We start from the raw sequence: 71,610 nt of genomic DNA, 5'->3' as shown, positions 1-71,610 counted from the left end.
AGAGCTAGAGTGGGAAGATGAAGAAGGAATGAACCGAATGCTTCCAATGAGAAAGTGTTCTAAGGCAGAGGAAGACATTCTCCCGGGCAGCACTCAAGTGTAGCGGCAAGAAGCCTGGAAGTCATCCTGCGTCAGCCTCTGATGACTACAACAGGCTGGAGTGGGAGAGCGATTTCCTGAGCAAGTGGATGACAATGGCAATTCGAGTACTCGGGGTTTGTGAGCCCTGTGCTAGAGCCATCTGCTTCAGGCAGGAAGCAGCCTGATGGAGATCAGCAGAAACAAGAGGGATGGTGAACGGTGACCCGGAGACAAGTCATTGTCTCTCCTATATCAGCGTCTTTGAAACTGGACATGATGGCAGCGAACTCCCGCCTGCAACAGGCAGAGCAGCGCTTTAGCGTACTCCCTGCTTCAGGCAACGAGATCCGGATCTAATGTTTTAAATGAAAATCTCCTGATAGGTGACTTATTTAGATTTTAAATTAAGAAAACAATACATGGAATACTTTCAATTATATGTGAAATCATATACCAAGCCCTACGAACTGGTGTGTTACCTTTTCCTATCTCTTTATTTTTCATTTCAAGTTTGACAATAAGACCATACCTATAATCCGACAACAAAAGAAATAATTGTTGATAATAAAGTGGTTTGTGGGGAGCATTTTAAAAAAAGAAAGAATACTGAGTGAAAGACCCTCTAATATAATTCAATAAATACTTGTTTTGTAAAGTGGCCAAAAGAATAAAAAATATCTATATGGGCCCTTGTATTACTTAGAAGCACACAAGAAGTTCACACTTAACATTTTTACCCAATTAAGACTGAAATCTGATCAAAGAGCAGTTAGATTACTATGTATATTGCCTGGAATAATTTTTCATTTGTAAAACAAGTCCAAATATAAATACGACTTTCTGTATGTTTCATTTTACAGCACAAGAAAGCATTTTATAAGGACTCCAGTTGTAGAAAAGCAGATATACTTCCCTCTTCAGAATTATCCAGTGAACAACATGGTAACAGGTAATTTAAAATAAAATTTAGAGCCCTGGCTGGGTAGCTTAGTTGGTTAGAACATAATCCAGATATGTCAAGGTTACGAGTTTGATCCCTGGTCAGGGCACATATGAGAATCAAACAATGAATTCATAAATAAGTGGAATAACAAATTAATCTCCCTCTCTTTTCTCTCTCTCTTTTCTTTCCCCCTTCCTCTCTCTCTCTAAAATTAAAAAATAAATAAAATAAAATTTAGAGTAAACCCAAGTAGGGAAGAAACAAGGGAATATTTTGTACAACAAAGCTGCTGTTATACTAGCCTAGCAAGTAGAACCTCCTCTATTACACATGCTAATAGAGGAGACATCATTCACACATTAAATAAATTAATTTGCAGATATGACCCAAAGATAGCCTCATATTTTCTGTGTTAAAACACTAGTCTATACGTAGGGTTAGGACATGTCCCAGTTTATACAAGACAGTTTCCATTTATACCTGTTGAACCGATAATAGTTTTTACTCTCATGTATGCCAGTTTGGAAGATAAATTATATAGACAACTTTAATCATAGTTTCCTTTGAGCATCTTATGAAACAGGCCCCTTTCCCTTATACACACACACACACAAGAACATAAACACACACCAACTTTACATATAACTTAAAGAGGCTTGCATATGCCCAGAGACCCATTATGGATCACCCAGGTGTCCACTGACTCCATGTTTGGGTTTCCTAGTACCTGACAGAAAAGACAGCGAACTGAAGCTGACATTGAGAGGATGGAACCAAGAGAACAAGTTGAATAGTGGTCACTGGGATTTGGATAGTGCTAAGTGAAGTAGATATTTGGATACTTGATATGGGTAGTATTCAGTAGGCCATTGATAATTTTTAAAATAGAGGTTTAAAAAATTGTTTTCAAAACAGCAATTTTAAAAGTATAAGTTTTTGAAATTTTACTTAAAAAAAATTTGTATATTTATCTTTTTCTCTTTATTTAGCAGTGTCAAAACTATCTCCACAATAATCTTCAAAACTGCTATAATAATCCATTTCTGATACATAAATATCCTATCTTTCTTATACATACAGGAATATTTTATTACTGTAGTTATTACTATAGAAAATAATCTTTAAATTCCTATACTCATACATATCTTCAGAAACTTCACACAGTGTATATGTGCAATTAACTAGACATTAATACTTTCTGAACTAGTTTATTTTACACAGAAACATAGCATTAGACAAATACCTTGAGCCATAGGATAATTAATAGGTAATATCACTAATATAGTAATAGTGCTTCAAGAAATTTTCTGAGGTAAATAACTATGATTAAAATATCTTTTAAAATGCAAATCAATTTTATATGATTGAATTCATAGTTAATTTTTTAACTGTGAATTTATTAGCTACTATTAGAAACAAACTATATGCATAGATAACCTGTTGTTGGTGGTGAGATGGTGTTCTAAATCCAGTCATTCTTGAGCCCTACCAGAATTTTTCACATGTAGGATTTACTTCAAAATAAAGTTTCACTTTTAGTATAAACCATAAACACTTATATTACACATAAAATATAATCACTCAGATAAAAATTGATATGAAGGTAATATTGCTGAAGTGACTGAATCCTTAAATTTTCCCTATTCTAAGTGTTTTTTTATATTCATGTCTATTTCAGATTATTCAGGACATCAAAATTACTCATATCAATAACCTTTGTTGATTAAGCAGTAATATTGATTTTCCCATTAATTTTTTATTAAAAGAATATTATCTTAGTGTTAGCAGTGCAGAAAAGTGTTGCCTGTTCCACTAGGGAAGATGAACTGTTTGCGCTTTTGATAACTAGTTGTATAGTTCTAGGTGATTATACTCTAAACCAGACACACTTCCCAGTTTTTTGATCTAGGTACTTTAACTGTTCCAATCCCCAATCTTAACACGATACTCTTAATAGTCAAAGTGGTTAATTAAGTATCTTTGTTTTTAAAAGGAGGTAGAAGGGCCCTAGCTGGGTAGCTCAGTTAGAGCGTTGTCCCAATTCACCAAGGTTGTGGGTTCAATCCCTGGTCAGGGCACATACAAGAATCAACCAATGAATGCATAAGTAAGTGGAACAGCAAATTGATGTGTCCCCCCCCCATCTAAAAATTAATAAATAAAAATAGCCTGGCTGTTGTGGCTCAGTGGTTAAGTGTTGACCTATGAACCAAGAGGTACCTGGTTCAATTCCTGGTCAGGCCACATGCCAGGGTTGTGGGCTCAATCCCCAGTAGGAGACATGCACGAGGCAGCTGATTGATATTTCTCTCTCATTGATGTTTCTATCTCTCTATCCCTCTCCCTTTAAAATCAAAAACATTTTAAAAAATAAAAGGAGGTAGAAGGTTGTAGGGAACAGGTAAGGGGTATAAGGGTGTTTGTTGATCATTATCAGGTGTCAAGAAGAATATTCTGACTAGTATTATTTCTTTTCTAAGAACCTTCTTTAGAAATCTTAACTCTAATCAACCAAAGACACTGAAAATCAGATAGTATGATAAAATTTCAAATATATACATATTTTTTTACTTTGTAGGCTATGTATCAATTGATGCCATGAAGAAATTCCTTGGGGAGCTACATGACTTCATTCCTGGAAGTTCAGGATATTTGGCATACCATGTTCAAAATGAAATTAATATGTCTACTATAAAAAACAAATTGAAGAGGAAATGTTAAGTAAAATTGTCCTTATATTTTCTATAAAATATTATCAAAGATGTGCATGATTTTAAGTTCTCCCATTTGGGACAAGGGTATGAAGGAATGGGGATGATTTCTTCTCTTTCTTTCTCAAAAATGTGTCTTTAGGAAATTTATAATATTTTTGGCTCTCAATTTTGACATTTGGGCAGGATTTTTTTTACCAGCTTGTAACACATGTCTATAGATTCCGAGTGTACATTTGTTATGGAGTAATTGTCATTGAAACACACTTCGTAAGAAGTCTCTCTCTCTCTCTCTCAGATCTTCTTTTAGCTTTTATATATATATATATATATATATATATATTTTTTTTCCTAGGTTCAGTGATGTGAATGTAAAATTTATGATTCTGGTCATTTTATTTAAAGTTAAAAAATTAGAATGTTATAGTTGAATTCTGAATTACTGTTTCTGACTTGAAAATATGAAGTAGAATATTTTAATAATTCAGACTTCATGTGTGGACAGTTTGATAATAAATGTATGAGAAGTAATTTAACATAAACAAGTTTTATGTCATCTAAAATGAACCCTCAAGGCATCTTAGAATCATAGTACTGTAAAGGACCTGAGAGACCATAGAGTCCCATCCATTTGTTGTTGTTGTTTTCGTTGCTTTTCAGAGAGAGTGGAAGAGAGAGAGAGAGATGTGAACTTGCCCTGACCGGATCCCAGGATCAGCCTGCAGCCGAGGTACATGCCCTTGGCCGGAATTGAACCCCATACCCTTCAGTCCACAGGCTGACACTCCAGCCACTGAGCCAAACTGGCTAGGGCCATTTGTTGTTTTTAATGAAGAAATGAAGGGTGTCCTACCTAGGTGACTAATTGTTGATTTCCAGGCCAGTGCTTCCCTATTCTCCCACGTGGTATATGCTGTAGCCTGTGTCAGATATGTCTTGAGATGTAGTGATTTCAAGAAGGCAACTTCTTTATTTGATTCATATGGTCATGTTATATAGAATCTGGTAGGTTTATTACATTTTGGAGATTTATAAATGATACATTATTTGTGAAGCTATCATCTTGTTAAAGCTATACTCTCTCCTAGGAAGTACATACCAGCTGTAGAATTATCTAAAGAAAATGTTTTTTTTTTAGCATTTGATCATTTGAATGTATGTGGGCTCTGGCTTTTCTCCCATGACTCAAGTTTCATAATACAAAATTTTAACACTACTTTCAGCATCAGCACTAGAAAGTTCTATTTTTTTCGATATAGTAACTTTTCTTTATTTATATTCATATTTTTAGTTAAACTCCTCTGAACTTGTAAACTTAAAAAAATCCAAAAACCCTAAATATTATCTTTCCCTGAAACATAATACATATTGTCTTTCCTGCATACTTTATCTTACATTCAGCTGAATACATTCAGCTGATTATGTTTCTTTTTCTAAATTGATTTTTAGAGAGAGAGGGAGAGAAACATCTATGTGAGAGATTGAAACATCGATTGGTTGCCTCCCACACGCCCCCTACTGGGGATCAACCGGCAAATCTTTCGGGGGCCCAAGATGATGCCCAACCAACTGAGCTACACCAGCAAGGGCCACCTGATTATGTTTCTTATATAGCAACCAAGCCTGTTTGTGGATCATTAATTATTAAAAGGATTAAATAAATTTACACCAAGCTATGTACATTGATTTGGGGTATTCCAGTATTTTTCTGACATATGTAGTATGCATGTAATATAGTAAATAAAAAACTACAACAAACAAAAGTGATTCCCAAACAAAGTGATTGTATTGTTAGGTGTATATAGGAAAGGTCGGATGCAGTATATATCCTTGAAATACTGCCAGAAGCAATAAAAACAGTTGATAAGCCTTTTAGGAATTGAAAGCATATGAATAAAGTAGGCAAAGATAAACCGTTTGTTTTGCTAAAGTCTGTCTTTTTTTGAGAGTATGTCTTTTAAAGCTGGGGACAATGAAATAAAAGAAGGGCTTAGGAGAGAAGAAGCAACAGTAGAGAGCCTAGGCATGGCTGCTTTGGCTCTCTGGAAACATGGGAAAGAAGTGAGCCAAGGCAGGGCTGCTGTCAGAGAAAAGGGGGTCTTGGGGACAGGTTCAGGAGGTTAGCCTGGGACGAGCTTCTGCTGCCCATTGCTCCCCTGGTTGCAAGTCTCATGGGAACCCTTAGAGATAAGGAGATATATGCTTGTAGAGGAAGAAGAGAAGGAAGGGAAAGGCATGGGTGTGAACCCAGGAGGGAGAGCACAGGCAAAAGTCTATTGTCTTAAAGTAAAAAACAGTATGATTTTACCTATTGCTCATTTAAACTGTTTCTTTTTATTTGCCATAGCATATCTGATGGATGTTGTCTCTGGTTCCCATCTTTAAAAAAAATGCTCCCCGTATTGTAGGCAGTTAGACATGAGCAGAGCAAGGACAATGGGCCAGGTAGAGAAGGTCACCAGGGTGGAAAGTCCCAGGTAACTACCAACTGACAATTATAGGGTGGGGCCTCCCCCCAGGGTGCCCTTTTCTCCCCTAGCATATCACTGGTAATGTGGTTTGGACCCCCTGACCTTTCCTCCCTAGAGATAACATCTAGGCCTCAGTTATATTTCAGCTCCAGGTCCAGAAAAGCAGCAAAACTAGACCAGCAACCCCACAGCTGACCTCAGGACTAACTGCTTTGGATAATGAATGACCCCCTGCCCTGGTGCCGACCAATCAGTCAGTGGAGACCCTGACCCTGAAAGGACACACCTGGAAAGCTGCTAGATATTCTGCTGAGATCTTCCCCTGGGACCTCCCCTAAAATCTCCATCCTCAAAACCCTTAGGACAGAGGACCCAATGCACTCTCCCTTCTGGCAGCATGCCCTCACCTTTTTGTTTCCCCTCCCTTTCCCCTTCCTCCAGCTCCTCCCCCTCCCCCAACCCCAGAAGTGTTACTATTACCTTCCTCACTCCCAAGCTCCAAGGGCCCTTCCCTTACCTCTATAACTTATCTCCTAAGCCCATTTCTTCTAGGAATTACTTTTTCCACCTCTATGATTTACCAAATAAATGTTCTCTTATAATTGGAGTCTTGGCTCTGAATTCTTTCCTAGCCAGAACTCAAGTACTGAGGGTGCTGAACCCATGTCCAGTGTGACCCCACTTGTCTAACACTCAGTGCCATTCCTGCCACCTGCAACACCCCCACTTTTGATATTGCTCTACCCCTTTGCAAACATATCTCCTCTAATGCACTTCACTATTAGACAAAGTCATTCCTCATACTGTTTAATATGGTATGTAGTTCTTATTTCTTATTTCTTTATTTTTTAAATTAAATTGATTGGGGTGACATTGGTTAATAAGATTACATGTTTCAAGTGTACAATGCTATCATCTTATTTATTTCATCCTTTGTGACCAGATTATTTTTCTTTCTAGCTTTTGGTAGAGTTTTGTGTCATTAGATAAGTTATGGATCATTGACAGAGTCTGACAGTTATTTCTGAATGTCTGTTACCCTTTCTTCCATGATAATAGAACCCCCTAATTTCCATCTGGGCACAGGCTACCTAGAATAAAGACCATATTCTCAGTCTCACTTGAAATTAAGTATGACTGTGTCACATGTTTTGGTCAATGATGCACAGCAGAAATGGCATCTGGGAACCTTTCTTAAAGACATCTGGTATGTACCCTTTGTCTCCCCCATTTTTTCTGCTTCTTATTTCATTCTGTTGCTTGGAATGCAAATGTGATAGCTACCATTTGAACCATAAGAGTGTGACAGGATAGTAAGAAGCTGGGAAAATTCCTGGGCAAGTGGAAGAGGAAACTGAGACAAGAAAATTAAACAAGGCCAAACACTTTGAGCAGCTTGCAGCCAGCTTGTGAATCTCAAGACCTTATCTTCCCCAACCAAGGACATTTGAAAGCAATGGTACCTCTCCTCCCTAACCAGAGAATACAGGAAAGGGGGATGGGGGAAGGGGGGAGTTTTATTTCACTCACTGAACAAAGAAGTCAGCAGTCTTGGAACTTGCCAAGATAAATCACCAGATGTTCTCACAAATTCTGGAAAAAGCCACAACAAAGTAAAAGGGGGACCTTGAAGTCTAGTTTGTTGCCCAAGATATCTAGCAGAGGAAACTTGAAACCTGCAGACAGAAAAGTATAAAATTCCTATACCTCCACCAGGCAGGGAGCTCAGACTAGCTGGATGCCTGCTTGTGCTACATGCCAAGTGTGTTTTTAATAAATTTGCTTGTCTTGCTTCCTTAATAAATTCACTTGCTTTGCTTCAACACTGCTGTCTGTCACTCATTTGAAATCTTTCTTATGAGACTGACAAGAGCTGAGGAGCAGATAGTCCTCCCCCTCTTACTCAGGGGGCTGTCCCCTAACAAGAGCATACCCTAGGGTTGGCAAAGCAGGAGACTGAAAGGATTCTTGGGCCCTTAGGGCACTGTGGAGATATCTGCCACCCCAGCCCTGGGTCCCCTACCTCTAGACTTTTATGTGACAGAGAAATAAACTGTTCTGTTTAAGGCACTATATTTTGTGTCTCTTACTTCCAAACTAATCATAACTGAGGCTTTGATGATGAACAGGTTGCTGACCTTGTTCTATGGGAGAGAATTTCATGGAAGATACTAGTTCTTTATGTCTGTAAAGTACTGACTGAAAATAACCTTAATGTTTAATAATAATGAATGACACCTTAAATCATATTGCATCAATTTAATGAAATAGCCTTTTCCCCCCTTTTAACAGCTTTATTAAGCTATAACCACCTATACCATACAATTCACCCATTTAATGGGTATGGTTCAATGGTTTTTAGGCAGAGTTGTGCAACCATCACCATGATCTGATTTGGAACATTTTCATCACCCTAAAAACATACCCCCTTGTGCCCAGCCAGGCGTGGCTCAGCGGTTGAGCGTCGACCTAGGATCCAGGCGATCAGGGTTCGATTCCTGGTCCGGGCACATGCCCGGTTGCGGGCTCAATCAATGACTCTCTCATCATTGATGTTTCTATCTTCCTCTCCCTCTCTCTTCCTCTCTCTGAAATCAATAAAGATAGATTTAAAAAACAACAACAAAAAAACATACCCCTTGCCCATTAGCAGTCATTGCCCACTCTCCTCTCCCACACTCCCTCCCCCTGCCCTAGGCGACCACTATTCTACTTTCTGTCTGTATAGATTTGCCCATTCTAGTCATTTTATATGAACAAAATCATATAAAACCTACTCTTTTGTGACAGGCTTATTTCACTTAGCCTAATGTATTCAGAGTTCACCCATGTGCATGTATTAGTACTTCATTTTTATTGCCAAGTAGTATTCCATTGTATGGATATGCCACATTTAAATTTTAAATTTATTGGGGTGACACTGGTTAATAAGAATTCTATAATACATCATCTGTATACACATTTTTTTAATCCATCAATTGATGGACACAGGTTGTTTTCACATCCTCATCAACACTTGTTATTATCTGTCTTTTTTGATATAGCCATCCTAGTGGGTGTGAAGTGGTATCTCATTGTCGTTTTGATTTGTATTTCCCATATAGATAATGATATTGAACATGTTTTCATGCTTACTGGCCATTTTTTATATCTTCTTTGGAGGAATGTCTATTGTTGGAGAAGGTCATCAAGAGGATGTGACATCTGCCAATGACCCATGAGCTGGGCCCAAGCAGTCTGAGGTTCCTTACCCCCTCCTGTCCTTGGAATGTACATTTCTGTCCACGGTTCCCATGGTGGGAGCCATTTTCAAGGACACAGCCTTGAAAGCTATGTGTTGTTGACACCATCTAGACAGTATATGGGACTGGACCCAGTTAAGGCTTCTATTTAAACTTTTAAGATTCTGGCAGGTGGTTGGAAAAATCTACTTGCCTTGTGGCTGGCTGCCCAAGACAAGTCTCATATGTAGTAAGTTCCCTTGCTTATTAAGCCTCCACCTACCTATCTGGAATAGTTTCCTTCTTTCTTCAGTCTCTCCTTGCCCTCTGCGTATAGGGGCCAGTTATAGATCTCACCTGGGAAGTTACTGAGTTTGTGAACCAACATTTGTTTAAGTCACTTGCCCATTTTAAATTTGGGTTGTCATATTATTATTGAGTTTTAAGAGTTCTTTATATACTCTGGTTATAAGTCCCTTATATTCATGGTTTGTAAATATTTTCTCCCAGTCTCTGAGTTGTCTTTGTTTGTAGCACAAAAGTTCTTAATTTTGATGAAGTCTCATTTTTCTATTTCTTTTGTTGGTTGTACTTTTGGTTTTGTATCTAAGGAGTCTTTGCCTAAACCAAGATCATAAAGATTTATTGCTCTGTTTTCTTCTAAGACTTGTATAGTTTTAAGTTTTACATTTAGGTCTGTGATTCATTTTGAGTTAATTTTTGCATATGGTTTGATGTAGGAGTATAAATTCATTCTCTTGCATATGGATATCCAGTAGTTCCAGTACAGACTATTGAAAAGACCATTATTTCCTTCATTAAATTGTCTTAGCAGGAAGAACCACTTTATTTTTCTAATTAATAATGTGTTCTTATAAAAAAATTAAACAGCATACTAAGACGCTCTCCCTCTCAGGACCATACCCACGCCTTTCTTCCCTCTCAGGCGTGCATCTCCTAAACTCTAAAGGTCCCTAGGAGACTTGCAACCAGGGGAGCAATGGGCAGCGGTAGCTTGTGCTGGGCTAACCCCTGTCTCCAAGGCCCCTTTTCTCTGTCTCTCCAGTGAGCCGATGCAGCCCTGCCTGGGCTCATTTCTCTCCTGTAACATTTCTAGAAAGCCAAAGCACCCCGCCTAGTCTCTCTCGTGTAGCTTCTTCTACCCTAAGCCCTTTCTTGTTTCACTGTCCCCAACTTTAATAAACATACTCTCAAAAAAATTTAAAAAATAAGCAGCATATAAATAAATAATGTAAAAAGTAAAAGGCCCTTAGGACGCCACTTTCAAAAGATAATAACTATTACTACTGTAAATGAGTGGTCTGGGAAGAAAGGGTCTTGAGAGAAACAAGATGGTGCGTAGGGAACAGCTGCACCCGCCGCCTCCCACAACCACATCAAAATTACAGCTAAAATACAGAACCACCGTCACTCAGAGCCTCCTGAAATCTGGCTGAACAGAAGCCCCACAACCAGGGAACTGAAGAAGCACCGAGACCGGGAGGAGGGGCGGAGACGCGGGCGGATAGGGGCTGAATCCCGGAGACCTGGCCGCGGGCCCACACCCGGTGCCACGGTTTAAGCCCGGGAAGGAATCTCCCTGGTGGAGGTTTCCTGGAGGAGGGAGGGGTCCCAGCCCCACAGCAGGCTCCCAGCCCAGGGCGCCAGGGCCTGGAAGAAACGTCCCCACAACTCTGGGCTGTGAAACCAGTGGGGACTGTCCCTGAGGGTCATGGAGGCTGCGGGAGCCCCAGCAGCTCCTCTAAAGGGCCCGGCACGGACTCACTCAGACCCGCTCCCTCTGAGCCCAGCGCCGGGCAGCAGCCTGAAAGGACCTGGGACACTCGGGGAGGAACTAACCTGCCTGAAATTGGGGCGAGAGGTGGAGGGGCAGCTTCCTCCCAGGCAGAAGAGCTGGCAGAGGCCACTGCTCCTTTGTCGAGTCCTCCCCGCACACAGCCGGCAGGCAGGCACCACATTTGAATCGCCAGCACCTGACTCTCCCCTTTGGGCCCGCCTCGTGATTCCCGAAGGCCCCGCCCCTCCCCACCTGCAGGCTCATTCAGGCCATTTCCAGGGGCTTTTCTGTGCAAGTGGCCTCTCCTCGTGCTTAGGACTTTCCTAAATCTCTCAAATAAGCAGCAGCGGGCCCCATACAGCTTGGTAAGTGGCCCCAGGCCTGGCACTAGCCGCAGCCTGCATTGGCTCATAGCTTGGCCTCTCCTGGACAACGCCAAGCCCAGCACAAGTAGCAGCCAACTATGGTTTGCTGTGTAGTTCATGCTGGGTGGCCCTGGGCAAGGCACTGGCACAGGCTGACTTTGCACCTCCTGGGAGGCCCCAGAGACAGTGCACCCAGTGGTCAGACTCGACCACAGTGGATTACAACCCTACCACATCCACAAGTGACACACTCAAGGTGCACACTTGGTGAACACCAAAGCCCCACTGAAGTTAATCCTGCTCCACAGGGGGGTCTCCAGCACAGCAGCTCTTTGGCTGTGGTTGCAGCTGGTCCTCACAAGTGATTGGCCTGGGAGTCAGTTTCTCCCAGTGACACCAACAGCAACTAAGGCTCAACTACAACAGGACAGTGCACACAGCCCACACAGGGAAGCACCTAGAAGGCCCAGCTCAGGTGACTCGGGAGGCTGAGCCACTAATCCCTACAGGACACCTACTACACAAAGCCACTCTACAAATTCCAGGAGACATGGCAGCTCTACCTAATACATAGAAACAAACACCTGGAAGCAGCCAAAATGTGGAGGCAAAGAAACATGTCACAAAGGAAAGAACAGAAGAAATCTCTAGAACAGGAACTAAATGAAATAGATGCAAGCAAGCTAACAGATATGGAGTTCAGAATTTTGTTTATAAGGATGTTTAAGCAGACTATTAGGGAAATACCTGAGAAAATCAATAACATAATAAAGTACCAATTTGAAATGAAGGCTACATGAACTGAAGTGAAGAATAATTTACAGGGAATCAACAGTAGAGTAGAGGCCGATGAGAATCACATCAGCAATTTGGAACATGAAGAAACAAAAAACACCCAACCAGAAGAGCAAAAAGAAAAAAGAATCCAGAAATATGAAGATAGTATAAGGAGCCTCTGGGACAACTTCAAGAGGCCCAACATTCGTATTATTGGGGTGCTAGAAGGGGAAGAAACAAACCAAGAAATTGAAAACCTATTTGAAAAAATAATTACAGAAAACTTCCCCTACCTGGAGAAAGAAATAGACTTACAAGTCCAGGAAGCACAGAGGGTCCCAAACAAGAGGAACCCAAAGAGACCCACAGCAAGACACATCATAATTAAAATGCCTAAGGTTAAAGACAAAGAGAGAATCTTAAAAGCAGCAAGAGAAAAGCAGTTAGTTACCTACCAGGGAGCACCCATACAACTGTCAGCTGATTTCTCAACAGAAACCTTGTAGGCCAGAAGGGAGTGGCAAGAAATATTCAAAGTGATGAAAACCATGGAACTACAACCAAGATTACTCTATCCAGCAAAGCTATCATTTAGACTGAAGGTCAGATAAAGAGCTTCTCAGATAAGAAAAAGCTACAGGAGTTCATCACCACCAGACCAGCACTACAGGAAATGTTGAAGGGTCTTCTTTAAGAAGAAGCTAGTGGACAAAAGAACCTGATGAACTAAATAGATCCAGAGACATTGATGCATGCAACAGAGGAAAGAGGGAAGGGGGGTGGAGGGTGGGAAGAGATTAACCAAAGAAGTTATATGCATATATGCATAACCCATGGACACAGACAATGACAGGGTGAAGGCCTGGGGAGGGGGTGGGAGTGAGGGGGAGGGGGTAAATTGGGGGGGGGAATGGGACACCTGTAATACTCTCAACAATAAAGATAAATTTAAATAAATAAATAAATAAATAAATAAATGAGTGGCCTGGAATAAGTGATCTCTAAGGGACCTTCTAGATCTATGAGTATACAAATTTTTACAAGGTACAAATTATTCCCATAAATACTATTTAACATAAATGCCTATTTTACATGAGTGATTCCCTGAAGTACTCAAATGAAAGGCCTAGTGGCCCAGTTATATATGTATCGTCCCATTACTACTGTATACCGGGAGAAGCCACTTGAAGCTCTTTATACTTTTATTGAAATGTACTAATCTTTTGGAGTACCTATCTTGTTTTCTTCTGTTTACTTTGCATTCTGCATTATGCCAAAGCAAACATGCTCATGAGTGCTACTTGGACTCATACCCTCTGCACAGAGAGGACATCACATCTCAGAAGTATAAAGGCATGGCTGAGAGCACAGAATCAGACTGCCTTATTTTAAACTCTAGCTACAGTGGTATGATCTCAGACCAGTTACTTAACCTGTCTTGTTAAATGGGGATCACAATGCCAAAATTATAGGCAGATTGTGAGGATTAAGGAGGTAATACACTCAAGGTGTTTAGGATTATAATACCTAACACTTAGTAAGCACTTAATGATAAAGCTATATAGCTTCATTGTTACTATTACTAGCATATTCTGGTTTTTGTCAAAAAAATAAATGATGCATGATTATCAAATCAGTGCTTTTTAAACTCAAATTGGGATTATTATGGATAGCAGCATTGGGTAGATTTATGGAGTTCTACCTTATCTTTTGTAAGACACAAAGAGTTCATGGCAGCTCCATTTTTTTCTAAAGAGTTGGAAGAGATAAGAGTAGCTGAAGGTAAAAAATGTATTTACCCAGGACAATTACATAGTTGAGACCTTGAACAAAAGCTTTAAAAACATTTGATTGACAGAAGCAATATATTTGGAGTAGTTTTTTAAGTGAAAAGCATCAATGTAATAACTTTCGCTCTTTCCCATGAAAAATATCCCTGGCTGGTGTGGCTCAGTTGGTTGGGTATCATCCCCTGCACCAAGGTGTTGCTGGTTCGATTCCTGATCAGGGGCATTGCCTCTGTAGGGGCATTCGGGAGTTGGCCAATCGATGTTTTGCTCTCACATTGATGTTTTTCTCTCTCTCTCCCTCTTCACCTCTCTCTAAAAATCAAGAAAAATCTTTTTTAAATGTTTTTCCATTTTTAGGGAAAGATATATAATATAAATGTTAATTATTTACCTTAAATATATCAATAGTTACCTTAAAGGTAAGTGGACTAAATATTTCAATTAAAATACCTCTACTGGCAGGTTTAGGTTTTAAAAATAATTGTGTGCTGTTTATAAAAGACATCAAAAAAATAAGAATGTTGAAATGTTGAAAAAAATACATTTCATACACATATATACATATATGTATGTAATATAGAATATAAGGATCTCGAAATGTTGAAAGTAAAATAATAGAAAATGCTATAGCATGCAAACACTAACCAAAAGAAAGCTGGTGTAATTATATTAATATCAGATAAAATAAATTTTAAAGCAAAAGCATTACTAGAGATAAAGATTACTTGGCAATGACAAAAGTTTGTGTTCACCAGGAAGACATACAACTCTAAATTTGCACTTACCCTAATCAATAACTTTGCCTCAAAATATGTAAATTGAAAATATACAAAACTAAAAGGAGATACAGGCAAATATAGAATCATAGTGAGAGGTTTTCAATATAACTATCTCAGTAATTTATAGAAAACAAACCAAATCATTATGGATATAGATTTGGATATACAAACTTGGCTTCATTGACACATATAGAACATCATGCCCAACAATTACAGTTGTTAATTCTTTTTAAATATGCATAGAACATTTTAACAAATCATGTTGTGGATAACTTTGCTAGATTACAAATTACTCTTAAATGTAGAGCTTAAAATAGCAATTTATTATCACTCAAGATTCTGTGGTTGATGGCTCAGATAGGTGGTTTTCACTTGAGGTCTCCTACATGACTACAGTAAGAAACAGCTGGGACTGGAATCATTGGAAGTCTTGACTAGATGAGGTATCCAAGAAGGTGCCTTTAGTCACACGTCCTGGCACCTTGATGCTCCTTGACCTCTTTTCTTTTCTCATGATATCTCATCCTCTACGGTCTTTCCACATGGCTTAAGTCTTTCACAGCATGGTGGTCTGAGAGTAGTTGCACTTCTCACATGATGGCCATCTTCCAAGAAGCTGGAAGCAAAAGCTATCAGGCCAGCTATTTCTCTTGGTTAGTTATAGGCCACCTAGATTCAAGGGGATGGAAACATAGACTCCCCCCTCCCCCTTGACAGAGAAGTTGTAAAATCACTTAGCAAAAGACCATGTGGCATTGGAGATATAGTTGTGGTCATTTTGGAAACTATAACCTGCTACAGACTTTAGAAAATATAATCTGCTACAAACCATGTACTGAGCCACAAAGCAAGTCTCAACGATTTCAAAGAACTGAAATATTCAAAGTATGTTCTCTGATCACAGTGCAGTTAAGCAATAAATCAGTAGAAAATAATAACTAGAACATCTTCATATCTGAATATTAAAGAGTTATACTTATAAATAACCTATGTATAAAAAGAAATCACAATGGATATTAGAAAATATATTAAACTAAATGGTATAAAATATAAAAGCTGTGGGATGCAGGGAAAGCTGTGCTTGAGGAAATTGTACAGTCTTAAATACATACTTTAGCCCTGGCCAGTTTGGCTCAGTAGTTAGAGCGTTGGCCTGTGGACTGAAGGGTCCCAGGTTTGATATCAGCCAAGGGTACTTACCTCTGTTGCAGGCTCGATCCCCGGCTTCATCACCTGGTCAGGGCTCTACGGGAGGCAACCAATCGATGTCCCTCTCTCTCTCTCCTTTCCACTCTCTCTGAAAAGCAATGGAAAAGGTATCTTTGGGTTAGAATAAAAAAAAAGTAATAAAATAAATAAATACATACTTTAGACAGGAATAAAGGCTAAAAAATCAATGAGCTAAGCATTCATCTCAAGAAATTAGAAAAAACTCACCCCCCCAAAAAAAATCTCAAAGAGAATAGAAGGAAGGAAAATAATGTAGATAAGAGGAGAAAATAATAAAATAGGAAACAAACTTAGATAGGAAAAACAAATCAAGAAATTGTTTTTTTGAAAAGACTAATAAAATTGATATTTTTGGCAAGACTGTCAAGAAAAAGAGAAAGAAGTATATATAAACAGTATTAAAAATAAAAAGGAATATATCTCAAATTTTATAGACATTAATTAATAAAATTAAAAGGGAAAATTTGACCAAATTTATATCAATAAGTGTGAAGATCTAAATAAACTATCTAAATTCGTAAGAAATATATTTTACTAAAACTGATGGCCCTGGCCAGTGTGGCTCAGTTGGTAGGAGCATCACCCCATGCACCTAAAAGCTGCAAGTTCGATTCCTAGGTTTCAGGTTCGATCCCCGGTCCAGGGGGCCCATTCAGGAGGCAACCCATTGATGTTTCTCTCTCACATAAATGTTTCTCTCTCTCTCTCTCCCCCTTCCCCTCTCTCTAAACATCAATGAAAAATGTCCTCCTGTGATGATCAAAACAAAACAAAACAAAAAACCTGATACACAAAAAGAAGAAATCTATAGTTCTGAATAATTCTATGACAATAAAAATAATAAAGTTATGATTTAAAAAACTTTTTATAGTGTTATGATCTTATAACCTATTTCACCATCTATGAAAAGAAGATAGTATGAAATATGATGTTATAGGTAATATTGTGAGGAACAAATAAGTTAATGCCTGTAAAAGCGCTCTGCACAGGGCCTGGCAATTTTCACATGCTCGGTGACTATGTGCGTTCTTCAGGTGCCTTATATGCATGCTCTGAAAGGCACAAGGGCCTGGTTTGTCTTTTTTCTGAAGTAAAAGTACTTTAAAATTTAAAAATAAAATTGAAAGCAAATCACTCTTGTCCTTAAATCAGATTCTCCCTGCTTTCCTTTGGTTTGCCTGCCCCAAAGCATGGTGGAATTTTCCCCACTGCTACGGGTGCAACTTTTGTACGTGGACAGAACTACCTACACACCTCCAGGCATGAATCCTGATTTCAGTGGCTTGGAAAAGGCTATCACAACTTGTAATGTAGAGTCCAACCCAGTCAATTGCTGTTTCCATTCTCCTTCCAGCTCCCCACTCAGGGCTCATTTCCCAGCTGGTGTCTGATTCCCTGCTGTAACCGCGCCCGTGATCTCGGGGGCATGCAGCACTGGCTAGCCACAATATTACCCACACCTCCTGTGTAAAGTTCTTTCTGGCTTACCTGATCTCTCCTTACCTCTCTCACTCTGGGGCTTTGCTCAAATCTGGTTGTGTAACATTCTTTAGGGGATTTCTCCTTCCTCGATCCAAGGGCTCTTCATTTCTCCAGTTCCTGCCTCTGTGACACAGCCCTACCTACCACCTGCTGGAATTCCCAGCCTTGCTCTGGTGAGCTCTTCTTTATGGCCTTGCCTTCTTAAACAAAAGTACCCACCAGCTGTGGCTCCCTCACCCCTTTAAGGGGGTTTGTTCCTCTGCCACCCTGTTGTGATTCCTTCCACCCTGCTCCTATCTTTGGAGTCAGTTCCATTCTCTTGTCCTAATTAGTCTCTTCACCACACCTCCCCTGTATTGGGCTTCTTCCTCAGTTGTCAGATTCTTAAAAGCTGTTTCTTTCCCTCCCTCCATTCCCACCTGTCCTACCTTCAAAAACATCATCTCGAAAGATAAGTCTGAATGAAGCCTCTTTTGTAAGTCCCCTTTCTTGCCCCCTCCCCCCACAGGACTCTTTATTCTACTTACAGCACTCAAAATTATAATTACTCAACTCAACTCAAAATTATAATTACTTATGTATACCTATCCAATGCCCCCTTCCTACTAGATATGTAGGGACTTGAGGGCAAGGACATTTCTTACGGGTCTTTGCAGCCCCCACAGCACCAGCACAGTTCCTGGACCGTGGGGGAGTTGTTCAGGAACTGTTTGTTGAACTCATGAGCGTGAGATCCCAGAGGATAAAGGCAAGGATTTCCTTCTGTTCTTAGGCTGGGACCCACAGCGCCCTGACTGGCTTCACTTTTTATCAGGAAATGGGTTGTTTGGGCCTGGAGGGGCCGGGTGAGACAAAGGTTTCCATGAGTTTACACTGAGCTGTTCAGTTTCATGCACCACCACACAGGCTTCATGTCTGTACCTCCCTTTTCCAATGGTGAGAAACCTCACTCTCACCATCCTTGCTACATTTACTTATTTTATCAGTCACCCTGTACGCACCAGTCTCCCATCTCCGTGGCTCCTTCCTCATCTGAGCAGATGCTGTCCCCTGCTTCGCGGGCCTCCCACATCCCACACTGGCGCTTCCCTGTGGTTATCCCCCGCCTCACACTCAGTCTCCCTTACCTCGCTTCATGTTTTCCTACACTTCTGCATTTCCAAAAACGTGCAACACTGGAAGATCTATGTATACCTCTGGGTTAGGCTCCCTGTTCACTGTGGCCCTGTCACACTCCTGACTTCTAATGATGGTCTCCACCACCTCTAGGACCCCTTCAGCCTGGAACACACACTCTTCCTCCCTTGCCTCTGCTATATTTGGTGACTCCCCTCTGGGCCCTAAGGTAAGTTCCTTCGGAAAGTGCCAAAGGACTCTGAGAGGCTGTGCTGAGAGGCTGTCCTGATGTGGGGAACTCTGTGAAAGCGCTTGTGGAAACTCCTAGCAGCTGCTGAGTTCTTTACCTCGGGGACTTTCCCTAGCACCCACTTTCTTGGTTGCCTTGGCTGTTGGTTGAATCGGGGTTCTGGTGGTGCACCTGTTCTGGTCTGGAAGGCCCAGGTGCTATGTAAGCCAGGGGGTGGCATATTTAAGGTACCTTCTGTTTCTGGTATTTGTGGGTGCTGAAGATTTAAAAAGCGTGGGGAATGCACTGGCAGCCCCACCTGGCAGCCCCACCTGGGCAGCATTCTGGCTGATTGGTCGGCTTTTGCTTACGGCTCTGACTGAAAACGATCCTTTAGTGCCATACGGTGTGGCCCGTGTATGTTTTAGAATCTGGTGAATGGTTGGCCGTGTTTGGATCTCTTAACCTGTTTTGCTATTCTGCAGCTTAAACTGTCCTGTCAACGGTCTGGGAAATGGGATGGAATACCTGGAGGACAGGCTTTTCTGGCTCTCCGTAATGCTGTTTCTCAAAAAGGTGCTACTAAGTTAATGGTGCAGAGGGAACCGGACCCCAAGAGGAAGGAGGAGAAGGGACAGGAGTTAGGGGAGCAAATGTTGTCTGTAACTAGGTGCCTGAATCCCGCAAGTCTTGCCGGAGGGACAGTCTGGCAGCCCTTCTGCTCCTCCCCACTCCCCCCTCTGGTCCCTCCATCGGTGCCCCGGGAATTAGAGCGCAGGGCACCACCGTATCCAGGATTACGTGGGGCATGCGGGTCTGACACGGTGGGGGCCTCCCCTTCCCACACCCGCAGCGCGAGGCTTTCTGCCTAGGTCACGGTTTTGCAGCGGGGCAATGTCCCTTGCGCCACCTGGCGGCAGGGTTAAAATGATCAGGGCCATCCTGCGGCTTATTATTGGGCACATTCCCCGTTTTCTACATCTGATCTGATGAGCTGGGAGAATATGATCCTTCCCTACTGAGATGACCCCATGAAAATGACGGATCTAATGATGACTATTTTTGCTGCTCAAAACCCAAGTTGGGCGGACACGCAGTCTCTCTTAAATATTATGCTGACTGGGGATGAACGCCAGCTGGTCATAGATAAGGCCCTTGAAGAAGCTCAGAGACCGCATCCGGAAAATCCCAATAACAGCCCTAACCCTGCAGACAGCAGTGCCTACAATTGACTGTGGATGGGACCCTAATGCTGGGGGGGTGCCTTATTTAGAACATTATAGGCATTGCTACTAGTGGGTCTCAGAAAAGGGGTGCCGAAACAGCTCAGCCTCAGTGTGGAACAGGCAGTACAGCAGGGGCAGGAGGAAGATTCCTCTGCCTTTTTAGAGCATATATATCAGGCTTATCAAAAACCGATCGTGACCCCCAGGCCCTGAAAATGTCTGTATGGTAAATTGGACTTTCATCAGCCAAAGTACCCCCGACGTAGGGAACAAGCTCCTGAAAAGAGAAGGAGCCGTTGGCATGAACTCCCCCCACCTGACCGATAGTGCCCTCAAAGTATACAACAGCTGAGAGAAAGTGAAAGCAAAAGAACCAACAATCTTTTTGTCTCAGGCCTTGTGTGGAAAGCCTGTAGGGAGGAAGGAACAGGTCTGGACAGGCGGACAGAGGCCCCGGACCCCTGGCTGCCGATTGGCAAAAGACCAGTGTGCTTACTGTAAAAAGAAGGGGCGCTGGAAGAATGAGTGCCCCTAAGAGTCTAAAGGAGATGCTCAGACTCTCTTAGGGAGAGAGGACGATTCAGGGGGCGACTGAGGATGCCCAGAGGCTCATAACCCCCACCAGGACATTTTGATTAAAGCCCAGGAGACTCGGGTTTAATTAACTTTGGGGGGGGGGCATTCTGTTGATTTTCTTGTTGATACTGGTGCCTCGTATTCAGTACTAAGTGCTCCATTAACTAGACCTTCGAGCCACACTGTGACTGTCACAGAGGTGTCCAGCGTTCCAGAATAACAAGCGTTCTTACAGCCCCTGGAATGTGAAATAGGAGATTCTGTTTTCACCCACAAGTTTTTGTACATTCCTGATTGTCCGATCCCATTGTTGGGTCATGACTTGTCTAAGTCACAGGCTCGGATAACGTTCACCCCGAAGGAATCTAGCCTACACTACAGGTACCACCAGAACACGCATGGCAGTTTCTAGTGATACCACGGGAGAAAAAAGAAACCCAACCCTGGTTAAAGGAAATTCAGCAACAGGTAATACCCCTTGTCTGGGCACATGGGAAGCCTGGTAAGGCAACAGATGCCGCACCGATCAGGACCTAATAGAAGCCCGGGGTCCCTACTCCCCACAAGAAACAATACCCTTTAAAGAAAGAGGCTCCCCTGGGTATTAGGCCCTTGATCCAGTCGTTCAAAGAATACAGCCTCATCCGGCCCTGCCATTCTCCATACAGTACACTGGTCCTACCTGTCAAGAAGCCGGGGACTGAGGAATATCGCTTTCTGCAGGATCTTAGAGCCATAAATGATATAGTCCAAGATACATATCCCATGGTACCTAATCCTTACACCTTGATTAACAACATTCCAGGGAACAATCATGGTATTCTGCGCTGGATCGGAAGGATGCTTTCTTCTGCATCCCTGTAGAGGAAGAGTGTCAACACTTGTTTGCTTTTGACACCTTAGTCAAAACTCAGTATTGTTGAACTGTGCTGCCATAGAGTTTTAAGAATGTCCCCACTCTTTTTGGTTAAATTCTGGGACAAGATTTGTCTAGTGCCAATCTGACAGGAGGTGCACTACTCCAGTATGTGGATTACCTCCTCATAACTGGAAACACTTATCAAAATTGCCTTAAGAACACTGTTGAGGTCCTGAACCTCCTGGCCCAAAAAGGGTATAAGGTATCAGCCCACAAGGCCCAAATTTTCCAGCAAGCTGTGAACTTCCTGGGGTTCTTACTAGGACCTGGAAAATTGACTTTAATGGGAAATCGGAAGGAAGCCCTGATCCAGGTGACAACTCCCACACTAGAAGGCAACTCTGAGCCTTTTGGGGAGTGGCTGGATATTGTCATATCTGGGTTCCCAACTTTGGACTTATAGCCAAACCTCTGTACGAGGCCCTAAAAGGGGCTGAAGAGGCACCTCTGGATTGGGACAAGAATTGCCAGCAGGCGTTTGACACCCTAAAGACTAAGCTTCTAGAAGCGCCTGCTTTGGGACTCTCTGATTTAACTAAGCCTTTATGTCCATGAGAGGAGAGGAGTTGCCCCAGAGGTATTAACTTAGAAGGTAGGAGACCTACCTCAACCGGTTGCCTATCTATCCAATCTAACTGCAAACTTCGATTCTACTGCCCAGGGCTGGCCATCCTGCCTGAGGGCTGTGGCAGCTACTTGTCAGTTATTGCAGAAAGCAGAAAAATTTACTCTAGGACAGCCGACTGAGTTGCATGTTCCTCACCAGGTACTTACACTTCTTCAACAAAAAGGAAATTTCTGGCTAACTGCAGGAAGAATGGGAAAATACCAGGCCATCCTTTTGGATAATCCCAACATAATACTGAAAGTTGTTTCTACATTGAACCCAGCTACATTATTGCCAGATTTAAATGAGCCCGCCTTAATACATGACTGTGGAGAAACATTAGAGGAGGTATTTTGCAGCAGACCAGACCTGAAGGACTCTCCCACCAGATGGTGCTGAATGCACTCTGTGGACGGCAGCGGTTATGTACAAAGAGGTGAGTGACGGTCAGGATATGCGGTGGTCACCGGGATTCAGGACTAGAAACTCAGGCCTTACCACCAGGAACGTCAGCCCAGAAAGCAGAACTGACTGCCCTTGCTGGAGCACTCAAGATAGCTGCTGGTAAGACTGTCCGTGTGTATACTGATTCCAGGTACGCCTTCTTGGTTTTACACATGCACGGCTCCATTTGGAAAGAGAGGGGGCTATTAACTACTAATAAAAAGGATGTTAAGAATCCCCAAGAGAATCTACATCTGCTGGATGCCATCCACCTTCCAGCTCAAGTAGCAGTCATGCATTGCGCAGGCCACCAAAAGGAACATACTGGTGTGGCATAAGGCAGTAATTTTTCAGATAAAACGGCAAAGACTGCCATTGTATCCAAATTGTTACCCCTCCTTCCAGCTATTGACTTGACTGAATTTGATCCAGAACACTCAGATCAGGACTTACAGAGAGCCCAAAAGCGGGGCTATACTCAGTTTACTGACCAAAACTGGAGGAAGAATCAGGGTGAGCTAAGCCTCCTTCCAGAAAAACTGGTGGAACTTGTGCTGAGATAGACACACCAGTCATCGCTTTACGGAAGAGAAGCCCTTTTAGAGCATATAAAACCATGGATAACAGGCCCCAAGTTGAGTAAGACTGCACGACAAGTCATAGTGTTATACCCAGCTTTCACGAGATTAATTCACACAGAGACCAAACTGACCGTTTGGAGATTTTTAATAGCTGGCGACCGCGAGTGGCCTCCTGCCCAAAACAAAACTCGCAGCCCCGAACGGTCTTTGCAGGGAGAATATAAAGGCAAAAACCACATTCTTGGTTGGGAGGGGGTATGCAGGTGCGAGCTAGCGAAGCAGTACACACAGAAGCTAAGATAAGCATTAATTAACCTTCTTTGGTTAGCTATTCCCAGGAATTTTGTGGGTGGAAATCTTTTACAAAGAGCCAGGGGAGGGGAAGAGGTCATTGTTTTCTACCAAATTGTGTTGCTCTTGCTTATCTTCAAAGTAGCAATTGTAAGGGTAGAAAATGGGAGTGCTAAAATGAGAATACTATACTTCAATAGCCCAGTGCACCACCTGTCAGAGGAACAACCTAAAGAATATTCCCAGCCCACCCCGTTTGGGACACCAATACCAGGGACAAGTTCCCTTAGAGGACTGGCAAATAGACTTTACTCAGATGCCAGCAAGAAGAGGATGGGAGTATCTACTGGTACTAATAGATACTTTGTCAGGATGGGTAGAGGCATTTCCTCCCAGAAGTGAGTGAGCTTCTGAAGTTGTAAAAGTACTCTTGCAGGAGATAATACTTCGTTTGGGGCTCCCTGCTAGCTTACAAAGTGACAATGGGCCTGCCTTTGTGGCAGAAATAACCCAGGAGGTGAGTGAAACCTTCCCTATCAAGTGGAGGCTACACTCAGCATGGAGGGAACTAGAAAGGATGAATCAGACGCTGAAAGGGACGATTGCAACCTTGTGTCAGGAAACTCATCTACTTTGGGACCAGATGCTACCAATTGCCCTGTTGTGAGGCCCCCAGAAGCGGGATTGCACTAAGTCCCTATGAAATTATTTTCAGCCGACCATTTCACAGACCCTCCTTAAAGACAGAAAACATGAGCATACACCAAGATGTGCTTATTCAGAAATATGTACAGCATTTAAGTAAATATTTAGCAACTGCTCATAACTTCGCTTCTCCTAGAGTGTCTCCCCTTCCAGGTCCTCTCCACCCCTTTTCCGCAGGGGATCAAGTTCTCCTGAAGAAGTGGAAAGCAGGATCCCCAGGAGATCAATTAGAGGAGAAGTGGAGCAGACCCTGGGAAGTAGTATTAACGACCCTGACGGCTGTCAAGTTGGCTGAGATTAAACCTTGGAGGCATCGTACTCCCGTGAAGAGAGCTCCTGAAGAAGAGAAGGCCTGGACTGCACAACCGCTCGGTGACTTAAAGACTATTTTAAGGAAACAACGATTTGCCTCCCTCTTGGCCTTATAACTACCAGTAGGGCAGACCTGATCCCTTTCCAACGGGATGAGAATGTTTGGGTGTACTTAGCCAAGAATGTGTCAGATTTCTGTATTTCAGGAGGCAAATACGTAGAACAGACTTTTCCCGCGTGTCTAGTAGGTATCGGAACTCCTCTAGAGACTTAAAGGAATTATACTCAGTTTCAGAACGTACTGAAAAGAATTACCTGTGATGACTTATATAACTTTGGCCCTGTTGCTGTTGAAAAGGATCATACCATGTCTTCTATTAAAGTAGCAGGGGGGGTTCCATAAGAGAGTGTGTATATTTTACAGGATGTCCAGGAAACTGTCTTTGAAAAATCAGCAGCAATTGTTCAGAAGAAAATTCCTGTATATCTTATGGAAATGGGCATGCTCGCCTTCCCCCTGGTTGGTTCCTGCTCTGTGGTTTAACAGCATATTCTTATGCACCTATAAATAGTGATGGGGGCCCTTGCACGATTGGACGCTTGACTGTTTGTTGCCACAGAAGCCTCATCCTCAGCAAGTGCACCGTGAGCTCACACTAGATGAAAACTGTGAGGGTGAAGTACGTTTGTGTAGCCAAGCTGAATATATTTCTATGACCATATTTATGATCCCAGTAATGGTAGGATTGCTAAATGCTGAAGCCACCGACCTTGCTTGTGCTATGGCAAAGGCCTTAAGCGCCGCTTCTCAAGCTATAGCAGCCATGGGTCAGGAATCAGGGCAAGGAAGGGCGGCTGTGTTAGAGAACCGTGCTGCCATTGATTATTTATTTTTGAGGCATAAGCACGGGTACGAGAACTCCAAAGGTATGTGCTGCTTTAACTTAACAAACAATTCACACCTTATTGAGCACAAACTGCAAAAAGTGAAAGAGACACTCTCCAAAGTCACCCAAGCGGAAGGTTTCTTTACCAAGGAATTTGCTGCTCTTACTTCTTGGCTACCTAGCGGGGCTGGCATAATGGAAGCCTTCCTCATTTTTTTTATTTTATTGTGATTTGTCTAATATCCTGTTGCTGTATTCAGTGTATGCCTCTCTTTTCTAGCACATGTAAATTCATAAGACCTAGAAGAGGTAATTGCCATACAGCAAAGGTGAAAATATTGGCACTATAACAATATGATTACTTTAAGAAGAAGATATAGAGATCAGTGAGACTGATAGATATCAGATCATTTACATAATCAGAGGGGGGAATGATGGGGTGCGATAGCCTGAATATTGTGGTCTATAGTTTGATTGTATAACTTAGTTGTGCTATTTCATAGCATGATGTATGATCTATTGTTACAAGTTTGTCCTTTCCAGACCCTTGGTGTTCCCTTTGAATTCAGCAGACAGGTTTATGGCAAAGCCACAGGGCGATAAGAATAAAGTCATAAATCTAGAGGCACAGAACAGTCAGAGGTGTGCGCTTACCACAAAACTCAGAGACTATTTTGTCCGCGCAGCGCCAGGTTGGTCAAGAACAAGAGCTGACGTCTGCGGACGTCCAGGGCTGCACATAGCTGCATTCCATTCCCAGCCTCAACTTACCCCCTCCCCTTTATAATCCCGTCCTTTGCACTGTGCTGTAAGACAGGGTTTGGATGCTCGTGTGCTCCCTGACTTCTTGGTTGGCTGGCCTTCTCAATAAATGCCTTATATGATGATTCAACCCTGCCTCCATTGAATCGGACACAGCGACGGGCAGCCCGAACCCCACCGGGGTTTCCTGGTAACGTTATGACTACCCCAAACTTTCAAGTAGAGCTCATACATCACTTTTTGGGAGCAACCTCCCCTTGCTTTCACTCTGGACTGGGCTCCCCTGTCACACAATTCATGGTATTCTTACCTTTTTCTTCATAGCCCTCATCATAATTATGGCTGAGTTATTCCTTTTTTGATTACCTATTTAATGACTGTCCCTGCCTGAAGTGGGGATTGCGTCTGTATAATTCACTGTATCCCCAACACTCTGTATGTGGCATGTCGTAGATACTCATTACATATTCTCTGAATGATCTCAGCCTAGTATGTCTCCTCATACCTTCATACCCAAACTCTTCCAAGATCACCAGGGACCTTGTTGCTCAGTCCACTAGACGTTTTAGATTTCACAGCATGAGTCCAGGTGGCTTTGAGAGGACGTTTATTAAAGCTGGGGAATGAAACAAAGGAAGGGCTTAGGGTCGACGAAGCAACGGGAGACAGCCTAGGAGGTGCGCGTTGGCTCTCTAAAAACATTCCAGGAAAGAAGTGAGCCAAGGTGGGGCTGAGAAAAAGGGACCTCGGAGACAGATGCAGTGGGGAAGCCCAGAACGAGCTGCCGCTGCCTGTTGCTCCTCTGGTTGCAAGTCTCGCGGGGACCCTTAGATTTTAGGAGAGAAATGTAAAGATGTGTGCCTGAGAGGGAAGAAAGGTGCAGACGTGAGCCCAAGCTGGGTCTTTGTCTTGAGGGTTCTTAACTGTTTTCTAAAGGCTGGAATTTTAGGAGAGGTCTTAGGGGAGAATCTCAATAGAACATTCAACAGCTTTATGCTGATGAACCAAAATAAGGTTTATTCCCCTAACTTTGTCTGTCCTTGGGTGCGGTTGACACAAATGGCACTAACTAGATTTCTGTTATCTATCTTCCGGAGTAGAGTGATTTAAGCTGTTTACCCTCTGGTTGGGGAGGAGAAGTGTAAACCATTTACTCTTTAGTGTCTTTGGTTGGGGAAGATAGAATTTTGCAATTTACTAGAGGGTTGCAAACTGCTTGGCCTTTTACCAACGGGCTCGGTTTCCTTATTTTACTCGTCCTGGCTTACTAACACGTTTCACATCAGTATGCAATAGCTGGCTGCTTCCTTTTTAAAACGCTGGCTCTTTCTTTTGTGGCTTCACTTGATTTTCAGCATCTTTTGCCGGTCCCCTTCCTTTTCCTGGCTCCTTAGACGCTCAGGGGTTAAACCTGAGCTGTCTTCTTTTCATTCTACACTCTTTCCCTAGATCATCTCATTCTCTCTTACTGCTTTCAGTACAGTCTACATACCATTGATTTATAAATCTAGTCTATATTTTTCAAGCCTAGACTTTCCCACACCCTTATATCAAAGATGCCCTTTAGTCATTTCACCGGTCTCACAAGCATCTCAGACTAGGCCTATCCAAAATTACTTGCCTGATTCCCCCCCCAAACTACTCCTCTTCCCTCAGTGCTGCCCATATCAGATAATAGCATCTCATCCATCCAGTTCATGGTGTCAGAAATCTGGGAATCAACATTTCCACTATCTTCTCAATTTTTATAAGCCCACCCCTTACTAAAGTCCCATGGAAACTACCTCTAAAATAAACCTTGGATCTTTTTAAAAAATATATGTATTTATTGATTTTTTTAGAGAGCGAGGAAGGGATAGGGAGAAAAACATTATTCGGTTGCCTCCTGAATGCCCCCACTGGGGATCAAGCCCACAACGTGGACATGTGCCCTGACCTGGAATCGAACCAGTGACCTCTTGGTGCATAGGATGGTGCTCAACCGACTAAGCCACAACGGCCAGGGCTAAATCTCGGATCTTTCCACTTCACTTCATCTTCACCTCCACCATTTATTCATGTCCAAGTCACCATCCTCGGCTGGCATGTAGCCTACCCTTTAACTCTGGTTCCATTGCTTCCATTCTTCTGTGCTAGCAAAACAGCTACTACTATCACCACGCACCTCTCTTCCTTGGGTAGATCTAGACTAAAATTTCTACTGAGTCCCTTTTCCTAATCCTTTATTTTTTTAAAGTTTAGTTTAAAGTGAGTTTATTATCAAAGCAGTGAGACAAAGAGTGGGCTACTCCACCGACGGAGCAGCTCCTACCCCCTCTTAATCCTTTCTTGAGATTTGTTAATGGCAGGATTTTATTAGTTCCTTATGAAAGTTCATTAATCTCATCCATCGCCTATGGGTTTTACTAGTTTAACCTTCATTGGTAACCTTATTTCCAAGGTCTGCAAGAAATCTCATGGGTTTTCTGTTTGTTTTTGTTTCTTCCTTTTGTTGTAAATAACCAGGTTTGGGTAATTAAATAGTTGATGACCAAATGGAGAAATCCGGAAATCAAGATTTTATAATCGTTCTGACCTTTGGCACATGAATTTTTCTTGTTAGTGCACTGTGTAATCCAGACCTGAAGTAACCCAATGTCTGTGATAAGATGTTCCCTGGGCTAAAGTCTCCCTTTTTCTAGATATGGAACCCCAGAGGATACACATCTCATAAATTAATTTCTAAAGTCCAAATAAATTTTCACAGCAAAAATTTATGAACAGCTTGCTGAAGTTGATTTCGGTGAAGAGAGTGCCTCAATGTGCTGTGCTGTGGGAAAGTCAGGCAGAGACCCAGAGAAGCTGTGCCAAGCAGGCCACCAGCAAAGGCCAAGACAGCATTGTATCCCTTATTCAGTAAAATGCCTAGAAAAATCTGTTCCTCACCACTGTGAATGCTGGTCTCTGTTAGGAAATTATGTAGAAATGTCACAAGTTGTTTAAATACTATAATAACAACTTACATTTTTATATTTAAAATGTCATTTTTTAAAGAATCCTATCAACTCGCCCTTTTAGCTTTTCTGTAAAGGGCCCTAGTCATAGGATATATTTTAAAATTTGTCTCCTGCCTTTCCAAGTCTCTTTGTCCCTTCAAAACAGTATTGAAGGGACAAACAGTTTCAAAACCGTTTTGTTATTGCTCAGGAGAAAACAAATACCACTTCAAGTGTGGCTGTTGTGTCATTATTTTAAGGACTTTTGCTTTGCTTCTGGTATTGTTTTCTTAATTGAAAAGTAAAAAAAGTGTCCCCTGGCCAGTGTGGCTCAGTGGTTGAGCATCGACCCAGGAACCGGGAGGTCAGGGTTCAATTCCAGGTCAGGGCACATGCCTGGGTTCAGGCTCTATTCCCAGTCGGAGGCATGCAAGAGGCAGCTCATCAATGACTCTCTTATTATTGATGTTTCTCTCTCTCTCCCTCTCCTTTCCTCTTTCTGAAATCAGTAAAAACATTTTTCTTTTTTCTTTTTTTTAAAGTGTCTAGTTCAAGTGGCCCTCAGCTCTTCAATCATTCTGTAATCTATCGAACAGAGTTTGTCCACCTGGTGCTAGCAGAGCCAAACACTTAAGGCCAAAAATTGCAGTGGAGAAAAATAGGCTATTTTATTATGAATGACACCACCTGGGAGAACAGGAAGCTAGTGCTTAAAAGCCTGAACTCTCTGATGGCATATAGGTGACAAATTACATAGAGTGAAATAACAAGGTATCCTGGATTATGGATTGGATCCTGCTGGGGGATGATTGGTGCAGGTTAGGTAAGGGTAAAAAAATCATTTTTTCAGGTCTTGAGGACAGCTCTGAGGTCTGTTCCAGTGTCCTTCTGTCTGGACTCATAGGAAAGTAGCCAGGGGGTAGTCCTATCTAGGGCTCACAAGCTGAAACATAACTTAGGTCAAGATATTATATTTAGCCTGCCAGAGGTCTGCACTTTGTGATGATTAGTCAGGCCCAGGTTACTGTCTTCTGATGCCTTGGGGTTTGCCGATGATCCCAGGTAGATGATTTTTAGAGCTAGGATTTAAAGCTAAATTTAATTAAAGTCATAAGGACTCTCAGTTTCAATTCCTGGGGTTTTCTCCATCTTCAGCTTCACTCACCAGAAAGACATGCTTGAGAGACTATATGGAAACCCCATGGAAACCCACAAAGCAAGGAGAAAAATGTGAGTGTTTTGTTTTTGAGCCAAACTGAGATACACTTCGGAAGCAAAATCTCATGTTCCACTTATTTATGCATTCATTGGTTGTTTCTTGCTTCTTTTTAAAAAAATCCTCAACCGAAGACATATTTACTGATTTTTAGAGAGAGAGGGAGAAACAGAAACATCAATCTTCTGCCTCCTGTAGGAACCCCGATAGGGGACTGAACCTGAAGCCTAGTTATGTGCCCTGATCGGGAATCAAACCTTCCACCTTCTGGTGTACAGGACGATGCTCCAACGAACTAAGCTACTGAGCCAGAGCTGAAAGGTGAGTTTTTTGTTTGTTTGTTTTTTAATATGTCTTTGTTGATTTCAGAGAGAGGAAGGGAGAGGGAGAGATAGAAACATCCATGATGAGAGAGCCATTGATTGGCTCCCTCCCGCACACCCCCCACTGGGGAAACGGGGCCTGCAACCTGGGCATGTGTCCTGGCCTGGAATCCAAATGGCGATCTCCTGGATCCTAGGCCGATGCTCAACTGCTGAGCCACACCAGCCAGGTTGAAAGGTGAGTTTTAAATTCATGTACATGAGTGAAGGCAGGCAATCCCCATTTAGTCATCTCTCCAAGCAAGGCCTGCTTAGGAACTGAGTGCAGGAGCTGCTGGAGGAACCAGTCAACATAGCCAAGCCTTGTGGGAGGTCTCTCAAAGCAAAGAACAGAACCGACTCTAAGTTCCCTGCAAAAATCCATCCCATTGCCTGTAACGTCTTAGAACACCCCCTTACCCCTCCACACATTCCCCTTTTTGTCATTATTGAGGTTCTAGAGCTTGACCCACATTCATCACCAAAATTGTTTTAGAGCTCCTACACTGTACAGAACATTTTAGCAGGTTCTATTTAAGAAGTGAGGCCTTGCCTTCAGTGGGCTTCCAGGGCATTGGGGAAGGAACTGAAAGTGTAGGCTGTGTCCCATATGTGGGGCACGCAGTAAGTGCCAAACAAAGTCTTAAAGGGCCAGGGGAAGGTCTCCTGGGGGAGGTAATAGGACCTGGTGGAGAGTCTGGAAAAGAGGCTGTAGGGAATGAAATAATGAGCACTGTTCTCAAAGGAGGGAGGGGCTTCGATGGAGCCTGCATCAGGGCGGCGGCGCCCGTCCCTCAGCCTCGGAATTCCCAGAGCTGATCGCACAGGACCTCGGGCCTCTCCTCAGATCTAGACTTAACTCTCTCAGAGTCTCAGGGCTGGTCCTGAGAGCCTGCCGCACACGGCGCATCCCCATTCTTCTGCGGCTAAACCTCGAGAACACCGGTGCGGCGGCTGTTGCCTCTGCAAGCTGCTTTCGAGGCAGCGATGTCTGCTCGGATGTGAGGCGGTCAGCAAAAGTGTGCAGCAGGTGGAGGCTCCCCTCTCCCGGCGGCCGCGTCAGCCCCCAGGGCTCTCTCCGGGGCTGGGAAGCGGAGGCAGCCCCGCCCCCGCTAGCCCCGCCCACGAGCCCCGCCCACGCGGCCAGGAAGCCCCGCCCCCCGGGGCTCCAGCTTGCTTAGCCCAAGCCCGGCCTCCAGCCCTTTGCCCTGGACCCCGCAGCCGCCAGAACCTCCACGCGTCCTGCAGGCTGCAGTTTCAGCCCGGGAGGGAAGAGCGACATGGCGGCGGCCAAGCCCGAGAACCTTTCCCTGGTGGTGCACGGACCCGGGGACCTGCGCCTGGTAAAACGGGAAGGGGAGTGGGGGCCCCCCGGACCTTGCCCCACCGGCCTCGGAGCCCAGCGCGGGCCAGCTCGCCGGTTCCAGCGCGGCACCCGCCCTGTGCCTCGTGCGCCCCGCCGCTCAGATCCCGGTTGTTTACCACGCTGGGGGGAGGGGGAGGTTGGCGGTTGATGCTCAGAGCGGGGTTCCTGTCGCGTGCCTCCAGGAACCTAGCCCAAGGCCGGCACGTGGCTGGAGCCCAGGGCGGTTGCAGCAGGATTGCCGCCTCCTCCCTCCTTTGCCAGCCAGCCTAGTGCACTTGCCTTTGCACTTTTCAGAAGAGATACCAGGGAGGCTGTCTGGTTTAGGACATGCCCTAAACCTCTCCTCTGGACGGACAGTGCAGGGCAGAAAGGAGGGCCAGAGGGACATTTAAAAGCTGTAGAACTCGGATTTAATCTCTCTTGCTTGGGGCTGATAAAAACCTCCTTTGCAGGATAATTATGATCACGAGAGTAGCCTGCGCTTACTGGATCCTCAGCTCCTTCCTCCTGTCCTTCCAGCACAGGCATGCATTACGGGGACTCCCAGTGTTCCCCAGGCCTTTGCCAGACTTCTGGATCTTGAGAGTCTCTATGTCTATAAAGCTCCTTTCTTCCTTACCTCCCTTAATCCACATTTCCAGCCTTTTCCCTTTCTGGTCCTGCTCCCCCCTGTCCCTTTAAGAGCAGACCCTGCCTCTCCGCTGTTGAGGCCAAAGTTTAGGGAGCTGCAGAGTCAACCTTGAGATGGTGCCAGGGCTCCCTTGACAAAGTCCATCTCAGATGGGGTTAGGATGGCAGTGAGTAAGCGGGACAGGTGCCAGCCATCTCTCACTCCCTAACATGTCCTTCCCCCTCAAAAAGAACATATATCACCAGGATGGAGATTGGAGAGACCCAGGAGATTATCCAGATTAGTAGTTCTTGACATTGAGAACCTGTGGTCTGTCTCCCCAGGAAGGCAACAACTTCAGAGAGTGAGTAAACTTCCTTTAAGCCCATCCATAGATTCTCTAGATGTCTGTGGCCCACAGACTAAGAATCCTGCCTTGAGCCAACTGTCCACTTCCTCAGTTGAAGTCAGTTCCATCCCCAAGGTGACAGGCTTGGTTAGTTAACAGCCCAGACAGGAGACTCCCATTCCAGTGCTCTCTTCACTGACCTTAGAGCCTCCACAAGGTCCTGAATTTAAGTGACAGTTTTTATTGCTACCAACACCAGATGGCATTATGCGGAAGGGAAAGTGGTACAGCTCTATACAGCTTACAGAGTGGTTTCAAACTCAGCCCTTTATTCCACACACACTTACTAGATGAGAGGCTGCCTTCCATGAACCAAGCACAGGGCTGGGTGCCCCGAGAAGAGGAGGAGGAAGGATGCAGCCCCTAAGCACAAGCTGCTCTAGGGAGACAGATGCAGTAAACAATAAAACAGCGGGAGCGCTTTGATGGAGGTCAGAGATCGTAAAGGCCTCACAGATAGGGGCCCTTGCCCAGGAAGGATGCCCTAGAGATGGATGCTGCTTGAGCTGATTCTTGAAGGTGTCGATGTAAGAAACATCCAAACAACCTATGCCAGGGAACAAGATCTAAAATGTTCCTGGGAATAACAGTTTTGCAGGGTTTTATTTTTTTAGGGCATTTTAAATTAAGGAGGTAACAAAAGGAAGATTACATGAACACACAAAGAAGCAATTATCAGATTACAGGATAGTTAATGAGATTTTGTGCTCTCTTAAGGGTGGTCCCCTTCAGAAGGAGGGGTCTGAAAAGGATGGGTATGTGTTAGGAGGAGGGGTCTGAAAGGGGGCATTTCAAAGGTGTGTTAAGCTAGATGCGTAGAAACACTGGACAGGGCTTGCTTAAGGCAAAGATAAGCCTTTTACTAAAGAAGTTAAATACCTGGGGTGTGATTACTCACCAAGACTTGCCCAATTAAGATTTAAGGTCATATCACCTGTGAGGTTACCTTCGTAGAAGTCCTTTTCCATTTAAAATTTCCTCTTTTGGTCATAAATCAATCCAAAGGATGCATTGATGACCAACGTTTTGGTCTGATAGTGTGGTCTCACAGTGCTGGGAAGGCTTGTTCCGAGGAAGTCTCAGTATCTATATCATCTTGTTGACCACTGGGGATGGGGCAATACCGTCACCATGGGTATGAGTTGGGGTGGAGTTTTCCCAAAAAGGGAAGGGCAGGTAAATGTAAAGCAGTCAGGTCTAATGGCCTTCATTGCAATAAAAGCACTCTAGATTATTGTTATCCTCGGAACCATTATGATCCGCGTTTTGCCTTCTGTCTCAATTTTTTTTTTTTTTTAAATTTAGCATCTAGTATAACATTTACATATAACATTTACATGAAAAGAGTATTAACAGTTATTTTACACGTGTTCAGTAATCATAAACAGTTGGACTATATAGAAAAATCCAAAGAACAAGAATAACTATTTGTATGAATAGTATCATAAGTAAACAGACAAAATTCTGAGCTCAATACCAATCCATAGTTATATAGGCTTTGCTGATGTCAGGATAGCTACCTACCTCTGATGTCAGCAGCTTCTCATTCTAGAGGAATCTTTGATGTCCCTTGTAGGCAGAGGTGAGTGTCAGAGACAGGGACAGATGTCTATAATGTCCCTTTCAATAAGGTTGGAGAGTTTCTGTTATTGACGTCCTTTCTAAAGAACGGTATCTAAAGTTTTTGTCTCCTGGGAGCTCTCTGTGAAAGGAAGCAGTGACAAACTTGGCATTTTCTTGAAGTGACTTTATCGAACATTGGCAGTAGTGTAAGATGTCTTTCAAAAGTGTTAGCTCATAAGTTTCTTCATCACCAGCTTAAATGCACTATGATGTGTGAAGGAATGCAAAAACTGAAAAATGGGAAGCCAAGGAGCAGCAAAGAACCAAGAGGCCCTCTTGGGTTTCCCATAACCCCAACTATTCATTAAAAAAAATTTTTTTTAATGTTTTAAAAATTGATTTTAGAGAGAGAGGAAGGGGAGGGAGAGAAATATTGATGAGAGAAACATCAATTGGCTGCCTCCTACACACCCCTACTGGGGATCAAGTCCGAAACCTGGGCATGTGCCCTGACCAGGAATGGAACTGGTGACCTCTTGGTGCATGAGAGGATGCTCAACCACTGAGTCACACTGGCCAGGGCTCTTTTTTTTTTAATCACTTAAATTTCATGGACATCAAAGTCAATTATTAACATGAACTTATTTTTGTAAAGCCCAGATAAATTAAAGACATGTCTGGCCCTAGCCAATTTGGCTCAGTGGTTAGAGCGTTGGCCCAGGACTGAAGGCTCCCTGGTTCTATTCTGGCCAAGGGCACGTACCTCGGTTGCAGGCTCAATCCCCGGCCCGGGTAGGGGCAGGTGCAGGAGGCAACCAATTGCTGTGTCTCTCACATCGATCTCTCTTCCGCTCTCCGAAAAGCAATGGAAAAAATATCCTCAGATGAGGATTTAAAAAAAAAAAAAGGACATTTCTATTTTACTTAAACCAACAAACTTAAGCTAACTTATTTACTAAGGATTAATCTTAGACCATGTGAACTGAAAAGCATGAGTTAGTTTCTATATTTATGAGAATTTTAGAATACTCAGTCCTTACAAATGCTTCACAAACTTTCTGAGATGAAGGACCAATTTAATTTTTATTCCCAATTGGCCACGAACCAATATATTTGCCTTGCTGCCTTTGGATGTTACAGTAATGTCAGAACGCTTAAACATTTCTAAATGCGCTTGTCAACTTATGTACATATTTATCACATATCAGTAATAGTTCATTGACTAACCGAGGACACTTTATCTCCCGTGTTCCTGATAGTGAGCTCTGCCAGGTTTTAGGCACAAGCATCGGGATAGGAGAACAGGAGCAACACAGCCCTCATGTCCAGGGAGCTGGGTACCACTGAGGGTTATCTATAGGATTTATATATATGTATGTTCAGGTGTTGAGGCACACCTGAATGTTTTATAATTAGCTGTATGTGGAGGGAACAAGTTAAAGGGAAAATAATTTTTAGGATGATGGGTTGATGTTTAGTTATAAAGAGCAGAGAAAGTTATGTGTCAGGATCAAGTTTAAACATTAATGAATTCCATGAAGATAGGAGTTTTTGCTCTTTTAGCAAATGTATTATGCCCTAGGTCAAAAGAGCTGCTTTGTACCTATAGCAATATTTTTAAAAACAAAGATAATTCCGTTTCTGTAATATAACACATTTAAAATGTCCCCTCCCTTGCATATATCCTGTACTATTAAGGTTTCTGGGTGAAGGGGAGGGAATTGTAGAAAGGGGTCCTTGAACACCTGCAGCCCAAGTGGTCCTGAGCATCACGTCTCTCCCTGGTTAGTTTGCCACCAGCTGACAGAGTCAGCAGCTTCTATATGATCACATGCATAGGCTTTAAGGAGCAGCCTTTACCCTGAGTGAGGAAATGCAGGCTAATTAACCTTTAATACCTGAGCTAGACTTCTGAGTCAGAGGCAGTTGAGACTGCAAGAAGAATTTACAACTCCTTCAGAAAAAGGGAACATTGGGTAGTAGCAAGTAGCCCAAAGAAATACCTTTCTTCCCTCTATATTATGTTTCAGCATTAAAACAAAACCCAAATCAGGTAAACAACAGGAAATTAAATCTAACAAATACTTCTAGGGAAGGGGCAGTACCTTCATCTGCAAAAGCTAACATTTTCCTTGAAAAGTAGGAAGAGCAGTAAATAAGACCACAATAGGATTCTAACATTTTATGTAAGAAGCCCTACTATTAAGCTAACCCTATTCTGAGGGGGAAAACTAGAATTACGGGTGTGGGAAAAGGTTCTCTTTTAAAATGCATGACAGAAATGAAGGAGGAGAAATATGTACTCATATAACTGGAGAACATTTGTTCAGATTTTGTGAAGTGATATTCAGCTCAATAGTCTTTTAAAAATGTAGATGCTCAATTACATAGGCTTGAACACAGCGAGCGTTTATTCAATGTTACTAACAGACTAGAGCAGCGATTGCCACCCCGTGTGCCGCAAAAAATTTAAAACCAGCAATACCTGACTATTTAGTTGGGCACTGGCCTCTTTTCCCGTAGATTGTCAAATAAAAAAATGACAACAGCCAACACAATAATTATCCGATATGAATGAGTCAAAATTATTACCTTTTTTTGTTGTTGTCAGATTGGCAAAAATATATTTTTTGGTGTGCCGCAGAATTTTAGTAATTAGGTTACGTGTGCCATGAGATGAAAAAGGTTGAAAATCGCTGGACTGGATGGAACATCCAACAAAGCTCAGAGGCTTTGTATTTTTGTTTAAAGAATCATCTAGTTGTGTCAGTAAGTCAAATAATAATAATAATTTTTATTACTGTCTTTTGAATTTTATACTAGTTAGCTTTTTTAATATTTGTGATTTGTTGTGGTTTTATTTCTCATTCTAAATAATGTTCATTTTTGTACCTAAAAAATTTGTCTAGTAAGTTCATGTTTGTTTATGTTCATACGTTTTGAATTAGGATGAAATTATTTTTAAAGTTTATTTATTTATCACAGCTGTGAATTAAATAATCCTTTACCCACCCTGCATGCACTTAGTTCTAGGTGCCCGGGAAGCTCACATGAGAGGAAGGGGCCACCTTCCCAGCCTGGTGAGGGTAGGGAAGGCTTCTTGCAGGTTTTTGTTTCATTCCATGTTCACAATTCATGTTTATGAGTCTCTACCCCTGACCCACCTGTTGGGCAGCCCCACCTGGATGTCCCCAGACACCACAATCCCAGCACATCCAGACCTGAATCTCCCCCAATTCCCACAGGAATTAGGGAGTCATCCCAGATGCATCTTGCCCCCTCGCTTCCCACCTCCTGTGGGATCTTGAAGAAGGCGAGGGATCGGCCTGGGTGAAATGGTTCCCAGAAGGTAGGCACGTGAGCGCAGGGTGAGTCTGAGAATTCAGGAGGCTTGGAGCACTGAGAGCCTGGGCTGGAGACCGGCTGAGTGGACTTTGGGGGAGTGTCCGACCCTTCTACTTTGACCTCGTTTGCTGGGACCAATGCCAAGAACAAAGCCTCCTATGACAAAATGTCCAACTGGGAAACCTTTGGATTTTCCTCCCACCCTCAAAACAGCCTTCAGACACTCAAGGGAGGGATAATTGAGGAGGGGGAGTGAAGCCAAAATCAGATCTCCTGCTCTGGTTCCCTTAAGTGTGCAGGACAGACAGCCAACTGGTTTGAGGCCCTGGGGGCATGGACGACCACCTTCTCTGAGTCTTGCCTGCTGCCCCTCACTCTAAGGCAGGGGGACACTTCCCTGTAATTGATGTAATGAAGCCTACAACGCTGGCATCCTGCTTCACTTTCTTCTATATTCCAGCCTTTAAAGGAACAGGTAGGTTCTCTTAATATTGACATGAAAACAAGGGAAATACAACTTTTCTCCAACAATAAAAAAACCCTTTCAAAAGAAAAAGGACAAGATTGTCCAGAGCTGGTTGAACCACACTGTGAGCTAATTATAGAAAAAGGAACTTTGGTTTTCCCTCTTTTGTAATAAGAGCTACCTTGTTTACTCTGAGTCGGGTACTCTCTTTTATGATATCTTCATTAAACAGAGGAGGAAATTGAGGGCGGAAAGAGGTTACGTAATTACCCCGAGGTCGCACAGCCGGTGGTGGGGAGCCTGGGCTTATCCATGGGCAGGTGGTTCTAGGGTCTTCACCGCTGCACCACTCAGGTTGGCTGGAGGCGGGAAAAGGCATCTTCCCAGCGCTACAACATGCAAGACGTTCTGAGGGCGTGGGCTCCGATGTGCAGGTGGAAGTAGAGGGAAGGGGGCCATTAAGATATATCTAGAAACATTTAGGCTAATTTGAGAAACTATATTTAGGAAAGGCAAAGTAATATTTAGGATGCTAGAGGCACCTGAGATGATTCCATGTTGTCACAGTATTTCCAGAAGTATTTCCATGATTTATTCAGGGGTGGGGTGGGGTGGTGGGGTGGGAGGACCGCAAGGGAAGAGAAGGGAGAATGTTATGTGGACTATGTATGACTTGAAGTGAAAAAAATGCTAGAAAACGGACATAAATACAATAACAGTTACTCAGTAACTACAAAGAACAGTTACTCAACTCATCTTGTTACTGTCACGCACAGATAAGAAATCCTGTTTAGGAAGCCTTGACTGTGCCTGACTGGGCTGTGGGGATAAAAGTGAAAATTCCAGATCTCAGCGGAGCTAAGAAACTTTGATAAATGAGAAATAGGATAAATGAAAAAATATCACCACCAAAATCTGAGAAAGAAAAGGAGATTAAGCCTGGGTGGTGTGGCTCAGTGGTTGAGCATCGCCCTATGATCTAGGAGACTATGGTTCTATTACAGGTCCCCACAAACCCAGGCTTCATCCCTGGCGGGTGCGTGCAGGAGGCAGCTGATCAATGACTCTCATCATTGATGTTTCTCTCTTTCTTCCTCTCTCTGAAAATAAAACTTGAAAAAAAAAAGAAAGAAAAGGAGATTAAGTAAACAGGATTATAGCCAATGTCACCAACAAAAAGCAAGAAACCACGCACAAAAAGCAAGGGTTTTTTTTTTTTAGTAACCATGCTGTGATAACTTTCTAAAACATTGTGAGCTCCGTAGCTAGGCTTAGTATAATATTCACAAACTTAAGGACCGATTTTTTTTTTTTTTTTAATATATCTTTATTGATTTCAGAGAAAGGAAAGGAGAGGGAGAGAGGGAGATAGAAACATCAATGATGAGAGAGTCATTGATCAGCTGCAGCCCACATCACGAGCATGTGCCCTGACCGGGAATCGAACCGCGATCGCCTGGATCCCAGGTCGACGCTCAACCACTGAGCCACGCCCGGCCGGGCAAGGGCTGATCTTTAACATGGTCTTGTGCTCAGGTGGCATGTCTCCTGCTGAGAGGGGAGTCAGGAGCCAAGCTGAGTTATAAGGGTGATTAGAGTTAGCAAGAAGGACATAAATGGAAAGCTGGTTTATGGGGAGAGGTATTTAAATTCTCCGTAAACTGTGTTCTGCTACTAAGGAAAAACCAGGTTATGGACCCAGCACCCTCTAGTGTCTGGAAAGGTCACTGCAGTCTTGCTCCTGTGGTAAGGTCAAAACTGGTCCCCTCTGTTAATTCCCGCAAATATTTACAATACTAATTTCTAGTGACACCGAGGGCCTGCTTGGTGTGCCCAACAGTTGCTGTGAACTGGAATCTTACCCCCTCTCCACCCTCAAATGTGGTATTCAGGCCTGGCCTGGTTGGAGGCAAGCTATGAAGATTATGCTGTGGAATTCCCTCAGCGCCTGAGAAGTTGCTTCCTAGTGCCTTTAGGGGGCAGGGTGGGGTGCATTTCCATGTTTGAAATAAGGGCCTGTGTTAACCTACAGTTTAAAATTTCTCTCAGTATAACAGAAACATGACTATACACCAGGCCCTGGTGTGGTATAATGTCACATGTGGGACCAGCAACTTCTTTGAAAAAGATTTCAGTGATAGCTATCCTGAGTTGCCTATTTCTAAATGGATACCCTACCCCTTCTCCCTCCCTCCCTCCCTCCCTCCCTCCCTCCCTCCCTCCCTCCCTCCCTCCCTCCCTCCCTCCCTCCCTCCCTCCCTTCTAGATGTAGCCAGTTTAAATTATTAAAAGATGGAAAACTGCCTTGAGCCCCGCTCCCCACATCAGGCTGCTTTGGATGCATCCCTACCATTACTACCTTAGTGTTACCGTGGGCATTTTGCTAAATCTCACCATTCTTAGTCTCATCATATGGAAAATGGGATATTGGAAGGTACCACATAGGCTGCTGTGAGGGTTAAAGGAGGTGATGCATGTATAGCACTTAGCACAGGACCTGACGCAAAGCAGTTGGTCAGCATCAGCATGATTGCTTTGGGCTTTGTTTCACTGGAGACAAGGAGTTCAAATTATCATTGAGCTACTTCAACAGAAAGGGCTGGTAATAATCTGAGATGAGCAAGAACCTCAGACCTTCCGTGGAAACACTATTATGGAGAATGGATATTTAACCAGTATAAGCCCACGAGGCAGAACACTGTACCTGGTTTCAAAGAGATTGAAGGCATGGTCCTTGGCATCAAGGTTATTATCTTTTTAGCTAAATAGCCCCAGTGTTGTGTATTGCTACCTATAAGAGCATCTTGGGGATGCTTTCAGAGTGAGGCAAACTTTGAGTAGTGTCTTCTCCCAGAGTGCTCTGTGTGGGGCCCAGCTCTGACCTCATCACCCAATAGACTGCTCCTTGCATCACCCCTCAAGGAAAAAAGATGTGCCACCTTGGGGGTGCAGTGGGGGGATGCATTGAGGCAGGCTTGGGAATCAGACCCACTGGGTTTAGCCCTGATTTATCCACTCTCTGGCAATATGACCTTGACCAAGTTATTGAACTTTCCAGCCTCAGATCTCACATCTGCAAACTGGGCTGTGACGAGGACCTTTTGCCATGATGTGTGTAAAGCCCAGAACACTGTCTGGCACATAGTAGGTGCTATGAACATTTCATATCCCTTCTTCCTCTTCTGGACCGCCTTCAAAGAATTAATAAAATAACCACTTGGCCCTGGTGTGGCTCAGCGGTTGAGCATCGACCTGTGATCCAGGAGATCGAGGTTCAGATTCCTGGTCAGGGCACATGCCCTGGTTGCGGGCTCGATCCCCAGTAGGGGGTGTGCAGGAGGCAGCCGATCAATGACTCTCATTATTGGTGTTTCTGTCTCTCTCCCTTTCCCTCTCTCTGAAATCAATAGACATATTTTTAAAAAATAGTAAAATGAAATAGCCGCTTGGATTTGGCCACTCACTGTTCTTCCTCATGACCAGGAATTTCTTAGCCAGTTGGCATTGAGGGAAAATAATAATAGCAATAGCTGTGCCCTGTTGGTTGGAGCTCAGCTGGTTGGAGCGTTGTGCAGATAAGCTAAGGTTCTGAGTTCAATCCCTGGTCAGGGCACATACATCAACCAATGAATGCATAAATGAAACAACAAATCAATGTTTCTTTCCCTTCCTCTCTCTAAAATAAATAATAGCTGTGAACATGAGGAAAACTCAGATTGCTTTTTGAACCTATGAGAATTCAAAATACAGGTCCCATGTATTCCCAGGGGACCTTTAAAACTCCATACAGGATGTTTTGAAAGGGAGGACCAAGTGTTGGTCTGTGCCCTGGTGTAGAGGGGAAAGAAGAGCCTCACACTTTTCCAACCTGTGCAGCTGCTAGAAACACCCTCATCCTTTCCCTGTCCAAGTTTGCCAGACTAAACAAATCTGTATCTAGCAACGTGTGTTTTCAGAGCACAAGGAGCTGAAAGGGAAAGCAGATCTAGAGTAGCAGCCCAAACACCCTTTTTGTCTGGGGATGCACATAGCATACTTTGTTTCTGAGTCCTGGGCAAAGCGCACCATTGAGTGGGGTGAGTATAGCACTGTTCAGTGTAGCCCCTCCAGCATCCACCCAGCAGCAGTGTGGCCTGAGCCTGTGTTAATTCTAAGAAGAAACATTTGAATGAAACTTCACTTTAATTTTGAAAAATTGAAAATGTTCAGAAGGTAAATGTATTATGCATCCTAAATGATTTTTCTGTTTTGTTTCCTTTAGGAGAACTATCCTATCCCAGAACCAGGCCCAAACGGTAGGTCATTGGGATACTCAACTTACGTTTTCTTGTTTCTCCTGGAGATGCATGTGCATTGCTCCTTCACCCCCCCCCCCCTTCTGCTACAATTTATACTTTTGCCTCCCTTGAAACTATGCTTTTATTAGGCTTTCCACATAGTTCATTGCCCACAGCATGACTGGAGAGACTCCACTTGGCTACTACATGCAATAAAAGGGACAGTGGTAGAATGGGAATAGTTACCATATCAGACTGCTAACTTGTCCCAAAGAGTTTTTGGCATAAAATGTCTTCAATTTATGGACCAAAAGCAGAATTGTTCTTTTGACCTTAGGTTACTCTACCCCACTGTAAGCCACTATTTGAGTGGCTGAATCCAACATTTGAAAAGGAGTGATTCTGCAGAACTTAATGTTATAGTTAGAAAAGGGAATATCATGCCAGGAAGATCAGGACCTTCTATCTGGTGGGGATGGGAGGGGCTGCATGGAACCCTGCCCCACTGCCCTAATCAACCTGGTGCAGAAAGTGGGTGTGCACACTGGTGCAGGCTTCCACCACCTTTGTTCCACCTTTTCTGGCCTCTCACTGTGCGAGCCTCTGGCTGAGCTGACACGCATGTTTCCTGGGTGGTGTCTGTATCTCGGAAAGTCGTGCCACCCTATTGACTAAGGCAGATCCCTGTTGAGAGTGTGAACCTGTGAGAATTCAGAATATAGGTCCTATGTATTCCTGGGGGACCTCCTCCCATCCCTGGAGTCCCATTTCATGATCTGCCAGACCCTGAAGTGAGGCTGGGAGCAAGGGGCAGAGTGTCTACAGATAGCCCATCTTACACCCAGCCAGTCACAGGTCCCCTTTCTGTCCTTGATGAGTTGGGGTGTGTTGTCCCACCTTTCCCCACAACTGTAGCTTCTGTGTGAACATCAGATTGAAGGTAGCTTTCCTGGAGCCTCCAGAGCATTGCTACTCAAAGGTTAGTTGGGTTATTGATTTATAGTGATATCAATACAGACAAGAGCTGTTTCTATCAGTATTTAGCAAGTAATGTATATTTAGGGCTTAAGTGTTTTCACTAAGATGTTATTTTTAGAGAAGTGAAAGAGACAGCTCATTGTGTCCTGAAAAGTTGGTGTTGATTCTAGAGGTGGCCAAACATGGGCTATCTTGGACTCAAAGGATCCTGGTACTGCTTTTCTCCCAGAGGCAGCACTCTGCTCTCCTTGAATTGGAAGGGGAAACTGGTGCATTTCAGCGAGAGCTTTAGCAAGTCAATGTAACCTCTTATTACAAATTGGTAACTTCAAGAGAGGAAACTCAGATGACTTTCCTAACTCCAATGACTTTTCCTTACCTTGGGTCGCAGAATACACCTGCCATTTCTTACTCTGTTCACCCAAACTGAAGGTGGAGAAAGTTCTACAGAGCCACCCCTGGTGGATCGCCCATGGTTTGTGGCAAGGACAGTGTAAGACACCTGAGCGCATAGTACAGCTTTGGGTCTCTTTGTTTTTCTCAGGGAGATACTTGTAACATGGTCATCTCAGTCAGACTAAGCCAGTAATCCTTTAGGATATATTTTAGCAAAGGGGCTCAGCAGCATCATTATTTTAAACTTGGAAAACTGACAACAACAATACCACCAAATCTCACTATAGTCAAACCTGTGAAGGTTGAAATGCCATTTGAAATATCTGGGTGGTTTACATTCACACTGCACTTTTAAACAAAACAACAGGCATGGAAACATAGCCTGATAGCTTCCGAAGTGTTGCCAAGCCTAGATTCTGCCGGCTTCCCTTTCATGAATCAGGCATCACCTAGAAAATAGTTTTCTCTCTTATATGGTTGACACATTTCTTCCTATGAGTAATACCTTGTTTACGCAGTTTATTAGTCAGAGTTCTCCAGAAGAACTGAACTCATCGAGCTTTATTATATAGATTTATTTATATATATACTTATTATATGTGCATATAGAAGGCAGGGGGGAGATTTATTTTAAGGAATTGGTTCACGTGATTGTGGGGGCTGGCAAGCCTGAAATTTGTAGGGCTAACCAGGAGTCTGGAAATTCAGGTAAAAGTTGATGTCACAGTCTTTAAAAAAATTTTTTTTATATGTTTTTATTGATGTCAGAGAGAGAAAGGGAGGGGGAGAGAGAGATAGAAACACCAATGATGAGAGTCGTTGATCGGCTCCCTCCTGCAGGCCCCCTACTGGGGATGGAGCCCAGAACCCGAGCGTGTGTCCTGACCCGGAATCGAACTGTGATCTCCTGAATCATATAGGTTGACGCTCAACTGCTGAGCCATACTGGCTGGGCGATGTCACAGTCTTGAGCTTCAGGAAACCTCAGTCTTGTCTTTTAAGGACTTCAACTGATTGAATGAGGCTTATCCACATTATGGAGGGTAACCTGCTTTACTCAAAGTCTAATGATTTAAATATTTGTGTGGTTTTTTTAAATTGGGGTATAATTGACATACAACATTATATTAGTTTCGGGTGTATAACACAATGATTCAGTATTTGTATATTTTCTGAAATGATCACTACAATGTCTAGTTAATATCCATCACCTCACATAGTTATAGATTTTTCCTCTGATGAAAACTTTTAAGATTTACTCTCGTAGTAACTTTTAAATATACAACACAGGATTATTAATTATAGTCGCCATGCTGTACATTAGATTCTCGTGACTCATTTTACAACTGGGAGTTTGTGCCTTTTGACCCTGTTCACCCATGTCACCCATCCCCCACCCCCGCCTCTGGCAACCTCCAGTCTGTTCTCTGCATCTGTGAGCTTGGTTTTTGTCTTTTTGTTGTGGCTGTTTTTTCAGATTCCACAATATTAGTGAGATCATATGGTATCTGCTTTCTCTGTCTGACTTACTTCACTTAGCATAATGCCCTCAAGGTCCATCCATATTGTCACAAATGGCAAGATTTCCTTCTTTTTTATGGCTGGGTAATATTTATGGTTGTGCGTATATACTACTTTCCTTCATCCATTTATCCATTGAGAGACACTTAGGTTGTTTCCATATCTTAAGTATTACTCACATCTGAAAAATTCCTTCATAGCAACATCTAGTGATTGACCAAACAACTGGGAGCCATAGCCCAGCCAAGTTAGCACACAGAATTAACACTCACATGCAGTGATTTTGCTCTGTGGAAGTTTTCTTGCCTGTGGAAGGCTCAGTCGGGGTTGCAGTTTGGCTTGTGTCTAAATGTTGTACCTGGCCTTTGAAACCAAGCCCTCTCCTTCGTCCAGAGGAGAGTCACCACGGCGCCCGAGGGTGACCCTCCCTTGTCTCCTCCTCTGTTTTCTTATCAGAGGTGCTGCTGAAGATGCATTCCGTTGGGATCTGCGGCTCAGACGTCCACTACTGGCAGCATGGTCGAATTGGGGAGTTTGTTGTGAAAAAACCAATGGTGCTGGGCCATGAAGCTTCAGGAACAGTCGTAAAAGTGGGATCATCGGTAAAGCACCTGCAACCAGGTCAGCAAAGCCCTTCGGCCAATGGATCAGTTTGCTCGTTCAATACCAACATTTGTGTGTGCTTTCTCAGGGCCAGTCTCTCTGAGAAACTGGGGCGCAGCAGTCAGTCAGCAAGACAGCCTCGGTCCCAGGACAAATGGATCCTGCCTTCCACAGTGGGAGACAGAGCTGGGACACAGATAGTTATTAATTACAGTCGTGTTGAGGGCAGCAGGGTGCATTTGGTGCGTTCTACTCAGACCCCTGGCTTGCTGAGGAAGGGACAGCTAAGCCGACACCTTCAGGCAAGTAAGAAATACGCCAGGTACAGGGGTGGGGAAAACGTGCCAGGCCCAGGAATCACAATATGCCTCCATATACTAAGAACCAGGGTCTTCAGTGTAGTCTTTGATTTTATTGCATGGCTAGGAAACCACCAATATGTTTCTAGATTTGCTTAATTCATTCTCCCAGAGGGAGGAATTCTCAGCTGTGGCAGACTGTGGTATGTTCCCCAACACAATGAATTAAATCCAAGCTGTCCTGGCATAGCTGGCCATTGGCTTTAAAGTTCTTTTGCTGATAAGGCCACTGTCCAGCCTGCAGATGACATCAGATTATTTGGAGGAAGGAGGAGGTGGGTAGGCGGTGCCATCCTGTGTTAGTTGGAGAGCTCTCTGAGCCCAGGTACATGAGGAGGGATCGACCAGCTCTGAAGAAGCTAGTCGTGTCTCTCATTCCGGACCGTTAAGTCAGGCCCTCCATCATCAGTAAAGTCAAGAAAGCCCCTGAGGTTTTGCAGGGTTCTTCCAAGGTGGAAGGTTCAAAGCTTCCAACAGCCACTGATTGGTGGCTGTTAGACGAGGTCTCCAAATATATGTCATAACAAGGAATGGGGGGGGTCTCTAAATTTAAGTTATAATGGGCGCTTAGTTAGCATTGACAATGGATCCAGCCTGTGCCAGGTGCTTTGAGGGACATAAAATATGGAGAAGATAAGATCCTTGGATGCTTCGATCTAGTTGGGGAGACGAGACATCAGGATATATGTGTCCTGGGCATTTGCCAGGGGCACAGGTGTGTAAAGAAGGTCCATGGAAGAGATAGGTCTTTGAGCTAGACATTTAACAGTAGTAATTATGAGATGATAATTATGAGAAGAAGAAAACATTTATTGACTTACTATTGTTATTCTCCATGTTAAATACTTAACTCGTAAATTACTTACTTTGTACTTGAAACCAAATAATGAGGCGTCGTGTTCCTGATTAACAGAGGGAGAAGGTGAAGGATGGCGGTGCCCAGGGTCGCACGCTAGTTAGCCTTAGAGCGAGGCTGCCTGCCTTGGCCTTCCTCACCCTAAGCAAGTGCTCGGAGCCCTTGGGCTGCCCAGCATGTGGAGACTTGAGAAAGGTTTTGTATTTGAGTTACTGAAGAGGTCAGAAGCAAATATTCCAGTTAAGAGGAACAGCCTAATAAAATTACGGAGGTGGGAGTTTCGTAGCTGTGTTGTTAATAAGTCTGTGCTGCTCAGAGCAGAGGTTCTGTCTTGGGCAGTTAGTGGAGATGATAAATTTGCATAATCTGAACAAAAGTCCCTCTTTAAAAAGCACCATACAACTGTGAGTTATAATATTACTATGATGATGTAATAATAATTAGAAGACAAAACTGAATAATATAAACTCCACCTAATTATGGAGGATCTTAAGTGCTAAGTTGAAGAATTCATTGTCAAGGCTAGAAGTGTAGTTTGGAGAAAGTTCCTCGGGCGGCAGAGAAAGCACAGAGGATAGAAGGAGGAGGCGTACATAGGTAGAGGAATGCATTTTAGTGGCCACAGGGATTTCTGTGGGTGCTTTTTTAAAAATATGTTTTTATTGATTTTAGAGAGGAAAGGAAAGGGAGAGAGAGGGAGAGAAACAGCACTGTAAAAAAGAAATGTGATTTTAGAGAAAGAGGAAGGGAGAGAGAGAGGGGAGAGAAACATTGATTGTTTGCCTCCTGCATGCCCCCTGCTGGGGATCGAGCTTGAAACCCAGGCATGTGCCAGGAATTGAACTGGACAACTTCTGGTGCCTGGGTTGACAACTAAGTGAGCCACACTGGCCAGGGCTGTGGGTAATTTTTTTTAGAATACAACATTTTCATTTAAGTGTTTCATTTGCTAACTTTTACTTAAAGCTCTAATCAACTAATCTAGAAAGAAGAAAACCACTCACTGAGTAGTTCTTAATATACTTGTTTATAAAATTTAAACATGAATATTAAAGAATCAGTAAATCTAAGGCATGGAAAAATTCCTAATTTATGTACAATCTGGCCATCTATCTTTTTTTCTTTTAAATTTTATAGTAGCTTTATTCATAATTGCCAAAAATGGGATGTGACTGGCTTCACAAACCACAGAAATGTAATACCACTCAGTAATAGAACTAATGAGCTGTCATGCTGTGCAAAGACATGGCTGAATCTTAAAATTAATGAAAATAAATATATTAATTAATTTAATTAATTGTGGCCATCTATCTTATAGTTTGAATTTCTTCTATAATAATACTAGCTCAAATAATTATAATAATGATAAATATAATAAAAATAGTTGGTGCTACTATATATTACCACTACTACTATCACCATCGCCACCACTATTTTAATGAGCACTAACTACATAACGGGACTACACTATTCTGTGGGTTACTTTTAACACAAAAGACATAAAAAAAATAACCTAATGTGTCTCTGCTTAGTAAAAGGCAGATCTTTCAGGGTTGTTCTCTGGCTGCTAACAACAATTCCTCAGGCTCAGGAGGGCCCTAATACCACTAGTACACCCCTCTTGAGTCGGAGGTGGCGACTGACTGGGAAGAAACATGAATGAAAGTTCTAAGATAGTGGCAGTGTTCTGTATCTTGACAGGGATTTACATCACACAGGTGAATGCATCTTATCAAAATTCATCTAGTGGTCCACTTAACATTTGTGCATTTCATCAATATCAAAATTTTACCTTAAAAAATCATCATAAACAAGTATTGAATAGTTAATGCTATGCAGGCTGAAATATTTAAGGGTGCAGGGTACTAATGTCTGCAACCTACTTTGAAATGCATTAGAGAAGAAGGGTTGATGGATACAGGAGAGATGCATAGGTGGGATGGATGGATATGTGATAAAGTGAACGTTGCTAAATGTTAATTGAAGAATCTAGGTGGAAGATATCTGGGTGTTCACTGCACAGTTTTTTCAACTTTGCTGGATGTTTGAAAATTTTCCTATTAAGAAGAGAGAAGAGCAATTCTAACGCTGCGTTTGAAGCCAACTTGGTGAGACGTAGAGTAGAAGTAGGACAGAGCCAGCAGTTCACAAGCCTGAATGTTAATCTCTGCTCTGCCAGAGTCAGAGGCCTCTGCGGGTCATTTGCCTTAACGGTTCTGCTAACCAGGAATCAGTTGATTTCTAGTTACTGTCTAAACACAGCCAGTCTGTATGGCTTTTGTAAAGGCCTTGCCCCATGTTTTCAAAAGAGGGAAAGAAAAAAATGTCTGCAAACACCATACACTAGCTACCTCTTTTGCAGCAGTTTGAGGTGTAAACTGGAGCTGGCTTGCCTTAGAAATGGGACTAGTTCTGAGTTGCCCAAGCTGGGAGGTGGCTGTAGAGCTGGAGGGCAGGTTGGTTTGGTCCATGAGTTGGTAAACGGCAGGCCAGGTCAGTGTGGAGAAGTGGGCTGGTCATTCTATCCCAGAGTGTGAGACTGCTGCACTCTGTGTTTCCTTTAGAGGCACTAACGGGCTGGGTTTGGTTAGAATACCCTGGGTCCCCAGGGAGAAGGCTGGCTCATTTAGCCAGATTTCCTTGCTGGTATCTGCCCATGAGCCTGTGTCCCTTTACAGCATCTCTGAGGCTACTCCTGTTTTCAGGTGATCGTGTTGCCATCGAGCCTGGTGCTCCCCGGGAAACCGATGAATTCTGCAAGATTGGCCGATACAACCTGTCACCATCCATCTTCTTCTGTGCCACGCCCCCCGATGATGGGAACCTCTGCCGGTTCTATAAGCACAATGCCAACTTCTGTTACAAGTTAGTGCCCAGCCCAGCCTTCCACCTGGGACCTCTCCCCCTCCATTTCTTCCGTGTTCTTTCTTCTACTTTCCTGTAGTGACTTCTTTGTTCTTTTTAGCTCTTAATTCCAGACATGAGGCACCTGCACGGTGGTGATTGGAGGGAGGCCAGCCTGACTAGAGCTAAGACTGAGTCACAGTGCTTGGTTTTAGTCTCTCAGTCTAACTCATGAGAGCAGCAATAGAAAATTGTTGCTAAAGCCATTCACTCCTTTCCAGCCATCCTGGTGACAACATGTGGTTCATCTTCCATCACTGGTTTCCAGTGTAGCTACAGGAAAGAGAATTTTAACAGCAGTGACTTGCAGGGGCTTACTGAGGAGGCTTGGCAAGGAGCCAGCACATGACTGTGGACCCTGGACCCACTCCCTCCTAGGGAGTAACTTTGGGAAAATGACTTAATCACCAGACAGTTAAATAAGACAATGCATGTAAAGGCACAATTATTATTACTATGTGTCAGGCCTTGTGATAGCAAATGCTTTGCATGCCTTATCTTACCTCCATTAAGAATAGTGATGAGGCAGGCGCCAGTAGTGCAGTTTAGTGCAAGGGTTAGCAGAGGCAGAAGGAAGCTAATAGACTCCAGCACAGAGCAAGGCCAGGAGTCAGGCTGTGATTCTTGAACTCCTTCCTGCCCTGTGCTCACTGCATGACCCCAACATTCAAAATGTTTTTTTGGGTAAGAAGTTGTGTCTGGCAGAAGCAAAGTGCTGTACCTCCTACGTGGCCCCCAGCCCATGGAGCTCTGGGGTGCTGATGTGCCACTTAGCTTCTGGTTTCTCCCAGCCTGGCCCTAGTTCTGGCTCCGTCAGCCAGGATGGGGCTTGTCTGATGGAGGCCAGGTGCCAATCACAGGGGCAGTCGGACAGATCTGAGTTTTCAAGTGGCCAGTGGCAGCCTTGAGAGGAGTCACAGGCTGGAGACCTCATGACGAGTTCAATTAAGTCAACATCCAAAACCTGCTCTAGAAGAAAGCAGGTTGTGTGGGTAGAGTCCACCTTTCAGCAAGTGATTCCTGAACCAGCCCGCCTTTCCTGGGCCCTTTCCAACTCAAGGTACCAAATAAGGTTTTTGTGGAAGGCAGAGGAGCAAAGTGGTAAAGCTGGCGACTAACCGCTGGTCTCTGCCATTTACCAGTGGCATGGCCTTGAGCAAGTTACTTGAACTTTGTAACCTCAGTATCCTTGCCTGTAAAATAGAGATGATAATAGAACCAATATGGTAAAATGCATAGAATTATTGATAGCATTCAACGAGAAAGGAATATTAAGTGCTCAGCATGAGTCCTGGCACATAGGAGGTGCTCAATAAATGATGCCATCATATGTTGTAGCCATGAACTTGAGTCTGGGGGATGGTATAGGGTTAGTCCTGAAAGGGAGCCTTGGGCTGGGGAAGGAAAGGGGTGGTTTGCTGTGGGAGGGGAGTTCTGCCTGGCAGTGGTGATGGGAGGACTGGGAAGGGCTCTAGGGGACATGTAACCCCCACCTCTCCTCCCAGGGTACTTTCTGTCTGTGTTCCAAGCCTAGCTCTGGGCCCAACTCCTTCTCTCTGGTTTCTCTTTGTGAGGATTTTTTTCCTACCCACCTTATTTTCAGTTTATCTTCCTGCTTCCTCCTTGGCTTCTGGGTAATCCTCTGACCCTTTGGCCTGTTCCCTGAACCTTGTGAAAACCACCAAGTTGCCTTGTCATTCTCCGGTGTTTATAAAGTCATGAAAGATTAGGGCTGGGAAGACACGTAGAGCGTCTCATCCCCCTCCTCACTCAACCCCCAGTGAACAAGTTTGGGGAAGGATGACCCAGTAACTCTCCCAAGGTCAGTGGCAAAGGGGCTGGGCCCCAGGACTCCGCCTGGTGCTTCTGCCCCCCTGCTGCTGGCTGTGGCTGCCTGTGTGAAAAGGCGTGTGGTGTCTCCCAGATGACAGTCCTCTCTTAGCACCATCCCCAACCCCTTTTCTCCTTCGTGTTCTCATTCCAAGGGGAAGTCAGCGTGAAGGGGAGAGGAGCACAGGGTTCCTGACCAAAGGCCACTTTTAGCTTAGAGCCAATACAAGCTTTAGGGGAGGCGCAGATGGGAAGGAGCAGATGTGTCTGAGAGGGTGTGGTGGTTGGGTCCATGAGAGTTTTGGAGTCTTCATTATTCCATTTCAAACTTATTTTTTCATATGGAGTTGATGGAGTGGGTTAGAAGGGGTGATGACAGCAATCAGAGCAGGAGGGTGGATTGGAGTGGGGGAAATGATGTGAGAGAAGCAGAAGGGAGGGGAGAAGGAATGTGTGGTGGGTGGCAGTCAGGCCACTTGCAGGCCTTGTTATGTATTCGGGGATCGTGAACAGGGACGGAAGGATCATGGGGATCAGCACATGGTTTGGCTGCCACCTTTCTTTCTTTTATAACTTGAGGGTTTTCTTTTTTTTTGTAAGACTTTTTTACTGATTTTCAGAGAGAGAGGAAAGGAGAGGGAGGGAGAGAAGCTGCCTCCTTTATGCCCCCTACTGGGGATAGAGCCAGCAACCTGGGCATGTGCCCTGACAGGGAATCGAACCTGCAACCTTTCCATGCACAGGATGGCACCCAACCAACTGAGCCAGAGCTGCAACTTGAGAGGGTTTTCATGTGGAGTTTTTTGGGGCAGTGAATAAGTAAATACTGGACAGTTAAAAACTAGCAGAGCCTGGCTGGCATGGCTCAGTGGTTGAGCATCAACTTATGAATCAGGAGATGGCTGTTTGATTCTCGGTCAGGGCACATGCCTGGGTTGTGGGCTTGATCCCTAGTAGGGGACGTGCAGGAGGCAGCTGATCAATGACTCATCATTGTTTCTATCTCTCTCTTCCTCCCTTCCTCTCTCCAAAATCAATAAAAACATTAAAAAAAACTAGCAAAAATTAAATATTAACTACGGAGCTGCTTGTACCAAGAGGCAGCTGACATGGGACAGGCCAAGGAAATGGAATCAGAAGACCTGGGTTCAAACTTTGCTTTTTCACTCACTAGCATTTTAACCTTGGCCAAGTCTCGTAATGTCATTGAGCTTCAGTTTTCTTTTCTGTAAAATAAAGGTAAAAATAAAGCCTGTCCTTCTCACCTGACAAGGTCACGGGAGGATTAAATGAGATAATGGATGAGAAAGCACTCTAATCTGTAAAGCCTTAGGCAAATGTTTGCTGTCATCTTCGGGAAGATTGTTAAAAGGATCAAGATACCAGTGGACTTGGAAGTGAAAACCAAGAACCCAGTGGTGAAGGAAGGTGACACAGCATTTAATCAGCTGTGTGCAAGACAGGCCCTTTTCCCACCTCAACCAGTCCTGGGGCAGCCGGGCAGCTGCTGCCATCAGGTGTGGTTCTTCTGGAACGTGTCATGGGGGGAAACGATGAACAGGGTGGCGCCAGCTCCTAAATCACTGCAAAGCTGCCGATCGTGGGGATTGCTCGCTGTAGTGAAACCAGAAAGGTTATCAGTTTGAGAAAAAGATGAGATGCCAGAACGTGGCTTATGTATCTGGTTTCAAATTCAAATCCTTTGAGCCCCTCACTAGTTTTGAACCTTTACAGCAAGTTGTTTAATCCTCCAAGCCTCAGTTTCCTCATCTGTAAAATAGGAACAATACTACCTACCACAAAACTGCTCTGAGGATCTACATGAGTGAATTTATGTAAATTGCTTAGCACATTGCCGGGCACATAAATAAATGATCCGTAAATAGGAGCTATTGTTATCATTGTCAACCCAGAGGGACTAACTGAGTGTGTTGAATGACTCCCCAGGCTTCCTGACAATGTCACCTTTGAGGAAGGGGCCCTGATTGAGCCACTGTCTGTGGGGATCCACGCTTGCCGGCGCGCTGGAGTCACCTTGGGGAACAAGGTGTTTGTGAGTGGAGCTGGTAAGGAACAGGCGATACCCTGGTCATGAATTCATTAAAGGGGAATGTGGGGACGCCTCTGCCCTTCTCGTTCCCCCTCCAAAGGCTGGAATTGGTCCTGGGATCTTTCTGGGTAGAAGAGGATTACAGTGTCCCATTTCCTCAGTGGCCAGCACTTGGCTAAATAAACTACTATCTGCAGAAATGATGTTATTTCTTAGGCAACATGACTCTTTTATACATTTAAAGAATGCAGCCTGGGATCCCTTGGCAGGAATCTAGGGAAATATTTTTGGTAGTATAGGGAAGGACAACTTTTGGAACTTCCAAATCATACCAGAGAAGTGGCCTGGTCCATCTAGGAACGAGGTGGCCCTGCTCACCGCCAGGGAAAGGAGTAGAGCCCAGCCCCCCATGAGCCAGCACCCGGCCTGCCCTGGAAGCTGCCTTCTCTCCTCCACCGAGCAAGCCCCAGCGGTCTCAGACGGAATCATTCTAGACTTCTAACTGCTGGCGACCCGGGCAGCGTGCTCACACTCCTTGGTGGTGTTCCTCGTACACTTTTGGGGGGGTGCGTTGGGGTATAATTGACATATAACATTAGTTTCAGGTGAACAACGTATTTATTTGATGTTTGTATACAATGTACAAATATTGTGAACACTGCCTGGGTTAGGGGCTCGCGCCTATGGCACAGTCGAAAATCCGAGTATAACTTGACTCCCAAAAACTTTACTAGTAGCCTACTGTTGACTGGAAGCCTCACCAATAACATAAACAGTTGGTTGACACATATTTTGTATGTTATATGTATTATATCATGTATTCTTACAATAAAGGAAGCTAGAGAAAAATGTTATTAAGAAAATGATAAGGAAGAGAAAATACATTTATAGTACTGTAGATGTTTATTGGGGGGAAAAATCTGCATATAAGTGGACCTTCGCTGTTCAAACCTGTGTTGTTCAAGGGTCAACTGTCTTGCAAAATGACTGCCACAATAATCCTAGTTAACATCTATCACTATACATAGTTACAAAATTTCCTTTTCTTGGGATGAGAACTTTTAAATGTACTCTCTAAGCAACTTTCAAATTTACAGTACAATATTATTAACTATAGTCACCATGCTGTACATTGTATCCCATGACTTACTTATTTTACAACTGGAAGTTTGTACCTTTTGACCCCCTTTACCCGTTTCACTCATTCCCTACCTGCTCTGCTTCCTGAGAGGGCTCTAGGGCCAGCTGGTCAGTCGTGTGTGGGTTCTTGACTTTGCAGGAAAAATTTCATAACGTGAGTCCAGGTGACTAAGGAGATATTTATTAAAGCTAAGGGTGTAAAACCAAAAAGGGCTTAGTGTAGAAGAAGCAACAGGATAGTCTAGGCTGGGCTGCCTTAGCTCTCTGGTAAGTCAGAGAAAAAGGGGCCTTGGGAACAGGTTCAGGGGGCTAGCCTGTGATGAGCTGCTGCTGCCCATTGATCCCCAGGTTGCACGTCTTATGTGGTCCCTTAGGGTTTAGGGGATGCATGCCCCCGGGGGGAAAAGTGGGGAAAGAAGCCCTAGCTGGTTTGGCTCAGTGGTTAGAGCGTCAGCCCGTGGACTGAAGGGTCCTGAATTCGATTCTGGTCAAGGGCAAGTACCTCGGTTGCAGGCTCAATCCCAGGCCCTGGTCTGGGTGAGTGCAGGAGGCAACCAATTCATGTTTCGCTCTCTTACTCTCTTCCTTCCACTCTCTGAAAAGCAATGGAAAGAAATATCCTCGGGTAAGGATTAAAATAAAAAAAGAAGTGGGGGAAGAAGAGGGGAAAGGGAATGGCAGGGGCTGCTCCCCAGAGGGAGAGCACACAATGGATCCTTTGTCTTAGGCTTTTATTTCTCTCTTGCAGGCAGGAGTTTTAGGGGAGGTCTCAGGGGAGGGTTCAACAGAATATTCATCAGTTTTCTAGGTGTGCTCCTTCAGGGTCTTGGTCTTCACTGATTGATCAGCGTCAGGGCAGGGGTTTGTCAGTCATCACAGCTAGTTGCCCACCTGGTTTTGCTGCTTTTCTGGGTCTAGAGCTGAAATACAACTGAGGCCTAGATGTTATTTCTAGGGAGGTGACCTGTCTCTTCTATAAGTTGCTCTGTCAATTTGTTCAGTTATCCATCTCAGTTTCCCTATTCCACTTGCCCTGACTTACTGGACTGTCTCACTTCCTCTGGCATCTAATCTGTTCTCTGTATCTATGAGCTGGGTGTTTTTTTTGGTTTGTTTTAGATTCCACATAAAAGTGAAATCATATGGTATTTGTCTTTCTCTGTCTGACATATTTTACTTAGCATAATACCCTCAAAGGCCATCCATGTTGTCACAAATAGCAAGATTTCCTTCTTTTTTTATGGCTGAGTAATATTCCATTGTATATATATTCCATCTTCTTTATCCCTTCATCCATTAATGGACCCTTACGTTGTTTTGATGTCTTGGTTGTTGTAAATAATGCCGCCATGAACATGGTGGCACGCATATCTTTTTGAATTAGTATCTTCATTTTCTTCAGATACTCAGACGTAGAATTGCTGGATCATTTAATAGCTGTGTTTTTAGTTTGTTGAGGAACCTCCATACTGTTTTCCATAGCTGCTGCACCAATTTACATTCCCACCAACCGTGTCTGAGGGCTCCCTTTTCTCTGCATCTTTTCAACACTTGTTACTTTTTGTCTTTGATAACAGCCATTCTAACAGGTCTGAGGTGGTACCTCACTGTGGTTTTGCTTTTCATGTCCCTGATGATTAGTGATGTTAAACACCTCTTCCACATACCTGCTGGCCGTTTGTATGTCTTCTTTTTCTTTTTGTCTACAATTTGAAAAATTCATGGTTTTATTATTTTTTTAATCCTCACGCAGGGATTTTTTTTTTTTATTGCTTTTCAGGAAAAGTGGAAGGGAGAGGGAGAGGGAGCGAGAGAGAGAGAGAGAGAAACATCGATGTGAGCGAGACACATTGACTGACTGCCTCCCACATGGGCCTCGACCAGGACCAGGGACCGAGCCTGCAACCGAGGCAGGTGCCCTTGGCCAGAATACAACCTAGGAGGACCCTTCAGTCCACGAGCTGACGCTCTAACCACTGAGCCAGACCAGCTAGGGCTGTATGTCTTCTTTGGGAAAAAGCCTGTTCAGATCCCCTGTCCATTTTTTTAAATCAAATTGCCTATTTATTTATTTATTTATTTATTTATTTATTTATTTATGCTATTGAGTCGTATGAGTTCTTTATATGTTTTGGATATTAACCCCTTAACAAATATATGATTTGCAAATATATTCTCCTATTTGGTAGGTTGCCCTTTTCATTTTATTGATGGTTTCCTTTGCTGTGCAGAAGCTTTTTAGTTCGATATAGTCCCACCTATTTTTGCTTGTATTGCCTTTGCTTTTGGCGTCATATCCAAAAAAATTCTTCTCCAAGACTGACGTCGAGGAGCTTACTGCCTGTGTTTTCTTTTCTTTCTTTTTTATTGTTGTGAATCCTCACCTGAAGATATTTTTTCCATTGGTTTTTAGAGAGACTGGAAGGGAGGGAGGGAGAGAGAAAGAGATAAACATCGATGTGAGAGAGGCACATCGATTGGTTGCTCCCCCACCTACCCTGAGCCCCCAGCCAAGGCCTGCCTGTCTTCCTCTAGGAGTTTTATAGTTTCAGGTCTGTGTTTGAGACATTAATCCATTTCGAGTTAATCCTTATGTATGTTTGTGACTGATTTTTCTTTGGCAGAGCCAAATAAGCCACCATAGGGCTTCCTCAGTGGGTTGATGGGTGTAGAACAGACTTGCCTCAGTAAGCAAGCAGGCTGTCTGATTCAGGTGGCAGATTTTTTTTTAAATACCTTTTGCCATAGAAAAAAAAGATAAGACAGACCGTCCCGACTGGCTCAGTTGGTTGAGCGGCATCCTGTGCACCAAAAGGTTGCTGTTTCAATTCCCGGTCAGGGCATATTACCTGAGTAATGTGGGTTCGATCCCTGTTGGGGCAGGTACGGAAGGCAGCCAATTTATCTTGATCTCTCTCTCTCTCTCTCTCTCCCTCCCTCCCTTCCTCTCTAAGCATGTCCTTAAGTGAGGATTTAAAAAGAATAGATTAGTTATACACACCACATGTAGACACACAAACATTTACCCACAGCTCCATCAGCCTGAGAGAATCAATGTTAACATTTTGATGCAGAGCATTTCTTTCCTTTTTAAAAATGAGATCATGTTGAATATGCCTCATTTTTTTACTTTTTAAAAAAAAAAATCAAGCCCAGCTGGGCGTGGCTCAGCGGTTGAGCGTTGACCTAGGATCCAAGCGATCAGGGTTCGATTCCCAGTCAGGGGTGTGCAGGAGGCAGCCGATCAATGACTCTCTCATCATTGATGTTTCTTATCTCTCTCTCCCTCTCCTTTCCTCTCTCTGAAACCAATAAAGATAAATATTAAAATAAAATAAAATAAAATAAATCAATATATTATGAGTGTTTTTTCATGTCAGTAGATATAAAAGTTATGACATAATTTTTAATAACTATGTGATATCCCACAGTAGTTTATTTAACTAATCCCTTTGTTGATTATTTCAGGTATTTTCCAGCGTTTTGCTTTCTGGGGGAACTCACAAAATTATTTTCAAGGGGAGTGTCCAAAAAGAAAATCCCCAAAGATTTTCTGCATAGCCTTATTTTGTGGGTCTGGTTTTTGTATTAAAACAATCACGTCACCCAGCAGGTAGATAACTGTGGGGAAGCAAGTGTTCTCTAGGCTGATTCTTAGTCACCGGAACATCCTGGGGCTGCCTGACAGCTGCCTCAACCCAGGGAGCCAGCTCACTTAAGGACACTCCAGGGTAGTCCTCAGAGGGCACCTAAAAACAAGATGTCTCTCCTTGGGGAGGTGTAATGGGTTCTAAGAAGGTAGGGGTCAAGGCACAGACAGGAAAATGCATCCAGACCTTCTAAAATAACTTCTCTGAAAAAATTATATGTTTCCCTGAGCCTTCTGGTTCTTTAACCTTATCCCCAAGTAGTGCTCAAAAGTGAAAAATTTATAGCCCTGTTTTAGGAGAGAATCAAACAGAACCTGGCACTGCTAGCAAATTTCATGTAGAAAACAATTCCTCATGCATTCATTCAACAAACAGTTGTTAAGGTCTCACTGTGTCAGGCCCTGGGGTAGATTCTAGCATACACAAAATATATGGTTCTTGTTTATGGTCTGCACGGGGGGAAGAACTGATGTTTCATATTTCACATTCGTGTCTCATTTCCTGCTTTATTTAGGGCCAATTGGACTGGTCAATTTGCTCGTGGCCAAGGCAATGGGTGCAGCTCAAGTGGTGGTGACTGGTAAGGTTTTCTTTTTAAATATCCTTGAGTGGGGAAACAGCTGGGCCTATAGTTTGAGGCAGAGGCATAAGACCTATTCCCTTCATGGGGTACTGGGTTTCTGAAGGGGTTCTTCCTCTTTTCTCTGGGTTCTAGGGTTGAGAAGCCTATCCAGGGGATGACCAAGTCAGGGCTGAGGAGGAGACTTCTTTGAAGCTGCTGGGAGAAGAGGCCCTGGCTCTTTATGTATGGACATAAGATGCCCATACTACCTACATAGTCCTAAAACAAGGCTCAGCCCTTGCTTCATTTGTCTAAGCCCAGGAGACAGGGAGTGTTTGTGTGTATGTGTGTGATGTGGTGTTAGTAGAAAGTATAATGTATTTAATTTTTTTTTAAATCCTCACCCGGGGATATTTTTTTCCATTGCTTTTCAGAGAGAGTAGAAGGTGGAGGGACGGAACGGGGGGAGAAACATCAATGTGAGAGAGAGACATTGACTGATTGCCTCCATCTCACACACCGACCAGGGCCGGGGATTGAGCCTGCAACCGAGGTATGTGCTTTTGGTCAGAATCAAACCCAGGACCCTTCAGTCCGTAGGCCGATGCTTTAACCACTGAGCCAAAACAGCTAGGGCTATAATGTAATTTTAAGAGGATGTTTGTGCGCAGCTGGTGTGGCTCAGCAGTTGAGCATTGACCTAGGATCCAGGAGATGGAGGTTGGATTCCTGGTCAGGGCACATGCCCAGGTTGTGGGTTCCATCCCCACCAGGGGGCGTGCAGGAAGCAGCCGATCAATGATTCATCATTGATGTTTCTATCTCTCTCTCTCCTTCTCCCTCTCCCTCCCTCTCTCTGAAATCAATAAAGATATATTTAAAAAAAAAAAAAAAAAAAAAAGATGTTTGTGTGTGAGGTGTGTGCTTTGAGTGAGAGATGTGAGTGTATATGTGTAAGGTGAGGTTATCCAACAGCATGTGTGGGTGTGTTTGTGGAAGCAGCGTGATATGTATGGAAGCTTGTGGGGTATCAGAGGGTGTGTGTATGTGGAGAAGACATCTGTGAGAGAGAATGTGTGTGTGTGTGAGGTATCGGAGTGTGCACATGTGTAAGGAGGTTATCTGTGAGTGTGGGGGTGTGTAGAGTTGTGTGGTATGCGGGTGAGTGTGGATTAATAGGGTAGTGGGGGTGCAGAAGGGTGTTTTGTGTGAGAAGCTGTCAGAGTGTGTATGGAAGGTATCTGTGAAAGCGTGCATGTGTTTGAAGAGTGTGTGTGTATGTGCAGATGTGTGGTATGTACGGGAGTGTGTGAAGGTAGAGAGACTTTGTGTGTTGGGTTCAGTGACACCACCCACTACACCAGAGATTTATTGCCATCAGAACCTGTACCTCCATTAAAAGAAAAAAAAAAAGTTTTTATTGATTTTTAGAGAGAGAGGAAGGGAGAGGGAGAGAAACATAGATGGGCTGCCTCCTGCACGCCCCCTACTGGGGATCCAGCCCGCTGCGGGGACAGCGCCCAACCAACTGGGCCGCACCCGCCGGGGGTGCGCCTCCCTTGCTATTTTCTCCCTACTCCGCCACCCCCTTTCTCAGTTTGAAGGAAAGTTTGTTTCCATTTCAGATCTGTCTGCCTCTCGATTGGCTAAAGCCAAGGAAGTCGGGGCTGACTTTACCCTCCAGGTGTCCAAGGAGAGCCCTCAGGAAATCGCCAGTAAAGTGGAAGGTCTCCTGGGGCGCAAGCCCGAGGTGACGGTGGAGTGCACGGGGGCGGAGGCCGCCATCCAGGCGGGCATCTACGTGAGTGCGGGCAGCGGGCAGCGGGCAGCCAAACCGGGAGGGGGGCGGGGGGGCGCAGCTCCCGGGCTCGGCGCAGGGCCAAACTTCTCCACTGACTTGCTTTCTGTCTCCCCAGCAAAATTAAGCCACTTTTTTTTTTAAAATATATCTTTATTGATTTCAGAGAGAGGAAAGGAGAGGGAGAGAGAGAGATAACATCAATGATGAGAGAGCCATTGATCCGCCGCCTCCTGCACGCCCCTGACTGGGGATCGAGCCCCCAACCCGGGCATGTGCCCTGACCGGGAATCCAACCCGGATGGCCCGGATCCTAGGTCGGTGCTCAACCGCTGAGCCACGCCCAGCCGGGCAAGTCACCTTTTTGTATCTTTGTTTTCTTATGTCTCTTGTGGAGATGGAGGCACTTGCCTAACATTCTGCTTGGGTCGTTGTGAGGTTTAAACACGGAAACAAATATGCACAGTCCTTGAAAGAAAGTAACACACATTTAGGATGGGATTGCTCTCCCGGTCATACCTGTGATCATAAAAGTTGTGCCCTTGAGAAAGGATTGATAGGAGGAACAGGGAAGCATGTCTTAGTTAAGTGGGGGAAATCCTTATCTTATTTTATTGAAGAAAACTGTGGTCTTGCAATCATTTATAGAAAGTGACAGCCAGTGGTTCAGTTAGTCACAAAGGTGAGGTGATTTTTCAGGGTGACAGTTGGCTACTGCTGTCTCCCAGAATTAGGAACAGATAAGCTGTCAATACCTGATAAGTCCTTGGAGCCACCTGTAATTTATGCAAAGTTGGCAGGTAGGGGGAGGGAGGGGAAGTGGCTTTGACAGGTCAAAGTGTGAGGAAAAGAGGGGAGAAAGAATATGTTCCAGCCCGGCCGGGTGTGGCTCAGCGGTTGAGCGTCCACCTGGGATCCAGGCGATCAGGGTTCGATTCCCGGTCAGGGCACATGCCCGGTTGTGGGCTTGATCAATGACTCTCTCATCATTGATGTTTCTGTCTGTCTGTCTCTCTCTCTGCCTCTCCTTTCCTCTCTCTGAAATCAATAAAGATATATTAAAAAAAAAAAAAGGAAGAAAGAATATGTTCCAGGTTCCGAACCCTACTGTGTGCCAGGTCTTCTGCTGTGTGCTACTCTGCACAGTCAGTCATCATTTTCCACATTTTACAATGAAAGGTCCAGTGACTTGCCTTGAGCACACTGCTCCGATGCCCGTGTTTTCCCTACCCTGCCCACTGCTTAGGAGAGGAAGGGAAAGAAGGGGCAAGAAGCCAGTGGGCCATCATGCTAGGGTGGGAGGGGCAGGGGTGGCAACAACTGCCACCACTGGGACTCTGCCCTGCCTCCCAGACTGCTTCCCCCTAGCAGCTCGGGCTTCCTTCTTCCTTCTGAGTCACAGCCGGGTCATGCACAAGGGCACTTTGCACCACATAAGACATTCTGGGGAAAGCTGACCCCTTGAGCTGTGTGGCATGGCCCTTAGGCCTGGTACCTGGCAGAGCTGCCCAGCCCTCCTCCTACCAAGATGCCCATGGCATCAGGGGCAGAGTAAGTGGTAGGAGGAGGAAGGACCAAGTGGCACCCTCGCCCTGGGGCAAAGAGAAATCAAAACACAGAGGAGATGGTAAGATCAGTCAGTTCATGACAAGTCTTGGACACTTTGAGGTCTATGATGAGTGAAGTATGTCTACTATCTTCAACTTGCTGGCAGGTCAGGGACCCCCTTTCCCCCCATGCACAGAGAGGCAGTAAAAGACTTGGCTTCTCAATTCAAAGTTTTCCTTCCTCTTTTCTCCTGCCTGGAGAAGATCTGGGAACAGCTGGCATCTCCAGCTATGAATGGTGAGGGCCCAGTTGCCAGGTTACCTGAGGTGAGCGTGGAGGTAGATGTGACCCAAGGGCCTCACCAGGCCTGAGGCCTGTGCCTTTCCTGAATGGGGAGGGGAGCCATCATGCATGACAGATGCTGTAGAATGCCACAGGCCACCCTCAACAGGCAGGTTAGGTGGAAGCACCTTGTAAGGACATACCTGAGAGTTACTTTCCTGCCAGATCATGACTAGTCATTATCATGACTAGATAATGTTCGTGAGGCCAAGTGGCAAATGCTTAGGGTAGAATTGAGGTCATCTCCTCGGTGCAGAGGTCACACCCTCAGAACAGTGATCATGTAGTCCAAGCACTTGTCTGTGGTCAGCAAACTGCTGGCCTCCTGATAGCTTGGGACCGCCAATTTGAGCGTGTTCCTCCTTCTCACCAGGTGAAGAGAAAATGCTGGTGGGAAAACAGTTTTCCTAGAAAGTTCTCAGTTTTCTGTGGCTCACTCACAACTTTGACCTCTCTCCCCTACTTTTCCAGTGGAGACAGCAGCATTTTCCAGTTGTGAGATTCCCTCTCTCTTGCTGAGTTCATCTGTCACAGGCTGTTTTTAAGTGATTCTGTGCTTCGATAAAAAAAACAGAAAACGTGCCAAACAGTGAGCCTGTCCTCCTGCCAAGCACTGAGATTGGTACCCCCCGCTGGGGAGACATCATCTTGTTCATGCATGGGAGGGAGCTGGCTGACAGGGCACCATCCAGGGTCCCACGGCTCAAAAAAGCAAATGCCAGAGTCACCCCTGTGCCGCAGGCCTCTCTCCATGGTGTATCCTTCCCCTCAGAGAGAGGAGCTAGAATGAATTGTCGATTTTTCTGTCTCACATCGAGCACAGTGATCCCCAGAGTTCTCTGGGGCAGGTACAACACTCAGGAGTTACGTGGGGAGTGTCAAGAGAAATCCCAGTCTCTGGCCCATTGCAGGAGAGAACTGATAAGGCAGATAGATGTTCAAAGAGGACAGACTCTGTTATGACCAATACTATGGGGATGAAAGTCTCTAGAACAAAGATAATTTTAAATGCGAGCTTGCACGTATAAGGAAGTTTTTAAACCACAGAATTCTAATAGCCCCCCCCCAACCACCCCGCCTATTTGTGTAGTGCTTAGTAGTTTTCTCACCAAGAGGGTGGTTCCTTAGAGGTTTGACAAAAGTCCTGTCTTGTGGGGTGGGCACTCTGAAGGTAGAACAGGTGCTGGGACGAGGGAGTGGCTGAAGCCAACATCTGGTATGAAGTGGCACAGCTTTCAAAGATGCGCGGGGATTGCTGAAGATCAATCTTGTTTGTAGGGGAGATTGTCTCCCAGAGGTCTGGAGAACCTTGGCTATTTCATGGGATGTTGTAGACAGTGAAGGATGCTCGCATGTTGCCTGGTCCACCGGTGGTGAAGTATATTATTTCAGGATCTTTAAAGGTGATGTTCACTCGGCTGCTCTGTTGAGTTTGGCCACCATGGTGAAGAGTTCAGCGTTATAGGAAGAATCATTCCCCGGGATTTTTGGATACTCGCCTCATGCAATCAGAAGATATTTGTGTGACGGCGGTGTTGTTGTGAGCGGGAAGTCTGCATTTTCTTATTTCCCACGTTTTCTTGTTCTTCCTTCCTCTTTAGGCCACTTGTTCTGGTGGGACCCTGGTCCTTGTGGGACTGGGTTCCGAGATGGCCTCTGTCCCCCTAGTGCACGCAGCCATCCGGGAAGTGGATATCAAGGGCGTGTTTCGATACTGCAACACGTGAGTATGTTGTGGGTGAGGGGGTGACAAGTGGCCAGCAGACCAGGGCAGACCTCTGGGACCAAGGGTCTCTGCCTATTTATTCCTGAGGAGCTCTCCGTGGCCACAAGGAGAGCCGTGCCATATGATAGGGGTCCAAAAGGAGGGTTCACTCCTGGGTAAAGTACAGGAGGGTAGAGACAGCAGAGGGAGGGTGGGAGGGAGGGAGATTGAAAACATGCTCTTCTTGGGTGTCTGCCTCTCCTATCCCAGGCCCTCTCTTCTCTGTTTACTTAAGTGACTAGATGACCATTTTCTCCCCTCAAAGGGAACAAGGAGAGAAAGGACAACAGCAAGAACTCAAGTCTCTTGCCCCCCCTTCTAGAGCCCCAGGGCCCACCCTGGGAAGTGAGAGGGCTTAATTCACCCAGCTGCGTGCTGTGGCTCCACACTCTGTCCTGATGGGGAGCTCTGTCCAGGACACTTTCCCCACCAGAGTCCCTTACTCCCACCTTTAGAGTCTAACCATTTCCTCAGCAGAGTCCCAGTTTTCCAGTAAACTCTCTCTAGCTGAGCTGCTAAAGGGTGATTGGATTATCCTGGCCTGCCTCCCTAAAGCTTACCTGCCTTTTCACAGTGGTCTCCATATGCTGTATGTCTTTATGCCAAAAGAATTCTAGGCTTCATGGCAGACATTGCAGAGGGGCCAGGGGCATTTGGGAACAGGCTATGTACTCCCACATTACAAGTCCTAAGATCATTCCCACCATCGTTGGTCTGTAGAATTGACCTGACAGGACCACAATGCTATAAATAAATATGGCCAAGCTGATGCTGTACTTGGTACCTTTGGGGGCCTGGCTCTTTCCTCCTGAAAATTGAATGTAATCCTTGTGATCTCTTACAGATGGCCAATGGCGATTTCAATGCTTGCATCCAAGTCTGTGAATGTAAAGCCCTTAGTGACCCATAGGTTTCCTCTGGAGAATGCGCTGGAGGCCTTTGAAACATCCAGAAAGGGATTGGGTTTGAAAGTCATGATCAAGTGTGACCCTAACAACCAGAATCCCTGATGTTAATTGGGCTCTGCCCTCATTCCCACCCTCTCAGCCTCTCAGGGCTAAATGTCTTGGCAAGGGTGGGCTTTAAGGCAAAAGTTTCTTTTAAGTAGTAAGGATAATTAAAATAATTCATTATAAGCAGAGAGCCTTACACAGAGGAGTTGGCATGCCTTAAAAACACAGGTAGGGATAGCTGGGGGACTTGTAGTCAGAGTGACTGTTTCTGCTGAGCAGAGTCCAGCAAGTGGAGCAGTGTCTGGCGGGCAGGCGCTGGGAATTCCCCTCCTTCCGGGAGTGCCTGAGTTAAGCGAGGGCAGAAACCTGCCCATGCCCATGGAGTTCCTGGTTCCACCGAGACTGTGGCTTGGGGGGGGGGGGGGGGATTATGAAGAGACAACTTTATCAAGACTTAACTGGCTCAGAAACTGATTTTCATGAAACTGCAGCTCAGTGTCTGGGATGAGGGGCTGTCCGCAGTTTTAGTTCAGAGCACAGTGTTTCTAGATATAGGTGCTGTTTGGTTTGATGACAAAAAGAATAGGGGACTGACCTTCCTGGGTCTAGGGTAATTATAAAAATGGTCAAACAAATAAAACCAAAATCCCACATGAGGTCAGAGCAACTGGCATTCCCCAAATGTAGAAATAGAGAACTCTCAACACTGTGTGAAGACTGCCTCTTTTCCAGCCCTGAGAACTGTTTGCAAGGTGCATAACCACCTTCCTATCCCCCCCCCGCCCCCCCCCCACACCCTTCCTTCCACTGCTCAGGAGTAGCCACTGCAGGCTTCTTTGTCACTAGGCAACCAGGAGACGCCTACCTAAGGACAGTCCCCAGGAGTCCCCATGGGAGACCTTAAATCATGCCTTTGATAGCCCAGGAGGGTTTGGTCGGGGCACCACAGAAATAACATCCCCTCTAGGCTCAAACTCCCGCATGATTACTATACAATTCCATGTAATTCTGGTAACTGTAAACAGAAAACCTTTCCCCTTCTCATAGCCAGTTAAGACTCTTGGTATCTTTCTGTCCAAATGATCTCTCTAAAATCGTGACCTTATTTTAATTTTACTGTGTAAGAGTTGGGTCCAGTCTCATTATGTCCATTTGTGACTTTAAGATTATTAGTCAGGAATGAGGGTACTGTAGCTGTGACATGACATGGGCTGCAGCCTTAAATCCCTCGCCTCAGCTGAGGGAGGAGGGTAGCTTCGAAGAGGTTCTGGCTTTCTTGTGACTGGGGAAGGCTGTGACCAGTGCCTGGAATTCCTCAAACTGCTTTGGTAATAAATTCTGCTTGTAGCACCTGGCTGCTGTCGTGATTTGTGCCTCTGTTTAGGGAGGAATGGACTTAGGTTTATCATTTCACAAAAGAAAAGGTCCAGTAATTTCATTGTTGGAAATTTACATTAATGATTTCTCTTCCTCACAGCAAGCCAAATGCATGTGGTTATTTTACAGCTAAAGAAATGGAGAAATCAGGTAATTTGCTCAAGGTCACACACTACTTTCCTTATGTCATCTCCAGAGGAGGGTCGGATCTTGAGACTTCTGTCTACACACAACACATGCACAGACTAGGCAGCTACATCGCCCATTGTGCCCACTTCTCTGAGTCCTGTTAGCTCAGGGCCAGACTTGCCAGCTGCCTTCTCTCAAAGCTCTCTCCCAGCTCAGTGGTGCCCAAAGGCTTCCAATAGGAATGCCCCTGAAGGAGGTGAACTTACTGTGTTAAGTTCACAAGTAGCACTTTTCCTCTGATTTGGTGGAGGGAGGAGGCCACTCAACCTGAAAGGGACTTAGGAGCTGCAGAGGGACCCCTGGAAAGGTAAGACTACCAAGTACAAAGATGTGTTACTTATGACACAGTGGTGATTGGGCTGTGTCTTCTAAGTCAATATCTTGGAGCCTTGATTTCCTGGTCTGTTAAATGGGCTTCCTGATGCCTGCCATGCGGGCAATTCCAAAAAATGAATGGGCTGATTGAAAACAGCAGTTGGAGAATACTTCCCACTTCCAAATCCCCGGAGGAGCTCTCAAGCTACTGTGCTATTTCACAGCTTCCCATGCAAGGGCAGAGAGGGTGGCAGGAGAGGAGGTGGTGTGGGTGGGCTGCCAAGTCAGTCCTTGGGTGGTGAGAGGGCCCAAGGCAGTATTCGAGAGCTGTTGCTGGGCTCCCTTGACTCCACATCCTCTGGAAGAATCTGCAGGAAGCCCAAGAACTCATTCCTCACACCACCCCTAAGTGTTTAGAAAATATTTCTGGAATCAGTGAATCAGTCCCGGAACCAAGAATATAAATTTCCCGTGGGCTCCCTGAGCTTGAGTGGCTCAGCCAGCTTCTGTGTGCTCTGTCAGAGGTGCCTGACACCCAGTTCACTTTCAGTCAACACAGGACCCCACCCAGCCGGCACTCCCAGCATGGGGTAGGGTGTAAGGGTGGAGAGCTGGGAAGAAGGGCCCTGCAGGCAAACTAGAGGGTGGAAGGGAAGGCTGCCCCATGGACACCATAGGAGAAAGGGGACTCAGTTCTGTCCACTCCTACTTGCCATCCACCTTTGTTACCACCGATGCTGACATGAAGTCCCCTCTGATCTTCCAATCCCTGTTCTCAGGCCGTGCCAGCCCTACTGAGTAGCACAGTTCTGCCTCTTCTTCCTGGTTCCTGTTTTGCTCCCTTTGGGAGAGGAAAGGGGGTCAATGGGGAAGTTGGTTGGGTCAGAGTTTAGGAGTGGGGAGGCAAATAGGATTATTGGATATTTACCTTTCGCCAGAACTGTCCTCTGCAGATGATCTCAGCCTAGGCTTGAAGTAGAAGCCAAACAGCAGGGCTCACACCCCTCACTGACCTGAGATCACTGGATCTCACCTTCTGTAGCAGCGTCTTGGGGTTGCTCGTATGGGAAAGAGCCTCTGTCCTCTGTCTTGGATCCATGAGGCCTATGAGAGGCAGATGTAAAGGATTTGATGCTAGGATTCCTGGGTTCTATCTAACCTGGGCCTGCCATCAACTGTGTGACTTGCCAAGTCACTTCAATCCAAGCCTTGGCTTTCTCCCTTCTTGATGGTAGGGTTGGGCTAGATCAGCGATTTTCAAACGTCGTGCTGCAAGAATTTTTAAAACATGCAATACCTGACTAGTCAGGGGCACTGACCTCTTTTCCCTTAGGTTGTCAAATAAAAAAATGACAACAGCCAACACAACAATAACCATGAATGAATCAAAGTCAGGCCTATTTTTTTGTCAGATCGGCAAAAAATACAATACAGTATTTTGGTGTGCTGCCGAATTTTAGTAATTAGTTTATGTGTGCTATGAGATGAAAAGATTGAAAATGACTAGGCTGTGTCAGAATGGCTGCCATCAACAAATCAACAAACGACATGTGCTGGCGAGGGTGTGGAGAAAGGGGAACCCTAGTACACTGCTGGTGGGAATGCAGACTGGTGCAGCCACTATGGGAAACAGTATGGAGTTTCCTCAAAAAATTAAAAATGGAGCTGCCGTTTGACCCAGTGATCCCACTCCTAGGAATGTACCCTAAGAATCCTGAAACACTAATCAGAAAGGATATATGCACCCCTATGCTCATAGCAGCACAGTTTACAATAGCTAAGGTCTGGAAACAGCCCAAGTGCCCAGCAGTAGATGAGTGGATAAAAAAGCTGTGGCACATTTACACCATGGAATACTACACAGCTGTAAAGAAGAAGGATCTTGTACCCTTGGGACAGTATGGATGGACCTGGAAAAAATTATGCTAAGTGAAATAAGCCAGACAGAGAAAGACAAACATCACATGATCTTGCTTATATGTGGAATCTAAAGAACTTAATAAATTGATGAACAGAATAGATTCAATGACATGGAAGCATAGATGAGACTGACGAATGTCAGAGGGATGGAGGAGGGCAGGTGGGTGGAGGGGGAGAGAGTAACCAAAGAATTTATATGCACATATGCACAACCCAAGGACACAGACAATGGTGGGGAGAGGGACTGGGGAGGGGGAAGGAATGGGGTAGAATGGGTCATTGGGGAGAAAAAGGGACATCTGTAATATTTTAAACAATAATAAAATTAAATAAATAAATAAATATAAAATAATCTGAGGGGAAAGAAAAAAATAAAATCACTAGGCTGGATGGTCTTAAGGTCTTCCAGCGCTAATATTTTACAGGGCTCCCATCGCCCTGAGGCCCTGGGGACTGAGGACCTCTTGGGAGGTGTCCCTCAGGACTGAGGTGTGAGGGACCTTCTGGGGTTTCAGTTTCAATCTCGTGTGTGTGGGAAGGGGTGACCTGAGGTGGGGAGGGCAGCCTATGGAAGCACATGTGTCCTGGGCATCACTTTGTTCTGTCCTTGGCCTCAGTCTCCCAGGTGTGATCCCAAGGGGTTCTGCGCAGCCCAGAGCTGAGCCTGGGACGTCTGGCCTTATCACTAACTTCCCTGCTCGATGTCACTGATTGGCCTCTCTGCACTCCACATAGGACTGGAGGCAGAGGCACGGCGGCTGGGTGGGGGTGGGGAGGGAATTCGTCCACGGCCAGGAGGGAACTGTGGGAAGAAGGAGGGCCTGTTCTGGGTGCAACACCCCTGAGGCCTGGTGCTGGTGCAGCTCCCTTGGGACCAGCTCCAGGCTTCAGGAGGGTGGTGCTGAAGCCCTGTGGGTCCTGCCGGGACCTCACAGGCTCTGTGTGCACCGAACCACCAGCCACCAGCTTCTCCCAGGAGCCTGCCTCAGCTGCTCCTTCCTGGCAGGAATCCCCAGAGGTTCCTTAGGTCAGCTGTTTGCAGTGCTCTGGTCACAGGAGATAATGGTGACTACTCCCCTTTATCACACAAGTTTGTACATTGTTCAGAAAATACAGGCAGATAAGTAAAAAGATTAAAATCAGCTATAACCTATTCTCCAAGGATGCTAATAAGTAGGAGTACTTCCTTCTAGCTTCCCCCACTCATTTCTACAAGTATAAAATGTAAAATTATGATCAGAAACAAGAATTACTTTACTCACTTTCCATTTTCACTCATAACAGAGGACTTTTATTTAAACAATCATACTTCCCATTAACAAAATTAATAATTCCTTCATATCATCTCACACCACATCAATCTAAGTCCAATTTTCCCTAATTATCTAAAAAAAAGTGATTTTTTTTACACTTGGTTTGCTTGAATCAGAATCTAAACACATTGCACGTGGTTATGTCTCTTAAGCTGTGTTGTTTTTTTTTTAAAATTATTGATTTTGAGAGAGAGAGAAATGTTGATTTGTTGTTCCACTTACTTAAACATTCATTGGTTGATTCTTGTATGTGCCCTGGTCGGCGATCAAACCCGAAACCTTGGCATATCAGGACAACACTCTAACCAACTGAGCTACCTGGCCAGGGCTCTTAAGCTGTTTTTAATCT

General features: G+C 44.4%; 2 protein-coding genes and 1 pseudogene across 2 annotated transcripts in view; all 3 read left to right on the top strand.

The window, feature by feature from the left end:
• The window catches only part of LOC107536067 (AP-1 complex-associated regulatory protein pseudogene), a 1,096-nt pseudogene extending 658 nt beyond the window's left edge, over positions 1 to 438 (top strand).
• The window catches only part of TERB2 (telomere repeat binding bouquet formation protein 2), a 16,041-nt gene extending 12,296 nt beyond the window's left edge, over positions 1 to 3,745 (top strand). Inside the window, exons 6-7 of the mRNA XM_016211917.2 lie at positions 942 to 1,030; positions 3,603 to 3,745. Coding sequence (XP_016067403.2) covers positions 942 to 1,030; positions 3,603 to 3,745 — 232 coding nt within the window. The remainder of the gene's footprint in view (positions 1 to 941; positions 1,031 to 3,602) is intronic.
• A 28,319-nt stretch (positions 3,746 to 32,064) lies between these two features.
• Positions 32,065 to 66,563, top strand: SORD (sorbitol dehydrogenase). Its single transcript, XM_016211382.2, has 9 exons — positions 32,065 to 32,199; positions 42,877 to 42,910; positions 46,244 to 46,408; positions 50,311 to 50,470; positions 54,287 to 54,405; positions 59,694 to 59,759; positions 61,367 to 61,542; positions 65,031 to 65,152; positions 66,039 to 66,563. The coding sequence occupies exons 1-9, from the start codon at positions 32,137 to 32,139 to the stop codon at positions 66,202 to 66,204; spliced, it is 1,071 nt and encodes a 356-aa protein (XP_016066868.1). The 5' UTR covers positions 32,065 to 32,136; the 3' UTR covers positions 66,205 to 66,563.
• Positions 66,564 to 71,610: the final 5,047 nt, after the last annotated feature.

Source organism: Miniopterus natalensis, chromosome 1 (genome assembly GCF_054644295.1).
Source record: "Miniopterus natalensis isolate mMinNat1 chromosome 1, mMinNat1.hap1, whole genome shotgun sequence".
In the NCBI taxonomy this organism is placed as follows: Eukaryota; Metazoa; Chordata; class Mammalia; order Chiroptera; family Miniopteridae; genus Miniopterus; species Miniopterus natalensis.
This window is presented reverse-complemented; position numbering and strand designations above follow the sequence as displayed.

Bases quoted from the DNA above. Each gene is read 5' to 3' on its own strand.
- SORD (XM_016211382.2), top strand. From the start codon at position 32,137: ATGGCGGCGGCCAAGCCCGAGAACCTTTCCCTGGTGGTGCACGGACCC. The intron at 42,911-46,243 runs GTAGGTCATTGG...TTTTCTTATCAG, and splicing joins CCCAGAACCAGGCCCAAACG to AGGTGCTGCTGAAGATGCAT. The intron at 46,409-50,310 runs GTCAGCAAAGCC...TCCTGTTTTCAG, and splicing joins GGTAAAGCACCTGCAACCAG to GTGATCGTGTTGCCATCGAG.